This window comes from Triticum urartu, chromosome 2A, assembly GCF_056163025.1.
Source record: "Triticum urartu cultivar PI428250 chromosome 2A, HENAU_Tu73, whole genome shotgun sequence".
Lineage (NCBI taxonomy): Eukaryota > Viridiplantae > Streptophyta > Magnoliopsida > Poales > Poaceae > Triticum > Triticum urartu.
Genome location: NC_141874.1, coordinates 766,955,320 through 767,016,058, shown reverse-complemented (window position 1 = coordinate 767,016,058; position 60,739 = coordinate 766,955,320). Strand labels below are relative to the sequence as shown.

Here is a 60,739-nt window from a genome sequence, read left to right as displayed (position 1 = left end):
TTATTTGTCCTTATATTGTCCGGTCACATACATATAGGGCGTGTTCGGAGGCTCCCCAGCTTCTCAAAATTCTAGAAAACCAGCTTCTACTCCTCGCTTCTAGCTTCAGCTAGCGATCCCAGGAGCGTTCGGCTTGATCTGCAACTTCTCCAGTTGCTGCAGCCCAGTTGGGAGGGAATGTGGCTTGTTAGACGTACGTTGGGCCGGCTGGACGCATCCCAATTAGCTGGGTACCGGTTTGAGCGAGACGAACGAAATGATTCGATTGATCCTTTTTCTATTCGACGAGGGGATGCAACGAAGCGTTTTCTTTAGCGGTGGCAGTTCCCTGTAAATTGAGCGAACTCCGCGCTTCACGTTTTGGTGGAGCTGGGCGGCCGTGCTTCTCATTTCTACACTAGGGGAATGAGCAGCTTCATGAATTCAGCTTCTCGGGCTCCAACCGTTCTGGACAAATTCATCTGTGAAGTTTTGGAAGCATGGATCTGGAGGACATCCGAACAGGCCCATAATTGGTGAAGACGAAGAGAGAGAAAAGAAAGAAAGAGAAAAAGTGACCCGCGATGGGCCAAATTCTACATGCCACCTTACACAGACATCCTCATATCTTCTTCAGGTATTTTTTCGATAAAGGGTGGATTTTATTAACTCAAAATGAAGCATCAAGGGGATACAAACACATTGAACACACACCCGGCCTTTGCATAACCAGGATGCACACAGCCAACACCAACAAACACAAAAGAAAAAGAAAAACGCCAGCAAAGAGCAAAGTCATACAAGACTCAAACTATGCCTAAGCGAGGGAAAAGAAAAAGAAAAACACTCTCAAAACGATCAAAACAACGGTCGATAAACTACATCAACGACCATATCCGCACCAACCATCTCTTGAAAGAACAAGCGCAACGAGAAAGTTTCTTCAACAGCAACGCCTTCAGGAAGGAAACGACGCTTAAACGTCGCCGTCACTGGTCCCGACCAACAAAGGCCAGACTCTAGGTTTTCACCCTGAAGAACAAGTCCGAGCACATCCGAGCAATGCCTTCATCAAGGCAACGACGCAAAAAAATCGCCATCGCCAGGTATAACCAATTCAGGTCAGACCTAGGGTTTTCAGCCCGGAACTCGAGACCGGGTACTCGAGAAGCACCACCAAATCGAAGTCATCATGTTGTCGCCACCACTTTCCGCGATCCCAGCAGCTAAAAGTGAGGCACAGTCTTTACGTGCCGGCATGACTGCCGCTGCGCAACCATCTCCTCTGCGTCAGGCCGTCGTCCATAGAATTTATCTCACCGCTGAATGCAAACTGGCCGGATTGAGAGCCACCGAAACTCCCAATGGAGCCTTCCACTCTTCAGGTATGATTTGGATATAAGGATTTGTGATACAACCGTATCTAATGTGGAGAACAAGGAGGTCCAAGCATTGGGTACTGTTCCGGCTACATGTGCAGCCGATGTGTATAGCTTGATGCATGTTCAAGAAGAGAATAGCAAAGTTGAGTATAACCACATCATGTGTGTACGTTCCATAGCTTGCATGGATAAATGGAAGGAGAATCAAGCATATGAAGAGATTTACGTGGAGGAAAACTCTAAGCTGGCTAATAGCACGTACAATGATAATTACTGCTACTTTGCATGTCCACGTTCATCAGAACAGAAGCTTGCCAGAGAATTTAATTTGTTTATTAATTTTAATATTTGTCTCATACAATTAGGAGACAAGGATCAGAAAGAAGTCAATGTATTTCGCTACTACTTTGGAAGGCTACGACCACCAGAGATACGCGAGATTGTCAGGAGGCGCCGACCGACGGACGTGTTGTGCTTGTGCGCTACAGGATGGGGTCCACCAAACCAACAGCTTACGTATGGCAAAGAGGTGGCACACCTAATTTTATATGTATCAAGTTTGAGTCGGTTTGCTAGTTTGAGAATAAAAGAAAACTGCCGAGATGTAAAAGGCAAGTACTTTTATAGTTTAGGAGAGTCCATGATTTATTTGAAGCTAGAGATAAGATCGTGTCTTACTAGGCAAGTCTATACGTGGGTTATAAATAATGAGGGTGCGGCCATGTAAAAATCAGGCTATATTTTTTATGAATAAACACGATGTGTTTTTAGGGTAAATACCCATATCGAGTTTTGGGGGAAGCTGTCGAAAAATCCCTAAGTTTTAGAGGAAGCTTTAGAAAACCTCTCTGTTGCGATTTCTCTTCGTGGAAATTGTTTTGTGCGTGAGTACCATCGTCGAGATTGGTTTTCTCGTGTTGGGCCGCAAGGTTCAAACCCTCTACTTCGTGTACATCGCGTGCGCGGAAGAGAGGTTTGCTACTGCTGAAGGTTGAGTGTCGTGAAAGGTCAGGCCTTAACAACGGATCGGATCTCGCCACGGGGTTCGGTCTACATCAATTTGTGGACTGCCCGCACACGCCAAGATAAAATGAAGAATACTGTTGGGTGATTTTTTGTTCTATTCTCTCTTGTCCGAACAATGACGGGACAGTTCAATAAAACATTTGATGCTCTAACCTACAACTAGTCGAGCGCGATCACCTGTCCCCCTCTCTCACAAACATCTGCGCGCACAGGAGCAGAGATTGTTTGACATCAAACAGACGAGGGAGAGATCGGGGGCGTTTTGTGGCGTACAGCTTTTCTGATTTGTTTTCACCTTTATTCTTTCAAAACAAACATGCCAAAAGAAAAAAATGAAGCGTTAATTATCTGATTAAGGCATTTTGGGCTTATCCTTGTCAGGTTTATAATAGGATAAGACTGCAAACACAGCCTGCACGATGTCACCGACGATGAGCAAGATGGCGGTGATGAAGGCAAGGAGCGTCCACGGGCTCCTGAAGTACCTACTTTTGAGGTTTGCCCACCACTCGTACAGGACGACGCGCGGGCGGTTGCTGAGGTAGTGGTGCTCCACGTCCTCATGTACGCGGCACAATTTACTCTCCCAGTTCTTGTACACATCCCTGGTGAGGCTGTTGAAGAGCTTCACCATGGCATCGTCGTCGTCGGCGAGGTCATGCTCAAGGATCCTCTTCTTCATGAGCAGGCGTACGTCTTCGGCGGAGTCCACGAGGTCCTTGACGAAGAGCACGTAGGCCGTCACGTCATTTTCAGTGCTGACGTGCGTCGCCTCGAACGCCATCATGTTGTGGAACTTGTAGGCCGTGGAGTCATCGAGATGGAACTTGGGCATGTGGAGCCTGCCATTGTCCAGGTTGATGTCGTCGAGGAAGGTCGTCTTGCTGGGCACGAACCGGATCCCCGCCTCGTACAACTTCCATGCCGATCGGGGCACCACTCTCTCCTGACGAACAACGACGGCATTGGCTGTCGGTATGGTGTTCTCCAGGCCACCTCTGTTCCTCTGATAAGGCTTCAGATGGCCCTTGAGCTGGCTCCTTCGGTATATGTGGAGCGGATGGAGTCCCAACTCATCGGACCCTTCGGGGGCATCTTTGCCTTCCAGGAATTTAAGCAACATGGAATTGATCGAAGACGCACTCTGCATGCATGTTCATCCATTCATCATTATGTTAAGTTTTTTAAACAAAGGGCAATATATAAGTTGGTATCAAGTACACCCAGCCACTACAATGACATAACACGATATGAGAAAATAGTTGAGACATTGAGGATACATAGAGGCAGAGAGGGTAAGTTTTTACTGTGAGATTTAGGTGAACAACACTAGATGTTAGCACTAAGCCAGTAACCTGCGTACCGGAGATCTACCGCTTCTGCGGTGACGATTTTCTCGAGCAACCTGAGTGGCAGTTGGTTCTCGGCCAGGAGCATGTCGCGTAGGATGAACGGCTTGATGTCCTTGGGAATGGAGTACTTCCCACCTATGGCCGTCCTCATCACCTCCAGTAGGAAGCAGCCGTCGATGATCATCATCTCCAGGAACTTACCCCTGTTCTCCTCGCCCCCCCACTCGTCGCCCAGTTCCATGTAGGCATCCTGAAGCTCCTCACCTACCTTCTCCATGGTGGCAGCGAGCTCGGAAAGTGTGGTCTTGCAGCCGTCCCGGTGGAGGAGGTGATGCACGGCCCTCAGCTTGTGCTCCTCCATGGGTTTCAGGTCCTTGTCATCGTGGTGGAATGGGCCCAAAGACAGTGTCTGCGGTTTGTATACGCTGCTCACCCTGCAATTTGTGTTATTTTTTTCAAGAAAGGTGATATGTTAATATCACAATGTCAAGAAGCAGCAATCCACATATTTTATTTTTGGAAGGTGCAGTTGACACATTGAGGAAGCAGACACCCAAACTATTGAAAGAAAGAAAACTAAAAAACACAAAAACATAAATAAATATCATGGCATAAAAATTGTCATGTTGAAGCAATCAACACCAATGAAGTATCTCTCCATACCTGCCATCGATCACCTTGAAGCGCAACGGGACGCGGAAGATGCAGTGTTTCCGCCATTTCTCCACCTTCGCCGGCGGCTCAGCGCCCTGGACCTTCTTCTCCATATCCACCACCCATGACGACATCCTGCAACCAAATACTACCTTGTTTACCTATAGCTAGCTACACGCTTTGTACTTCTGAACTCCTATGTCCACGAATATATATATGTAGCTAGGTGAAGAACAGCTAGCATGCAAGAGCCGGTTTTCTTATCCACATTCCTTTCGAACTGTATTATCACGTGATTATTTCAATAGGTACCTTAAACTTACGCAGGCCATGTGGTTAAAGCAATAGGTACCCTGTTACTTGCCCTGCCCCCTAGGTTAGGCACAAAGAGAGATGCGAATGTTCTTAATTAAACTACCAATTCGAATGTGCTTAACTTGATGGGGTAGTGGCAGAGTTAATTAGACAGCATGCTTTGCAGAAAGCATTGGCTGGAAGGATGTTCTCTAACACTATCAATTCAGGCTTTACCAAAAGGGAATAGTAGGATGCTGCTTGGCTAAGCCAAACTAAGACTAACGTACCGTTATGCTTAACTTCATGGAGTGGCAGAGTTGCCAATGCACTTTTACAGTTAACAATGATAAAGCTAGTTAATCTACATTATCGCAACGTGGGTCATCTTTGATGAGTGGAAATCGCCACATCTGACTGCTTTACCATCCTTCAAATGATGACATATGTCACTAATGCTTCATCCACAAGGGTGCGCTGGAAAAACCGCATAATGATAGGCGCTGACGGTAGCTTTGAGATCAATGATATGGCTCATCCTATGTTGATTTTTGTGAAGTACTCGTTAGAGATGAAACTATCTAATCGGGTATGATTATTGACCCAAGTGTGCACAGGTGATCTACATGCCAGTAATACGCCTGGCGAAATGATGTTCTAAAATTCTACTATGTGCATTTTGCATCATAATTTTAGAAGATAGAATGCCATGAGCTTCACCTTGCACTCAGTCTCTCTGAGTGCCTCGTGCTTTTTGTGCAACAGATTTTTTTTGACATGTTTTTGTGCAACATTTCGTCCCACATATAATTGCCGTAATAGTAAACAATGAGAAGAAGGTAGCGGTCCACATTCCCATCTCTTGTTACCATCAACAAAAGTAGTCAGGCGATCACCTGCCTAACACAAACACACACAGACACACAATGTAGCACAACTTTTCTGGTTTTATTTCACTTTTTATTCTTTGCAAAAAAGGAGAAACATTTCCTGGTTAATGTATTTTGGGCTTGCCCTCGTTAGGATCATACGATATGACTGCATACACGGCCTGCACGATGTCTCCGACGACGAGCAAGATTGCGGTGACAAGGGCGAGGAGCGACCACGGGTTCCTGAAGTACTTGCTCTTGAGGTGTGACCACGACTCATAGAGGATGACACGTAGACGGTTGCTGGTGTAGTGGTGCTCCACGGCGTCACGCACGCGGCACAGATGACTCTCCCAATTCTTGGACACATCTCTGGTGAGGCTGTTGAAGAGTCTCACCACAGCGTCGTCGTCATCGGCAAGGTCATGCTCCAGGATCCCCTTCCTCCCTAGCAGGCGCACGTCGTCGGCAGAGCTGATGAGGTCCTTGACGAACAACACGTATGCCGTCACGTCGTTCCCGGTGCGAACGTGCATCGCCTCGAACGCCATCATGTTGTGGATCCTGTAGGCGGTGGAGTCATCCATATGGACCTTGGGCATGTAGAGCCTCCCGTTGTCCAGCTCGATGTCGTCGAGGCAGCCTGTCTTGCTGGGCAGGAATCGGATTCCTGCCTCCGACAGCTTCCATGCGGATCGGGGAACCACTTTCTGCGAACGAAAGATGCCGACCTCCGTTGGCGCCGGCGTCATCTTCACGCCTCTTTGAAGACCCTTGCCGTTATTCTTGACCTGACTTGTGCCCTTGAGCCGGCTCGTCCGGTAGATGTCGAGCGGGTGAAGTCCCAGGACGGTCCCTTCCGGGGCATCTTCCCTTTCCAGGAACTTGAGCACCATGGAGTTTATCGAAGCCGCGCTCTGCATACACAGGCAAATTAAACGGCCTGTCAGTTCAGGTTTCGTTATCAAATGTACAGTGTCAACGATGCTACTATGTTAACAGTTAGTACCGGAGATGTGCCTTCCTCCACTGCGACGATCTTCTCGAGCAACCTCAGTGGCAACTGGTTCTCGACCAGGAGCATGTCACGCTGGACAAATGGCCCGATGTGCTGGATGCCGTGCCAGCTGAAGACAGGGTCACCATGCTCGTAGTCCTTGGGAATGGAGCCCTTCCCCCCTATGGCCATCCTCATCACCTCCAGCAGGAAGCAACCGTCTGTGATCATCATCTCAAGGAACTTGCCCCTGTTCTCCTCGCCCCGCCATTCATCACCCAGGTCCATATAGGCGTCCTCCAGCTCGTCGGCCACCGTCTCCATGGCGGCGACAATCCCGCTAAGGGTCAGTTTGCTGTCCCGACCAACATGGTCCCGACGGAGGAGGTGACGGACGGCCCTCAGCTTGTGCTCCTCCATGGGTTTCAGGTCCTTGTCGTCGTGGTGGAATGGGCCGAGAGACACTGTCTGCGGCTTGAATACGCTGCTCGCCCTGCCATTACATTTTCACATAAAGAAAAATACAAAAGCAGCGATTACTACAATGCGGGTGATGGTCTGATGGGGCGTGCGGCTTACATTCCATCCACCATCTTGCTCGTGAAGCGCAATGGGACGCGGAAGATGCAGTGCTTCGGCCATCTCTGCACCTTTGCCGGCGGCTCCGCGTCCTCGAGCTTCTTCGCCATGTCCACCACCCATCCCTCCACGTTCGCCTGCGGCTCAGGGCAGTCGACATCCACCACCCACGACGACGACATCCTGCAACCAAGTGAAGTAGCTTGTCTCCCTAGCTTGGCTAGCTACACACGCTTTGTGCTTCTAAATTGTTGTGTATATGTAGGGGAAGAATTAACAGAGCCGGCTTTCTTTCTCGTCCATATTCCTTTCTTGCTGTGTTGTCACGGGATTATACCTTACTTACGCAGGCCTGGGTTATGGGGACATGACACGGATAATGAATTATTATAGGACGGTGTCACTTGCCTTGTCCCCTAGAGTTAGGCACAATGTTAGGTGCAAATGGAATTAATTACACCAGAATTATGCTTAACTTCATTTAGACTAGCGTGTTTTGCAGAAAGCATTGGCCAGAAGGATGTTTTCTACTACTATAAAATCGGGCTTTACCAAAAGGATGCTTCTGGCTGTACCATTATGCTTAACTTCATGGAGGTGGCATCGCTACTGCCCTTGTATAATTAACACAATGCTAATGCTAGTTAATCCACGCTACTACCACATGCGTCATCATTCATGAGTCATCTGAGCGCTTTACCATCCACCAAAAAATGACATATGCCATTAATCGCTTGATTCACAAGGGTACGCTGTAATAAGTTTGCTCTTTGCACTTTGTCAGCTCCAGCTCATCTGTTTAGTTTTTGTGTTGCCCGTTAGGGCTCTCAACATGCGACTAGCGTATGCCTGAATGTGGCCCCCTGTTTGCTCTGGTTTCGTTTTCAATAAAAATGGAACCGGGGAGGCCTTTTGTGCCTTCCTGTTACTCTTAAAAACTTAGATGCAAATCTGAACTACCAGTGCATCAATCAAAATTCAGATAATGTTCAAAAAACTGTGACCTCTAAACTGTAAGAGGCTAACTGCAACACAAACAAGCTAATCATCAATAGCAGAGAGCAGACGATGCAATCGAAGCAGCTAACATGAACAACTGCTGTGAAACAGTACAATATATTCATGCTTTCTGAGAATAGAAGTACACTGTAATATAAAACAGAGCGAAATAAATCAGGTGGTGAAATATTACACAATCATGTTCTCAGGAAAGCAAGAGAATACAATTACGACGCCCATTGACAAGAAAATAACTAGGACAACAAAGCTACAAGATTATTAAACTGTTATGCAAGGCGTCTGTTTATCAGTGAAAAGCTGGGTTTTTACATGAATCGGGAATTGTGTTCATTCATTTGTTCGTTTACATGTTGACTGAGTGCACATGTATCTACGCCAGCGCACGCCGTGCCTCCACAGCGACGCATCCGCGTCCAACTCAGACGCCAGGCGGCTAGCAGTCTGATCTGTATATATGTAGGGGAAGAACAACTAGCATCCAAGAGCCGGCTCTCTTATCCACATTACTTTCTAGCTGTATTATCACGTGATTATTGCAACGGGAAGCTGAAACTTACGCAGACCACGTGGTTCAAGCCACATGATATAATGAATGGATGATTGAAGTACCGTGTTACTTGCCTTGTCCCCTAGGTTAGGCACAAAGATAGATGCGGATGTACTTGAAAAAATACCAATGTGAATGTGTTTAACTTGATGGGGTAGTGGTAGAGTTAATTAGACTAGTGCTTTGCAGAAAGAATTGGCTGGAAGGATGTTTTCTAACACCATCAATTCAGGCTTTACCAAAGGGGAATAGTAGGATGCTACATGGCTGAGCCAAACTAAGATTAACGTACTCCCTCCGTTCCTAAATATAATTCTTTGTAGTGATCCCACTATGGACTATATACGGAGCACTCTAAGATGCATCTATATACATCCGTATGTGGTCTATAGTGGAATCTCTATAAAGACTTATATGTAGGAATGGAGGGAGAGTATCATTATTCTTAGCTTCATGGGGTGGCAGAGTTGCTAGTGCACTTCTATAGTTAACAATGATAAAGCTAGTTAATCTACATTATCACAACATGGGGCATCTCTGATGAGTGGAAATCGTCACATCTGACGGCTTTACCATCCTTCAAACGATGAAATATGTCACTAGTTGCTTGATCCACAAGGGCGCTTTGGAAAACCGCATATGTTAGGCGCTGACGGTGGCTTTCAGATCAATGATATGGCTCATCCTATGTGGATTTTTGTGAAGTACTCATGAGAGATCAAACTATCTAATCGGGTATATCTTTCGACTCAAGTGTGCATGGGTGATCTACACGCTAGTAATACGCCTGACGAAATGATGTTCTGAAATTCTAATATGTGCATTTTGCATCATAATTTTAGAAGATAAATTGCTCAATCACTATGTTAATTCGATCACCTTTGTCCTATTTTATCTTGATATTCTCTCTTATCGTAGAATTAGACCGGTAGGGGACTGGAAATTGGAAAATTTACCCAAAAATACTTATTCAGAACGAGGAAAAATAATAAAAAGATTGGAGGGTTTTCAAGGAAAAGAAGGCCAAAGCACAAATGTCATAGCGGGGAGCAACTTAGACTAGTGTCATGCATATGATAATAGTCTGTGTTACTACCTTCATAGTGGGTAGTAACATATATGTGGTATCATGCAAGATTTTATTTATTAGATGCTTACTCATCTTTCCGTGGGGTGTGTGATTAGTGTTATTTTGAAACTCGTCACACCTAAGATTAGACCGGGTTATTTGATAAAAACCGAGATATCCGTTCCAATATTGTTAATAATGACTAATGAATGCAAATGAGCGGAGTGAGACACGAGCAGGGCGATTGCTTGGTTGGGTGAGAGAGACGAGGAGGCGACGAGACGGAGAGATACGAGAGAGAGGAGTGGTGGAGTGGAGGCGGCTGGCCTATTGAATCAGCAGCGGCGATTTGACTACTTGGCGCAGGAGGCTGACATGTGCGCTTGAGACAACTACCCTGGCACGTGGGGCCACGATGGAGCGCAGGGTGATTTTAATAAAGGCCAGGGGATTTCCCGCAGAAGAGATGTGCCATGCGGCGGCGGCGACGAGCGGCACGAGCAGGGCAGTTGCTTGGTTGGGTTAGAGAGACAAGGAGGTGACACAAGAGAGAGAGAGAGAGAGGAGTGGTGAAGTGGAGACGGCTGGTCTATTAAATAAGGCAGCTGCGACTTGCCTATTCGGCGTGGGAGGCCAACATGTGGGCTCTAGACTACGACCCTGGCACGTGGGGCCACGGTGGAGCGTAGATTGATTTCCAAAAAAGCGAGAGGGTTCTCGGCAAAAGAGTCGTGCCACGCAGGGCACCAGAGCGATCGACCGTCGAAGGGACCATTTATTATACCATTCACGTTATGTATCTATAATACCTAAATAATTCATCCTCACTATATTATTTCTTTTGACATGCAGCCTATCCACCTCAGCACAACCGCCACATCGGTATTTTTTGATTGACTTACATATGGGACCAACCACTACAACACCCCTGCCACATAAGCATCACTTACTTGCTAAGGACCCACCACAACTTCTGGATGAATTTCTTCGTTCATTCCTATTATTCCAACTCATGCTTTGCTATTCTACTCTTTCATTACAAGATCTGATCTGAAATTTATTCACTGATGTGGAATCATGAGCATTTGGCATTTGATAAGGTATTGGGTTTGCCCAATCTCTTCATTGTTATCTCAGAGGATTGATATAGCAGGTATTGCAAAAAATGAAACCGTGACTTATAGGACCAAGAATCCAGTACGGTGCTCATTTAATGATTTATACTTGATATTTCCAAGGCAAAAAATACAACGACTACTTAATTCGTTTACACATCAGACCAGTATAGTTTGATTTGATATTATGTGCACACCTACAATTTACTAAGCAGAAGCTAAGAGGAGATTGTGTCTGGTAGTAAACTTTAAACATTGATATGGGATAGAGCGTTATAGCTAGATAGTTTGATTGACTGTAGTCAATTTGCTTTAGTATCCATGCTCTTTGTAGCCTTAAACTCTTCTTCCAAGGGATTTGTTCCTCTATTATTCATGTCAGCACCGTTGACATCCTACTTTGTACACAATATCTCATATTTCTTTTCGGTTTGTTTCCTCCAATTAGGAAACGTTAGCATATCCTTTTCTAAAAAAGGTAACATTAGCATATACACCTATGGCCGGCTATCTTACAATGATTTTCTGCACCTTTTCTGGGCATCCATGAGGGGCGACTCCGGCCACATTTGAGCTGCCTAATATGCACAAAAGATGCAAAAGGTGTCTTGGTTTTCCATCATGCTACAATTATGAGTAGTATGCAAATGATATGGCTCCACGCTTTGAACAGAAAACAAGCAAGATGGATATGACGATGCTAGCACATGCTCAGATGCATAATAACTTTCGCCATCTCATGATCTGCATACACATACAGTCAGATGAAACAGTAAACATAGTTTAGGTTATACTTTAAGGTTCCTAAATGAAGATTTCTATGAAACTAGCTAATACCTTCTACACTATAGTATACCAAATGCTAGGTACAACAAGGCAGTATGCCACTTATGTAGTAGTTGTGCCGTATCAAATTGGGGGTGATTCAGTCCTCAAGCACATGTGTACCTTCACTTTATTATTGTCTTCCCTTTATTTACTTAGTGTTGGACATTGTTCCGGTAAAACAAGTGATTTGTTCCATAGTGTTTATGTTCTTTCTAAACCTATCTTTAACATGATAGTGATATTCTTATGCAAGTATGGGTTGGACGTTAGCCATTTATTTTGTGCCTAAAACATCCAATACCATCATATTTAACTCCATAGTTTTACAGTTATATTCTTAACATCATGCCATACAAAATTCACGCAGCAACGCGCGTGGCATTATCTAGTTTTCATGTATAGGGATCATATTATAGTGTTTCTTGAGTTAGGGTACCAAATTGTTACGCGTCAAAGAGTTCAAGGACAGAACGTATAAATTTTTCTTCCCACTTGCTGTTGCCGAAGCTACAAGTACTCCGGCGATCACCTGCCTAACACAACACAGGTTGTTTGGCATCTCAAACACACGAGGGAGAGGGATCGTTTTTGTGGCGCACAACTCTTCTGATATTCTTCCACTTTTATTCTTTGCAAACAAGTTGCCCAAAAGAGAAGCATTTATACAATTTAAAAAAGGAAAAAAGAAAAACGGTTTTTTTAGATCACGGGCGACAAATTTTTGTTAAGACTCAATTGAAGCCAATAAACGTTGATTTGATCTTGATATCGGTGCAAAATTTTACATTGCAAAAAGAGAAAAGTATGTTTTTGGTCCCTCAAGTTCATCAAAAGTCTACATCTAGTCCCTCAAGAATTTTCGGGCGATATTTGGTCCCTCAAGTCTCAATATCGGGCAAGTTTCATCCAAAACCAGATTTGAGTGAAAAAGCGGCCACGTGGCAGCGGTTTTGGCTCTCACCCACGAACAAGGTGTCCTTCATCCCTGGATTGCTGAAGACCGCGTCGTCTTGTTGGCTACGGTGGTTACTGCTGTATCCTCTCCAATGAGAAGGCGGTGAGGAGATTGACTGATGGAGGGCATAGAAGGGCCTGAGGTGGTTGTCGTCGTAGGCCACTGGAGTTGCCCGTTTTGGAGCCTTGCCCAGGGAGGAGGAAAGGGGGGTAGCCTGCCTAGTGCTCGCAGGTAGCCGAGGTGACCTCGCCGTCAGCCTCGATCTGCACGACCCTGGCGAGAACATACTAGGACAAGCCCCGGCGCCACTGGTAGAGTGTTGGGTGCGCTCGCCGGCATCATTGGTGTAAGAGCAAGTTTCCCTCTAGCCTCAATCCGTGCAGCCCCGAAGCCGTCAATCTCGATCTGTGTGGCCCCGACACCGTCAATCTCGAACCGCGCCGCCCCAGTAGAGACGTGGAGAACAAGGTCAGGGGTAGGTGGTTGATCTCGGGTCCGCCAGTGGGTCGATGGAGCGGGGCCGTGGCTCTGGTCGTTGGCACCCTCAGGCCTCAGCCACGAGATCTTGGTGGTGGGGAGTGGGTGGCCGGATGGGGCTGCGCGCTGAAGTGTGTGGGGAGGGTTGGGGGTTGAAGGTGGTATGAAGACTGGCATGGCCATGGCGGCGGTGGGAGGTAGCCGGTGATGTTGGTCTGCTGGCTGTTTGTTGATGCTAACCGCTGGTGTGCTGCATGTTGCTCCTGTATTCCCCTGAGAGAGAGAGATTTTGTCTTTGACTGCTTATGTGGCTAGTGGGATAAAAAACCAGTGACACGTCAGCCTCAATACATTCTGCTCCGGTTTTGGACCAAAGTTATTTGGTTTTGAGACTTGAGGGATCAAATGCCGACTCTTGGTGAACTTGGGGGACCAAAATCATACAGTAGTTTTCTCTTGCAAAAATAAGCAATACATAATATTCGCACTAGATGAACAAAATAATACAACATAGTGAACATTTTGTAAGATATACATATACTACGTGGACAAATTTATAAAATCGACTAGGACTTAAGAAAAGAAAAGACTCACTCGAGGGTGACTTAGACAGACGTGCACGCGGTTAGGAAAAGAAAGGCACTCTCCGATACGCATTTTGGGATTAATTACCCTTGTCAGGTTCATAGTAGGATTTGACTGCATACACGGCCTGCACGATATCAGCGACAAGGAGCAAGGTTGCGGTGAGGAGGCCAAGGAGCGTCCATGGGCTCCTGAGGTACTTGCTCCTGAGGTTGGCCCATGACTCATATAGAAAGACGTGCACGCGGTTCCTATGGCGGTTGCAGCGGTAGTGGTGCTCCACTGCCGTGCGCACGTGGGACAGCTGCCTCTCCCAGTTCTGTGACACGTCCGTGGTGAGGCGGTTGAAGAGTCTCACCACGGCGTCGTCGTCCACAAGGTTGTGCTCTAGGATCCCTTTCCTCACCAGCAGGCGCACGTCATGGGTTGAGTCGACGAAGTCCTTGACGAACAACACGTATGCCGTCATGTCGTCGTGGGTGCCGGCGTGGATCGCCTCGAACGCCATCATGTTGAGGACCCTGTAGACGGTGGAGTCGTCCAGCAGGACACTGGGCATGTAGAGCCTCCCGTTGTTCAGATCGATGTCGTCAATGCAGCTCGTCCCGCTAGGCAGGAACCGGATTCCTGCCTTGTACAGGGTCCACGCAGATCTAGGCACCGCTCTCCCCAGGCGAACGATGTTGACCTCCTTTGTTGTCGGTGTCGTCGGCATGCCTCTGTGAAGAACCTTTCTATTACTATTCCTCTGACTTTTGCGCTTGAGTAGGCTCGTCCGGTAGATATCAAGCGGGTGGAGTCCCAGGACGGTCTCTTTAGGGGCATCTTCCCTTTCCAGGAACTTGAGCACCATGGAGTTTATGGAAGCTGCGCTCTGCATGCATGCATGCACCATCATCGATGTCCATACATAGGAAAATTAAAGGGCCCGCTAGCAGTCAGTAACCTACGTACCGGAGATGTGCCATCCTCCGCGGCGACTATCCTCTCAAGCAACCTCAGTGGCAGCTGGTTCTCGACCATGAGCATGTCGCGCTGGACGAAGGGCTTGATCTGCTGGATGCCGTCCCAGCTGAAGACGGGGTCGCTGTGCGCGTAGTCCTTGGGAATGGACCGCTTCCCTGCGGCGGCCCTCATCACCTCCAGCAGGAAGCAGCCATCACCGATCATCATCTCTAGAAACTTGCCCCTGTTCTTCTGGCCACGCCACTCGTCGCCCAGGTCCATGTAGGAGTCCTCCAGCTCGTCCGCCACCTCATCCACGGCGGCAACGAGCTCGGCAAGGGTAGTCTTGCAGCTGTCCCGGCGGACGAGGTGACGGACGGCCCTCAGCTTGTGCATCTCCATGGGTTTCAGCTCCACGTCATCGTGGTGGAATGGGCCTAGAGAGACCGTCCGCGGCTTGTATACGCTGCGAGTTGCCGCAATGCCGCCGGTAGTGAAAAGAAAAAACAGCAGCAGAGATTGTTGCTATGTACGGCGGGTGGTTGATGTGGCGTCCATACCTGCCATCGACCATCTTGAACCGCAATGGGACGCGGAAGATGCAGTGCCTCGGCCATCTCTCAACCTCGTCCGGCTGCTCCGCGTCGTCGAGCTTCTTCTCCAGGTCCACCACCCACGACATCCTGCAATCAAGTAAGTACGTACCTTGTTTATGCTTGTGAATGCTTGTACTGTATATGTAGGCCCGGGAAGAACCGGCTTTAATTTGTTATCCACATTCCTTTCTTGCTGTATTCTTGCCTTAAACACGCAGGCTTAGCTAGGTTACTTGCCTTGTCCCCTAGGTTAGGCATAAAGATAGTAGATGCAAATGAACTTGATTATATTACCATTAATTATGCTTAACTTCATTTAGACTAGTGCGTTTTGCAGAAAGCATTGGCCGGAAGGATGTTTTCTAGCACTGTCAACTCGTGCTTTAACAAATGACCCTGACTCGGCCAAACTAAAACTACGTACCATTATGCTTAACTTGAGGAGGTGGCAGAGTTGCTACTGCACTTTTACTTTTAACTAGGACAATGCCAATTGCAATGAACCAGGGTTGGCCGGATCAAAGAACTTGATAACGAGGGCAAGGGCCGCTGATAACAAAAGTGATGGATCAACTGAGGGTAGGGTTCTTGTAACATGCATCCCAAAATTTTCTAAATTTTCGAATTTACCTAAATAAGTAATAATGAGTGCTTTTCTTTCATCTTATTTGAATTTCAGTTGAATTTGGAACTTTTGAGAGTTCATTTGAATTTTAAAAAGAGAGGGGATAAAATGACTTTCTCAAAATGCCTCAATTGGTTTTTTTTGTTGCATTTGAAATTTTATTTGTCTTTCGAATATTCAAATAATTTCCAATTTAAATCAAAAAAATAAGAGAATATAATAGGACATCTTCAAATATAAAATAATTGAGAAATAAATTTAATATGTATTTGGAGTCGCATAATTTTTTTTGACATTTCATAAACCCTACAAATAATTTAGGAAATTATTATTATTGCCTGAATTGGTTTTATTAAATATTTACAAAAATATGTAAAAACAAAGTTGAGTTTGAGCTGGTGTAAATGTTCACTAAGCTCTATATAACTACACTTATTTTTTTGAAATTTCTTGTAGTTTTAGAACTTAATTTGGACAAGAATTTGAGCCAAATTAATTTGCTTTAGTAAAAAAAAGGAAACTTTTTAAACCAGGACAAACATTGTCAGGCCTAGCCGCACACGAAGCACCCCACTAAGCATTTCGGGCTATGATTATTTGTTTCAGACTGCGCAACCAAAGCTAACAAGCTCCGCCTATTTTCCAGGATGGAATGGATAGATTGTTTTCCTAAAGTGATTTATTGCAGCGTGTGTACAGCAGAGCAAGTTAAGGCACTGCACTTTATTTACTCACTACTGCAGTATACATATGGCTGTGTGCAGAAGCCAGGGTAATCCTCTTTTTCGAACAAAAATACAGTATTAAACCCATTAACAGTCGCACAAGAGGCGAGCTCTCGTGATGGCCACGTAGGCACTGGACCCCGCGAGGACCGCCCCATCTCTCTCGTCGTCACCCCGCACCCCGTTCCCCAAATTCTTCTCCTCTCCCTCGTTTGCCGCCGCCAGCACTCATCGGCGCCCTCCCCACAGCCGTCGCCACCGCCGCAGCCACCAGCGTCCTCCCTCATAGCCTGCGCCCCACCCCTTCTCTCCTCCCATTATCCCGACCACCAGGCGACCTCCTCGCCTCCACTTCGCCTCAGATCAAGAAGCAGGTCGAGATCCACGGCCACGGAGGCGTGAGCGCCTCGATTTAGGTTTAAGCCGCGTGACGAGGGTGCTCTCTGCAGCGCTAACCCAAGTGCCGACGCCACGGACAAGGTGCCCTCTCCGTCACTTCCCTCTCTGTATTTTTGATTTGGAGTTGGTGCTCTGTTCCTGTTCGTGAAGCGCCCTCTCTTCTCTGCTGCAAGGTTCGTGAAGCATCTTTGCTCGTGAAAACCGAGCAGGCAGGAGGTACGAATATCTCCTCTCGTCTGGTTTTCTTCATCCCCGTATGTGATGGGTGCCATCTGCTTTTGTGCATGTTTCATGGAGAGGAGAAGCTGCTCCGATCCCATCTGCTGAAGGAGGATGCCCACCATCCAAGGTGCTCAACATCACCGCCATCTGTTGCCTGCCAAGGTAACCTCTATAATCTGTTCTGTTGCCAGAAAGTTCGGGACTAAGTTTGTATTGTGTAGCTTCTCCCTGTTGCTTCTTGCACTGAAAAAGGAAGATAATGCTTTGAACAAAACAGCCATCTGTAGTTCAGTCAGCTTCAATGCAATGCATGGGTGGTGTCGCAACCAAAGAAAGTTCCAGAACAATATAAAGGCCTGAAAGATCAAAGTAATTACCCTGGTAAGAAATACCAGGTAAGATCAGTTTACTTGCGCAAGATCAAAATAAAATGAATCAAAGCAAGGAGGGGTATCTTAATTAGCAAATCAATGAAGAAAATCATAGCTGTTCATGCTCACTGAATTCTTGAGTTCAGATCTCATAAGAAAGAAGCACACTGATAAAACTACATGTGCCCTTGTGAGTTCACTTATCACATAAGAAATGTACTGAATAAAATGTTTGTGTGAGTATAGATAACAGGAGTAATAATTTACCAAATACTTCGGGAGAGGATGCCCGGTTGGCTTGTCAAGCGAAACTATTTGTGCATCTGTAGATGATCTCCCATTTTCTGAGAGTGAACTGAACTGAACTACTTTGCAGAGCGGAGATGTCTGTCTGATAGGCAAAGCAGACATAGCAAAGCTTCTTGTACGTATTCGGGAGAGGATGCCTGTTGATGATCAGACTGGTAGCGCACGTTTACGGATACCAGTGGGCAGAACCGCAGAAGTCACAACATTGGACGCAAACGCAATCGGCAACGGCGACCAGACGTAGAGTGACCCAACGATTGGCGACGTCTGCAGTACTGGCCGAGTGATGGACGACTGACAAAGTGACGATTCAATTGATCTGATGGATTCAGGGATAGTTGGCTCGTCTGCCCGTTGGCCTGAAATCCCACTTCTGATCTTCTCTGAAACCAAAGGACGGACTGTTGGAGAAGCCCAAAGGCAGTACTGCCGGACCTAGGGGAAGGCGTTGCAGCTGGGTCGTCCAACATGGAGTGGGGCAACGCTTCTTGTAGCTGCCACCTCATCTATTATGGAGCCTGTATGATTTTAATTGGAGGGAAGATGGGTGTTTTCATCTGTGGCGTAGTACCTGGCGTTCATCTTCAGGGCACAGCATGGCTGGTTCTGGTGCCGGCGAGTTGACGCTCGAACGCCGTCCAATTATTAGATATCGAGGAGTTACGATCGGGGATCGCCGGCGGCGCATGCTCTCGCCTGTCTCGCTCAAGGACTGCAGAGATGGAGAGTCTATGTTGGGCTGCTCCAGCAGCAACGGGGAAAACCACCTCCTTCATCTCCACGCCTCTGGATTTTGTTTTCAGGATGCTCATCCGATAGACCTCGAGCGGGTGGAGTCCCAGAGCGGTCCCTTCCGGGACATCTTTCCCTTCCAGGAACTTGAGCACCATGGAGTTTATCAAAGCCGCGTTCTGCATGCATGTTCATCTATCATCATCGATGTTCATACAGACCATCAGGCAAATTAAACGGCCTGTCAGACCAGGTGTCTATCGTATCTACAGAGTTACAATGATACTATACCCTAGCAGTCAGTAACCTACATACCGGAGATGTGCCGCTCTCTGCGGCGACTATCTTCTCAAGCAACCTGAGTGGCAGCTGGTTTTCGACCAGGAGCATGTCACGCTGGATGAATGGCTTGAATTGCTGGATGCCGTGCGAGCTGAAGACGGTGTCGCCGACCGCATAGTCCTTGGGAATGTACATCCCCCCTAAGGCTGTCGTCGTCACCTCCAGCAGGAAGCAGCCATCAGTAATCATCACCTCGAGGAACTTACCCCTGTTCTCCTCACCCCGCCACTCGTCTCCCAGGTCCATGTAGGCGTCCTCCAGCTCCTCGGTCACCTCCTCAACTGTGGCGATGATGTCGTCAAGGGTGGTCTTGCAGCTGTCCCGGCAGAGGAGGTGATGGATGGCCCTCAGCTTGTGCTCCTCCATGGGTCTCAGCTCCTCGTCGCCATGGTGGAATGGGCCCAAAGACACTGTTTGCGGCTTGTAGATGCTGCCAATCAAATTTGCCCATAAAAACACACCAGCAGCGGCCATGCCCATGATTATAGCTACGAGGTATACGTACGATGCGGGTGGTGAAGCGTGCCTCTTAAGTAAGTTCATCAATTACCTGTCGTCGACCATCATGAGGCGCGATGGGACGCGGAAGATGCAGTGCTTGGGCCATTTCTCCACCTTCACCAGCGGCTCAGCATCCTCGAGCTTCTTCTTCATGTCCACCACCCACGACATCCTGGCCAGTCTGCAATCCTTGTTTAACTAACATAGCTTAGCTACGATCCCCGTGTATATATATGTACAGGGGAAGAACAGCTAGCAAGACCGGATTTCGATCTTATCAACATCCCTTGCTCCCTGTATTATCACGTGGTTAAAGCGAGATAATATAATACTCCCTCCGTTCCCAAATAATTGTCTTTCTAGCCATCTCAAATAGACTACAACATACGAATGTATGTAGACATGTTTTAGAGTGTAGATTCACTCATTTTGCTCCGTATATACTCACTTGTTGGAATCTCTAAAATGACTTATATTTGGGAACGGAGGGAGTATAATGAATGTTTAAAGGGTGGTGTTACTTGCCAGGTAAGCTTAGCTTCGGCCTTTACCAAAAGGAGCCAAACTAATTAAGGCTTCGGACCATCATCATGCTTAACTTCAGGTATGGTAGTGGTGGTAGAGCTGCTATATATAATGCACTTTAATTTACAATTAACAATGCTAAAGCTAGTTAACCCTTTAAACATTTACAATTAACAATGTCCGTAATAGTACGTGCCGAGTGACACTACAGGCAAAACATATTTTGCCTCTGTGTTTTTCGATTCGATATACCGAGCTCTACAATCTGACGGCTGTTAACTGGCTTTAACAGATGGATTCGTGTCGGACTGATAGAATCGTGGCCCGACAAATCCGAGTTGTTCCCCTTTTTATAATTCCAGTACAACTCGGATTTGTCGGACAGTGGAGTACCTTAGCTTGGTAGGACTCGGATTGATTGAGGTGTTCCCCTTTTTATATATGGGCAGCGCAAAGACAACGTCTCTTCTCTTTGTACTCGCTATTAAGGAAGACCGGTGGAAAACAGCCGAGGGTTGTTGGTGCAGTGACATTGGTCATATACAAATCATCAAGGAAATTCTTCCATGGCAGACAAGGAGGCCGTCTTCGGAGACGAGTTCGTGGCTGACGAGATCCTCGCCCGTCTGCCGTCCCGCTGCGCCGTGCGCTGCGTCGTCCTTTCCAAGCGCTTCCGGCAACTCCTCAGAAGCTCGCACTTCTGGCTTCGCCACCAGCGTCTCGGCGCGCCAGGCCTACAACTCCCGCATGCTGCTTGCTTCTACAAAGATGAGTTCCCTGGTAGGACCTTCTACTTCCAGGTTGTCGGCCCCGCGTTGGCCACCTTGAAGCACACCGTCAACGTCGAGCATTGGTGGGAATACGTCAACACCTGCAACGGGCTAGCCCTCCTCGCCGATCAAGAGGAAGGGCAGCAGTCCTCCGTCCACGGTGTTGTTTTCAACCCGGCCACTAAGGAGGAGGTACGCCTGTCCGTGCCATTGCCTCCGCCCGCTGGCAGCGAGGGCGAGAGCCACCCGCACCGCAGCTTCTTAGGGTTTTCGTACGCGCCATCGAGCAAGGTCTACAAGGCTCTCATCTGTGAGGTGGACCGCCATGGCACAAGGTTGATGGTGGTATCATTGGGATGCCAGCAAGAGCCGAGGACCTTGTTCTCATACGACGAGGTGCCGTTTTGGCCACAATGTCTACACATGGGTGATGGCAAAATCTACATCCTTATAGATAACATGAACGTGTTCAAGCACTACCCGTGGTTTGTGCTTGCTTTCGACGCCGATGACGAGATCATCACCAGAATTGATCTCCCAAAGGAGTCACACACATTCAACCGTATGCTGGTGGTTTGTGGCCGCCCGTGCATCTACGAGAACAAGGGCCAAGACACGGTGCTATGGTTACTCACCCCGGATCACAGGTGAGAGCGGCGCTACATCTTGGTCAAGCAAAGCTCTTATTGTTTGTCAGCCGCCTTGGACTGCGGAGGTGGCCTCCTGTTTGCAAAGTTCGCCTGTGGTGCCTACTTGTACAACCTCAAGGTCGGCGAGACAGTTGGAGAAGAGGAACAGGGAGGCGGTACAAGGCTCACGGCTGTCGGCTCAATGAGAATCCAATATGAAATCCCAGAGTCATTCAAATATACCACTTTTGAGACAAATCTGTGGGATTACCATCCGACACTCATATCACCAGCGAGCATCTTTGGCGATGCTGCCTTGATCTCATGCCATTGTGAAATCAGTGATGCTGCACCCAACCATGAGTTGGCTGGGACATTTGTGGAGATGACACACAAGTTGATCATAGATCCGGCGATGCAGATGCTCTCTAGCATCTAGATCAGCAGGCGCCTCATCTGGTCAGCCAGAGTGATGACGAGTGACGTTGTCCGCCATTGGCAGAAGGCAGGCTGAGCGCGACACGATGAACAAGTGGAGAATTGTAGATAGGAGCAGCTGGGAGGGACAGAGAATGTATCCGGCGCACCCGCACTTGTGGTGCTACCGGTGCACCGGATGACATAGAACATTTCAAAAAATCTGAAAAACCACTAGCACATTCATGACATCACAAAATCAAAATTTGAAACATTTTTTGAGATACAAAAATGTCAAATTTAACATCTGTACGATGATGGCCAAATCGAAAGCCCAAGTTATGTTATGTACTTGTTAGTGTTGAGTTTATCATTTTTGTTTTTCGAATTATCTTTTGAGTTTTGGCTTGAAAATTTATGACAACCTACATCGATGTTGTGTGAATGTTCTAATTTTTTTAGAGATTTTTGAACATTTTAAAAACGCAATGTGAGTTCGGTGCACCAGTAACACCACAAGCTCCGGTGCACGAGATATTTTCCCTAGGGACATATCTAAGATACGAAAAGTCAAAATTGCATATCCATATGTAATTTCGTTCAAATTGAGTTGTCGCAAGACATAGCAAAGTGCCATGAAACACAAATCTAAATAACGTTGAAGAGTCAATGTCAAGTTGAAATCTTTGAACTGTCTTTTGAATTCATCGGTTTCTTTATCGAGATATCTATAGATTTTTACATAAGTGTTTAGCGGCAGATGCTAAGCAACTCGCGTGAAGTAGGACGATGAATAATTGCAGTTTAAGCTTGTGGTGTTACCTAGCAAGACAAACGTAAGTAAAAGTATTACCTCGATCCGTGCGTGTGTGGAACACCTAACAGTTCAAACAAAACAGAATGTATGACCTTCTAACTTGCAGTAATCAAATTACGTCTGGTGCGCAAACGTGAGCATGGAGACATAGATCATACGCTCCCCAAACATCAGTTTGAAGAGTTTTCTCTTACCAACGAAACAGTTTTTTTATATTTGGATCGAAAATTGTACTAATAGGTAATGAAGCTGAGCATTTTTCTGTAAATCTAGACAAGTGAGATTGTTCAGGTATAAACCAAGATTGCAGGCGTTCTGGCTTGTTACTAAATAACAGCGTTACGTGCAGATGAGTGATACTATAGTGCCTCCCGAATAATCCAAAGACTAGAACCATTGAGGAAATAGAGATGAACTGAATCTTTCCCTTGAAGATTCCCATCAAAACATTTGTAAGAATATGAAAACTGAGATGTATCCTTTTCACTACTCCCTCCCATTCAGCAAAATGAAAATCTGCTGGCAGCAGTAAACAATACCAGCGTAGCCAGCTGGAGTAAGATTAAGAGTCGCTCCCAAAATCGAATGGTGAGGATGAGGATCTTATATATGGTTTGGTGGTGGAATAAAAGAGTAGTAAAAGTAAAATGCATCAATATGTCGGAAAATAGAGGAGGTAAGATTTGTACATGGTGGCTGTAGATGCTGTAACCATCCCGTGCTTCTGCTTGTCGAGGGCATCCCATTGGCGGTGGGCCCTTGAGCATTATCTACATAAAAAATGCCGAGAAGTGCTATATGGACGATAGCTTCTCCTAATCCAACAAGGAAGGGAGGGAGTCCTACTCCCGATGGAAGAGGCGGCCGGCCAGGAGAAGGCGCGCCAGGAGGAGTCCTACTCCCGCCAGGAGTAGGACTCCTCCTGGCCGGCCGCCTCTCCCCCGTTGCTCCTTTATATACGGGGGTAGGGGGCACCCCACAGACACAACAATTGATCATTGATCTTTTAGCCGTGTGCGGTGCCCCCCTCCATCATAGTCCACCTCGATAATATCATAGCGGTGCTTAGGTGAAACCCTGCGTCGGTAGATAATCATCATCGTCACCACGCCATCGTGCTGACGAAACTCTCCCTCAACACTCGGCTGGATCGGAGTTCGAGGGACGTCATCGAGCTGAACGTGTGCTGAACTCGGAGGTGCCGTGCGTTCGGCACTTGATCGGTCGGATCGTGAAGACGTACGACTACATCAATCGCGTTGTGCTAACGCTTCCGCTTTCGGTCTACGAGGGTACGTGGACACACTCTCCCCTCTCGTTGCTATGCATCATCATGATCTTGCGTGTGCGTAGGAATTTTTTTGAAATTACTACGTTCCCCAACATGAATATCATCGTCCTATATATCAATCTTTACCTCTCAATCATTTTGAGACTCCTCGTCATGTCCGTGATATCACTCGGGACTCTGAACTACATTCGTTCACCAAATCATATAACTCATAAAACACTACATCGTCAACAAACAGCGTGCGGACCCTACGGGTTCAAGAACTATGTAGACATGACCGAAACACCTCCCCGGTCAATAACCAATAGCGGAACGTAGATGCCCATATTGGTTCCTACATATTCTACGAAGATCTTTATTATTTGAACCGTTATGACAACATACGTAATTCCTTTTGTCCATCGGTATGTTACCTGTCCGAGATTCGATCGTCGGTATCTTCATACCTAGTTCAATCTCGTTACCGGCAAGTCTCTTTACTCATTCCGTGATACATCATCCCGTAACTAACTTATTAGTCATTTGCTTGCAAGGCTTCTTATGATGTGTATTACCGAGAGGGCCCAGAGATACCTTTTCGATACCCGGAGTGACAAATCCTAATCTCGATCTATGCCAACTCAACTAACACCTTCGAAGATAACTATAGAGCATCTTTACGATCACCCAGTTATGATGTCATGTTTGATAGCACACAAGGTATTCCTCCGGTATCCGGGAGTTGCATAATCTCATAAACGAAGAAATATGTATTTGACATGAAGAAAGTAGTAGCAATAAACTGAACGATCAATATGCTAAGCTAATGGATGAGTCTTGTCCATCACATTATTCTCCTAATGATGTGATCCCGTTATCAAATGACAACACATGTCTATGGTTAGGAAACCTTAACCATCTTTGATCAACGAGCTAGTCTAGTAGAGGCTTACTAGGGACACGGTATTTGTTTATGTATTCACACATGTATTTAAGTTTCCGATCAATACAATTCTAGCATAAATAATAAATCTTTATTATGAATAAGGAAATATAAAATAATAATTTTATTCTTGCCTCTAGGGCATATTTCTTCTGTCTCCCACTTGCACTAGAGTCAATAATCTAGTTCACATCGTCATGTGATTAACACACATAGTTCACATTGTTATGTGACTAACACCCAAATAGTTTACTAGAGTCAATAATCTAGTTTAAATCGCCATGTGATTAACACCCAAAGAGTTTACTAGATTGTGATCATGTTTTGCTTGTCAGAGATGTTTTTAGTCAACAGGTCTGCAACATTCAGATCCGTTTGTATTTTGCAAATTTCTATGTCTATAATACTTTGCATGAAGCTACTCTAGCTAATTGCTCTCACGTTCAATACGTATCCAAAAACATAAAGACACAAAGAATTTAGAATAAAAAACAAAAGACACAAAGAAAAACCAAAAAATAAAAACCAAAAAAGAATAAAATAAACCAAAGCAAAAGGAAATAAAAAAACTAAAGAAACAAATGAAAAAACCCGCAGAAGAAAAAAACAAATGAATACATTTTTTTTTTTGAGAAAACCCGGCTTGGCTCCTTCAAGTGCGTCTTGCCCCGCCTAGTAATCACGTCCTGGACCTCACCATAGTGGCTAGCAGCGGGAGCGATATATTTCTGGAGACATCTCTTTCGTGTCGCTGAATGCAAGAAATAGTCGTCGCGGACCTAATATATCTTCGTACGGACAATACATACAGTGAGCGGGCCAACGCAGCAGGGCAACGAAAGCAGCAGCGGCCTGGAATCCCAAGCCAACGGAGCTCGTGTCGGGCAGCAGGGGTGAGCCAGCGGTTTTGTGTGTGGCTTCAACGTGTATAAACTCACATGAGATGAGACTTTGCGTAACACTAAGAAGCCAGGAAGTCTAGCTTTAAATCCCACGCGTGCTGGCCATGTTATAAGTAGCATCAAGGTTGTTGCACGTGGAGATGAGAGCATCTACAACCACCGCAAGTACCAAATTTTGGTCAATGACACAAAATTGTTTCTACACAATACAATGGGATGCATCTAAACCGAACACTCAGACACATACTAGCTTCATGCCACGTCTTACGTACCTAAGCACATGTCATCGGAGTACCAAAAATTGACATGCTCCATTAATTACGAACGAAACAATGACCAAAGAAGTTCATCCACGGCCGGCCTTGTCCTTGCCTTTGCCTTTCCCGTCGTCCTTGTGGCACTAGCGGTCGAAGACGCAGAGCGGATCGAGAGGTGGATCTGCTCACTATCGGAGCTGTCTGATCCACCGCCGTCATCGTCTTTGTCCTACTTGGGGAGCAGTCCAACCATGACACGGTCCAATCTCCGCGTCACGAGCTGTCGTGGTCGCCTGCACCGCGAGGGCGGTGGCCGCCTCCGCTTAAAGCCATGCCCAAAGCCTCGCGTGGCGGCCACACCGAGCCTCCTTTACAGATCCGCGGTTGGTCATGGAGGCTCAAATGGCCTCTGTTTCGGCGCCCGACGCCGCGGGGACTAGGTGCCACCTAAAAGGTTCTGTTGGCATGGCGAGGTTGCGCCAAGCGTTCGTCGTGATAGCTGTCGGCGACGCGTTGCAAGATTCGCAAGCCCCTGATCCGACTGCCAGTTGGGCAACGATTCCCGCCGGCTCACGGAAGACCACAGGAGGGCGCACTCCTCCTGGGAGCGGTGGAGAGTAGCAGGGACGGCCATATGCTCATCGGGGCTGTTGGCTGCAAGGGATGAGCTCCTAGTCCTTCGATCCGGACATGTTGGAGTCGGATCCAGGCGCCACCATGGAGAACACCGGAGCTGGCCGGAGAGGAGCTTGGTAGTGTGGGAGGCGAGGGAAAATTACCAGACGTAGAATTAACGTTTTTGATGATGCGATAGAGACAAGAGAGTGCAAATACCGATGTTTATGTATAGTAATCAACAAGTAAAGGTGGTTGAGTTGGTTATTGGACTTACTTGCTGCATAATAGACCTAGGTTCAACTCCCCTTTTCAGCATAATTATTTCTTCTTCGTATTCTTTAAGGAATGCAGCGAAAAAATCGGTTTAGGGTTGGCACATGCGATTTTCAGCAGAAGGAAAAAAACATTCAGAACGTGTAGGAGGATGATAACGGGTGGAGAACGGTGGATCGAGTGGCTCGTACTAACGTTCCGAACAAAAATGCTACACTCATAGGTCCTTCCTTAAATTCTCTCAATGCCCCCCGGTTTTCATCCAGGTGAGGCCCCTCACACCCCATTAATCCAATCAAAACATGCCACTTGATAACCGGCGGCTGCCTTCAGAAAAGAGTATTCTGCACCCATTTTTCCAAAGGTGACTCTAGGCAAATAGATAAGCAAGAAGGAGATATCACGCGGCAGCGCTGCCTGCTGTTCGCGGGGAAGCCACTTCGCCTCTTGTTGCGCGGTGCGGAGGGCCGCCTTGGCCGTTGTCGACGGCGGCGGACTTGCCCTTGCCTGCAGTCTAGATTTTTGGCGGTTTGCGAGAAAAAGTGCGTCTGTACTATTGATCGGACCGATACATGACTGCGTTGGTGGCAGAGAAGAACACGTTGAAACCAGATGATCCAGACGTTTGCTCCAATTTTATTTAACGAAATTGCATACACTGATTTCAAATCAAGAAAAATCTTGTGCGCCTAAAAAAAGAAAAGAGCAAATCTTGTGCATAAGGGGCTGTTTGGTTTTAGGACTAACTTTGCCAAAGATTGCCACACCTAAGGTTAAGTAAGTTTGACCAACTTAGGTGAGTGTTTGGTTCAAACCACACCTTAGCAAGCCACACTTGAACCCCACATGGCATACATACAAAAAGTATGGCAAGATTTCCTTAGGCTTGCCAACTTGTGGCTCTTATTTTGATGAACTAACCTTAGTCAAGTTTGACAAAAATGTGTGACAAAATATGGCAATGCTAGTCCTAAAATCAAACAGCCCCAATATCTGCTGGTACTAGTATTATTTATGGTGGAGATTTTTTAACCCGTGAAAATGGGCATCACCGTCGTGGACTGGTCTGTACGGGACCGGAGCAAGCTGGAAGCGGGGCCCACATCGCCGGCGGCCCCACCAAAGAGCGAGCGAGCGAGCCAGCAGGCGACCACTGACTCTTCCGTCGTCCTCTTCCTCTTCCTCCCGTCACCTCACCTCACCTCGCCACCAATTAAGATTAAACAACGCCGGAGGGAGAGGGGAAACGAAAGAAAATAAAAGAAAAATCTGGCCTTGTCTTGCTCCTCCGGCCGGGCGATTCGGCTCCGGCGCCGCCAGGTGCTTCGCTTCGCTTCTCGCCCTGCTCCGGTCCTTCGCCGTCGTCCGTCCGTCCAAGGCTCCAAGAAAGCTAGGTAAGGAACCAAGGATCCATCTTTCTTTCCCCTGCCCTGCCGCCTGTTCATCCCCTCACCGGATTTCTCTTCTCCTCCCCTTTCTGCAGGCGCCATTCCTGGGCTCCGCCGCTCGATTTCCTCACCCACGCCACGCCAGGCCAGGACAGGACAGGTATCCCCTCCCATCCCCCAGATTTATCTGTTTACAGCCTCTCTGCCCTGACTTGACCACTAGTCCGGAGTAAAACCCATCCCCTTGTTGCTTATCTAGCCCGGATCCCATCAATTTTGCCTCGCTTATGCTGGCTGCGCTACACGCCCGTGATTTGCATCTACTACTAGTTACGTACTACTAATCCTGTGCTCCACCAATTACTCATCCATCATTTGGGTCATTTGGGTGGGTTGCCCACTGCTCCCTCCTCTAGCTGCAGATTTGCTTATAGTACTTACTAGTCACTACTAATCCTGACTGAATCATTTTACCTCACTTACTGACAAACATCTTGCTTGAGTTTCTTTCTCTCATTACCTACCTATCTCTAGTCTGTACTAGCACAACATTTAGTTACTCAACTTTTCCTATGTTTTTTTTCTTCTTCATTTTTTACAGGTCAAGTCAAGTGCTATATCAGGGACAATTTCAAGTGTTGAAGGTCACCACTAGCCCATTGGCTCGATGGGCGTCGAGGAGCAAGATGTGCAGCAACCGGACGGCGGTGGAAAGCCTGATACCGCCGCCAAGTCACCAACTCCGGAACACGGTCAGCAAAAACCGAGCAACCCCCGTGTATCAACCTGCAGCACTGACAAGGACGATGGCCTCGCTCTCTGCCGGGTGTGCCACTGCGTGGAGCCTGATCTGAGAGGCGAGTCTGCACTGGGTTTCTTAGGCATCGTACCGCCTTCTCCAGACCCCTCGCCCGACAAGGACCCAACCAATGACACCACCAAAACTTCCACCAGCAAGGATGCTCCCACGTTTCTCGAGTTCATAAGCCCCGAGGGGGAGATCTTCAAGTGCGCCACCGACATCGAATCAGGCCATTTGCAACCGCAAGACGACATCGTGAACCTCGGATGCTCTTGCAAGAACGAGCTCGCCCTCGCGCACTACGCGTGCGCGCTCAAGTGGTTCATCAGCCACGGGTCGACCGTGTGCGAGATTTGCGGAAATGTCGCTACAAACGTGAGGCCTGAGGACTTCAACATGGTGCTCGCGTCCTTGAAGGACTACGAAGCTCTGAGGGAAAGGACGTCTACCGGGGATCTGTCCTACTTGCACTACAGGGCGGATGCGTTCGTCGATCCGGTCGCCCTTGCAGCAGTACGGAGACAGCGGCTTTGCGAGATATCGTCATGGTTCAACCCTCACAATACACATTTCGTGTTTTCTGAGAGGCACAACGAAGAAGTGCCAGTCAGCCCAAGTAATAATTCTGTAGACTATAGTGTTACGGCTGCGAGGGCAGCACATGCGAGGCGGAAGTTCGGGAGTAGTGGAGCTTTTGTTGCTATCGCCCTGGGTTTTGTTCTTCTTGCATGGTTTGTTGCTCCACATGTTGGCAAGGTAATTAATCTACCCCTCAAAGCTTCATTCTTATTTCTGTCCATGCTGTGGCATTGCAAAGATAAAAATTGGTGCCACTCTTCTGGACAGGATCATTGGAAGTTCTTCTATTTTTTTGTCCACAAGTGCAGAACTGCAGATAGGCATACCTTATATTTGTGTCCAAGTAGTTTTAAATCTTGTGGTTCCTATCAACTTTATCTTGTGAATGTGGTTTGCATCTTAAAATTGCTGTACTGCACCAACTCATGCCATTCAATGCAGTGTAATGATAGACAAACCTTACATGTGTGTTCAAAGAATTACATACATACAATTATTTGGGACGAACATTCAGTTGCCCATCTATTCTAAGATGAACTGATGGCATTTCTAGAGACATAGGGAGCTGTTTTAATCTTGCACTTTCCCCCGACTTTATCTTCTGGATGTGGTGTGCATCTTAAAGTTATCAGTTCCCACTGCTGTTGTGCACTAATGCATACTTGTGTATGTAACGATAGGCCTCTTATGTTTTTTTTTTCTTTTCACAAAACGGAGCAGTAGAGTAACGGCCAGTGACATGTCAGAAGTTAATTTGTGTTGTATCTTCTTTATTAAAAAGTTGTGTGAGATCATGGCACTAAACTGTTTGTAGATCTAAGCTAAGCTAGTCTGAACTCTGAAGTACAGCCTATGACTCTAGGTTTTAAGCTCATCATGTTTGTAACTGCAAATGTTTCCATTTCTCTGTTATCGTGTATGGTGTTATCTGCTTGCATAAACAACATTCCTGTGGATTGAATATTGACCAGAAGTGTGATGCCTTTCCTCTTTTTTGGAATTTCTGTGCAGAGAGCTGCTGCGATCATTCTTCATATGCTTCTGGGAGGCCTCTGCTCACTGACTATAATAATATCACTAAGATTTGTTAGTAAGCTATGATTTTCTCAAACATACTTAATTGGCATGCTCTGAAATTTTACTGCCAGCACTTGTTCAGATGATACTTCCTCACTGTTTCCGCAATGGTGTGTAATTTGCGCCATCCTGGTACATTTGCAGGTCTTCCCGAGAATCCAGTTTGGGTCGATACGATGCTGGGCGATCCTGTTCGTGTCCTGGTTCCTCGTCTTCGGAGTGTGGGCCTCGCGAACCCGCACCGCCCGCCGCGCTTCGTGATGATATCGAGCGTGCCCTCAGTGAGTTGTCGTGAGGAATTAGGACCGCGCGTGGCAAGAGTAGCGTCCACGACAGCGTTAGGTACTGCACCCCCGTCTATATTCGCCGCTAGCTATAGCTATACCATGGACGTACTATTATTTTTTTGTAGCTGGAGTATGTAAGATGTACTAGATGTTTGGGCAAGAAAACATGGGGAGCTATGTTACCGAGTGTTGTGGGAAGCTGCTTTTGGTTTCAGACATGGCTGGTGTAGTACTGGGCTGGCCAGTGTTGCAAAACAATACAGTAATGTATATATTATATTTAGCTGTTTTTCTTGATTGAAAACATCCATAGCTGGTGGATCTTATTTTTTTTGAATTGAGGGGCATGCCCCCGATTTCATTTCATTGCATGAAAGGAAACCAATAAAACAGATCAAGTATTCTTCAAATTCCATCCAGCCCCCAGATGTCCTACCATGACATCCAGGCATCAGCAACTAGACAACCAAAAGAATAAAGCTTGCAACTAAGAGAAAAACTCCACACTTATCAGAAATGCATACCCAGGTGAGAGGTAACCACACAGGGCTCCTCTTCCCCACTCATCGCCACATACTCTTCAGGGAGGACAGAAATTCAGCTAACATTACAGACAGAATTACTAGCTGGTGGATCTTTCTTCACCAGAATAAGTGATTCGAATGAAGCTGGGCCTTTTTTATATGGTCTAAGGGACTGTTTGGTTTCCCTGGGATCTGCCTGTGGTTTGTTCTGTTTGGTTTGTGTCCTGACGGTTTCAACGCTGGCCTGGCCTGGCTTGAAGAACATGAGAACATCATTAGCCAAACAGCCCGAGACGTTCCTGTCGGCTACGAGGCGTCTTTATAAAATCTCAAGATGATATGTCGGCCTAGCCTCTTTGAAAGTGCTCATAAGGGGTAGGAGGTGCCAGTGTGCGCTTATATGGATGAGTGTACGCATGTGTACATGAACATTTGTATTTGTATTGTGTACAGAAAAGAAAAGTCAAAGGAACAAGCTGATTTATTTTACATCAACTATCGAAGATCAACTGTTGAAGATGCTCTCAACATGTTGGTCACATGGGAACAATCATGCTACGGTGAGAATGCAATGAGGATCTCTCTCGTCATACGGTAATCTAGACCAATAACAATCTACATATGGTCTTCTTAATTTCTACATGCACTTAGCTCATTGAGGGTTGGTTAATTAAAGAGGAGAAAGATGGTGGCTTGCACTTTTCCAATGTATTTTTTATTTCACTTTATAATTTGTCCTAAAATAATCTCTACATGTACATTCTTCACCGGACGGAGAGAGTACAATTATCTATGCTGGAGATTTTAATGCGTTCAAAAAAAAAGAGCGTCACCGTCGACTGGACTGGACTGGACTGGACTGGAGTCAAGCTGGAAGCGGGGCCCACATCGCCGCCAGATTCCGGCGGGCCCACGAAACAGCCAGCCAGCCAGCGACTGTCGGGTGACTGACCCTTCTCCCCCTCCGTCTTCCGTCTTCCTCCTCCTCACCTCACCTCGCCACCGATTAACGATTAAAATTAAACAACGCCGGAGGGAGCGGAGAGGGGAAAAATCTGGCCTTGCCCTCCGAGAGAGCAGATTCCGCAAGCTCCGGCGCCGCAACAACCTGCTTCGCTTCGTCTCCTTCTCGACCCGCCTCCTCGCCGTCGCCGTCGCCGTCGCCGCCGCCGCGCCACCAGGGCCAGGGTTTCCTGCTCGGCTCCGAGCAAGCCAGGTACTAAAGGATCCGCCTTTCCTCTCCTTCCGTTCGCTCCCCTGCTGCCTGTGGGTTGCCGGCCGTCTCACCGGGTTTCCCTTCCCTTCCCCAGTTCCTCGTCTCCGGCGCCATTCCCCTCCCCCTTGGGCTCCGCCGCCGGATCCAACCCCTCAACCACCACAGGACAGGACAGCGCAGGTACCCCAGATTTGTCGCCTCTGCCCTGTCCGCTCCTCTAGTGTTTCTTCTTGCTTATCTAATCTAAGCCGGATCCCATCTAATTTTGCGCCGTCCGTCAGGACTAGATTGCAACACACGCCGGTGAATGAGGTTGGTTGGTTGCTGCCGATTCACCATTTCATCTGGGTCACTGAATAATTTCACCTCACTTACTCACTGACAACCTGCATTCCTTTCTCTCACCATCAACCACCCATCAAGCACACTGCTTGGTTACTCAACTGTTTTTTGTTTCCTTTCCTTTCAGATTCTAGAGGTGGTCCATCAGTTGGCGCAATGGGCGTCGAGGAGCAAGCCGTGCAGCAACCGGACGGTGGCGGCGGAAAGCCTGATGCCGCCAGCGCCAAGCCACCGCCTCCGGAACATGGTCAGCAAACACCACCGAGCAACCCCCGTGCGTCGACCTGCAGCACGGACAAGGACGACGACGGCCACGCCATCTGCCGGGTGTGCCAATGCACGGAGCCTGACCTGACAGGCGCATCTGCTCTGGGTTTCCTAGGCATCGTGCCGCCTTCCCCTCACCCATCCTGCCTCAAGGACCCGGGCAACGATGCCACCAAGAATCCCACCACCAAGGATGCCTCCAACGCTCCCACATTTCTCGAGTTCATAGGCCCCGAGGGGGAGATCTTCAAGTGCGCCACCGACATCGAATCAGGCCATTTCCGCCCGCAGGACGCCATTGTGAACCTCGGATGCTCCTGCAAGAACGAGCTCGCGCTCGCGCACTACGCGTGCGCGCTCAAGTGGTTCATCAGCCACGGGTCCACCGTGTGCGAGATATGCAGTGATGCCGCCACCAACGTGCGGCCCCAGGATTACAACATGGTGCTCGCGTCACTCAAGGACTACCAAGCTCTCAGGGAAAGGACCTCCACCGGGGCTCTCTCCTACTTGCACTACAGGGCGGAGGCGTCCGTCGACCCGGTCGCCCTCGCCGCAGTTCGGAGACAGCGGCTCTGCGAGATATCGTCATGGTTCAACCCTCACAATGCACATTTCGTGTTTTCTCACAGTCAGAGGCACAGCAGCTACAACGAAGAGGTGCCAGTTAGCCCAAGTAATAACTCTGCAGACTATAGTGTTTCGGCTTGGGGGCCAGCACACGGGGGGCCGAGTGTCGGGAGTACCGGAGCCTTTGTTGCTATCGCCCTAGCTTTTGTTATTCTTGCATGGTTTGTTGCTCCACATGTTGGCAAGGTAATTAATCTACCCCTCAAAGCTTCATTCTTGTCTCTGTGTATGCTGTGGCATTGCATTACAAAGATAAAACTCTTCTTCTGGACAGGAGTAGGACCATTCAAATTTCTTCATAATTTAGTTCACAATACAAATACAATCATTTGAGATGAAAATCCAGCTGCACATCCTTTTCGAAGGAACCTGATGATATTGCTAGAGGCATAGAACAGCTTTTATAATCTTGTCTTGTGGTCCCTATCAAATTTATCTTCTGAATGTTGTGTGCATCTTAAAATTATCAGTGCATATTGCTGTCATGCACCAACTCATACCTTGTCATGTAATGATTTACAAATCTTACATGTGTGTTGAAAGAATTACATACATACAATTATTTGGGACAAACATTCAGCTGCCCATCCATCCTAAGATGAACTGACGGCATTTCTAGAGACATAGGCAGCTGTTTTAATCTTGCACTTTTTCCCAACTTTATCTTCTGAATGTGGTGTGCATCTTAAAATAAATAAATCAGTGCCCACTGCTATTGTGCACAAACGCATACTTTTGTATGTAATGAATGGCCTCTCGCATTTTTTTCCCCTCAAGGCAGAGTATTAATGTGTTTTGTCTTTACCCAAAAGTTGTGTCAGTAGGGCACTGAATTGTTTGTAGATCTAAGTTAAGATAGTCTGAAGCACAAAACTTAGATGCAGCCAGCCATGACTACATATATATTCTCAGGTTGTAAGCTCATCACGTTTGTGACTGCAAATGTTTTCATTTCTCTGTATTGTGTATGGTGTGATCTGCATGTATAAACCATACTCATTATTGGATTCAAAATATTTGACCATAATAATCTCTGTATTGATTTTGTTTTTTCAAATTTCTGTGCAGAGAGCGGCTGCGATCCTTCTTCACATGCTTCTGGGAGGCCTTTGCTCGTTGACGATAATAATCTCGCTGAGATTTGTAAGTAAACTAGGATGCTTAACACATATGGTTTGTTCTGAACTTTTTACTGCTAGCACTTATTCAGATGATAGTTGGTGGTGTAATCCCCACCGTCCTTTTACATTTGCAGGTCTTCCCGAGAATCCAGTTTGGGTCGATGCGATACTGGGGGATCCTGTTCGTGTCCTGGTTCCTCGTGTTTGGAGTGTGGGCGTCGCGAACCCGCACCATCCGCCGCAATTCATGATTACATCGAGTGTGCCCTCAGTCAGCCGTTGTGAGGATTTAGGACCGCGGCGTCGCAAAGGGTAGCGTCCACGGCAGCCTTAGGTATTATTGTCCTCCTTGTCTATATCCACCGCTATATCATGGGTGCGTTTTTGTAGCTGAATTATGTTGAGGTGTAAAAGATTGATCCGAGAAAACAAGTAAAAAGTTATGGTGATCTGCTACTCGTTTGAGATGCAGATGGATGACTGCTAGTTGTTCAGCATTGTGGATATGGGGAATGATATATGTTCTTATATATGTATTTTTCCTGAGAGGCCATCCATCCATGGTCTTGGATTGGATCTTGACGGGAGAAGTAAACCTTGGTTGGGCATGTTGAGGAGTAATCCTGCCCCTTTCTATGCTCTGCTGCTCTTTGTTATCTTGCCACTGGCCTTGCGCGCGAACCGGGAGGTGTGGGTCACCTTGATGCCGTGGTGATGGTGAAGCTCCCTGTCACTCGCATCATGCCTGTGGCTCACCCCATGAATGACGACCGCGGAGCGTCGGCTGATGCCGACCGTGACGTGGTGGTTCCTCGGCCTGAGGGACCTCTCCAGATAAACCCTCCTCCTTGACACTGATGAACCTTCAGAGCCGCCATGCCTTGTCGTGCCGTGCCTGTGCCGAGTGGTGGTGGTGTCTTCTGGGGAGTCGCTGTCGCTCGAGCTGAAGTGCCCTTGTTCGACGTCGTCGTCGTCATGGTGGGGGCGCCTTCTTCTCGGTCGCCTCCGGCGAGCGTCCTTGATGCTCCTCGTCTTGTTGCAGATACGCGCGCAGCCGTGCTTGCAGGCCGATGAGGAGCAGGAGAGGCAGGAGCAGAGGATCTTGGAGATGACATGGCAGACGCAGCGGCATATGCCAAGCTTGTAGACGACGTAGAAGAAGAGCAGCACTGCATTCTTCATATGTCATTTGTAATGCAAGCAGTAGATATCCTGAAGCAGTGGCATGTACTCCTAGTGTATGTGCATTTGTGTGTGTGTGTGTCTCTGTTGTTGTGGCACCTTAAGAATTACCTACCTAGGTAGAGGAGGAAGAGCGTGACGGCGGTCTTGGCGAGGCTGGCGACGCAGAAGTTCTCGATGTAGCAGAGGACGTCCCACATCGGGCCGCAGGCCGTGCTGCCATGGCATGGCCGGCGAGGAGAGGTTCGCGGTCAGTAGAAGAAGGGAAACTCAATGAATGAATGTGGTTGGTAATAATAACCTGCATGCCTTGCCGGAGAGGAAGTCGATGGGCTTGGAGAGGAGGTCGGCGAGGACCTTGGTGAAGCCCGACACCAGCGACCCCAACACGTTCCCCATTTGCTGCTCTGCTTGATTCTTCTTCTTCAGTCCGTCCCTCGCATCCACGCCGCCGACCAACCTGTACTAGTACTAGGATATGTGTGGGTGGTGCTAATGGAGTCGCCGGCCGGCCGGAGTTGTGTCACTCTTAATTTGCGTGTCCGCCGGAGAGGGAGAGGGAGAAGGAGAGAACTGTAACCGCACCACGTCCTCTGTCTTCCCTTTTTGAAGCGCAGTTTTGAAGCGCAGTCAGCATTGTAAGTTAAGTTTGTAACCGACCGACGCGCCTCTCCCGATTCGTATCCCCAATCCGCCGCCGCACCCCGACAACCTGACCGAGCGCCAGCAAGGATCCGACCGACCATGGCCTCCAAGGCCGGGTCGATGATGGGCAGGGTGGCGCGAGAGTGCGAGTGCGGCGGCGACATCTCCGCCTCCCAGGAGGACGCACTCGCCGCCTCCACCTTCCTCGGCGCCGGCGGCGACCAGGACGAGGAGTCCGCTATCGATCTGTCCCAACAGCAGCGGGAGGAGGAGGTGGAGGACATGGTCACCATGTGCACCCTCCCCTCCACGCCTTCCCGTTCGCCGTCGCCCGCGCCTCCCCCAGACCCCTTCCTGTGCGCCGACGACGACGACGACGAGGAGGTCTTGGCCGATCTCCCCCAGCAGCAGCAGGAGGAGGAGGACACACTCCCCTCCACCCCCTCCCCCACCAGGTCGCCGTCGCCGTCGCCACCCTCCCCGCCCCCGCGCCGGAAGCAGAGGGTGTGCGTGAGGAAGGTCAGGGTCAGGGGCGCCAAGATCCGCACCCCGACACCCAGCCCCGACCTACCGCCGGCAGTGGAGCAACACCAACAGCCAGCCCAACCGACAGCACCGGAGCAATCAGAGCAGCAGCCCCATGCCGATCCCCTCTACAGGGCGGTGCAAATGGTTGGCGCCCTCACCGACGCCATAGCCAGGAGCAGCAGCAGCAGCAGCAATGAGAATGCCATGGAGGACTTCCTCGCGCTCGCCCGCCGTCGTGGCCTCCTCTAGCCAGCCAGCCAGGCAGGAGCAGCAATGAGGATGGATGCCGCCAGGTCCGTCAGTGAGGTACACAAGACAAGAATGGAGATGGATGCACTGACAAGAAGGAACACCTGCTGGTGCTTGGCCATGGCATTCAGTCAGTCATGCCTAGGAATAGAAAGATGTAGTCACAACTCTTGATTAGATTGTATTGGATTAGATTAGATTATAGCAACTCAGATGCTCTCTTGTCTTCCTAAAATCCAGTGCCTGGCTGATGCTCCATGGAATGTACTCTCTCCGTCCCTCCCATAATGTAACATGTTCTTTCACACTACTTTATCAGCAATGAATATACGTACTAATTATACATATGTGGAATCATCACTGCTCAATGCATCAGGCAGGCAGGCAGGCTCATGCTCATTGTTTTTCCCCGTACATTCACGATCTTTCATACAGCGTACGTGTTAAGCTCTTCCTGCTGCTGTTCAACTTGGCGATTTAGCTCTGCTAACATAAAACACAACCACACCAACTGTCAATCCTTGGGATTTTATATACAAGTCTAAAAAGGAACAACAGGGATTTTATTTTTTGGCCATGTGATATATAACCATGAGAATGCCGCCTACCCGACCGCTTGATGAATTTTCGACATTTTGCAACATAAAAGTCGACTGTACCAACTTCATTCATTCATCGACCTCTCCGCTTCATATATAGGCAAACAATGCATGTTTTACCACAAGAAAGTTGTCGATGAAGCTCCCTCTTTCAGTCCACCGGACTCAAAAACACACCCAAGTGAATTTCTGCCTGTCTGTCCTCCGTCCAGTTATTAACTGAACCAGATGGAACAGAGGAGATAAATAAAACAGAGTAACCTCTACACGAATAATTCTACACCTACGAACAGTTACGTGCAGTCTTACGTAACTTTCTTCACCCATTCTCTCCCCCTCCCTGATTTTCAGTGGGGGTGGGCCCCTCTTCCCCCCAACTTCCAATCACACAATGCCAAGTGGCTAATTACGTTAAACTGACCGTAGCTCTTCGTAGGTGTAGCATTGCTCCCTCTACACACTAGTTTTTTCAGGCAACCAATGCCAATTTTCATTCTGCTTCTCCAGCAGCAAATGCTGGCTCATTTAGACATGGACACAACCCAACTCTTAACACAGCTCTCTACAATCTTATTAAGCTGCCATGCATACAAATACAACGCTCTGGACCATGTCCATGCAACACACTCATGACTGTTCCACCAAATGAAACATGTCACACACTAACTTGTACACTTGTGCAACACATAGACACATGGTAGTACATCACAACTCACAAGACCAGATCAAGGTTTATACTAGTAACAACATTCTCCCGCCTAAACCTGGTTGTCATCATTCACATCCACCATACCTATCTTCTCCCGAGTTCCGAGAATTTCACTCGCCCAAGAGTATTGGTTAGACCATCTCTAGCACATCCTAGAAAATGCCCCAGCCTGCCGTTTTAGGGTTCTAGAGTAGAAAAACGACCCGAGCAGGTCCCGGAAATAGGCCCGGTCCTGGGAGCGGTATATTCAACCTCGATTGTCGCATATGCCCAGTTTCCGTCGCCCCATTTGCCGTTTCCCCTATCTCTCGCGCGAGTTGGCGGGAGTGACATTTCTTCCCGGTCGAATCAACACTGGCTCGACTAGGAAAAGGCCCGTGCAATACGCGACCCCCGCGTAGCCTCCTTGGCGGCTCGGGGGAGAAAACCCTAGCCACAACAGCTTTCTCCCCCTTCCTCTTCTCGTCCTGCCGCCGCTGGAGTGCGCATCCGAGCGAAGCTCGGGATGGCCCAAGGAAGGTGCGGCACGCCAGTTCAGGGCACGGGCGTGAGGCGCTGGGCCGTAGCGAGGTGCCTCTAGATCTTCGCGCCGGCATGGCGCGACGGAGGCATGGAGCTGCGGGCTGCGGAGCCGTGGAAAGGACCCTGCGCGGCGGCCTGAAGGGCCTGGTGGTCGCGGCGCGTGCGCCGATGTCGCCTGGGTGCCGGTGTCCTGGATCTGGGTCCTCCCTGATCTGTGGCGCGGGGCTGGCATCTAGGTGGGCGCTCGGCCAGGGTGCCCCTTTGGTGGTGGTGGCGCGGTCGGGGTGCTGGCGGCTGGGTGAACGGACGCAGGCCTGCGTGGAGGGGCCGTCGGCGCTGCTGCTTCTGAATGGCGCGGTGCTGGTGGCAGGAGGTCTGGCGGGTGGTGTGCACACGGAGGTGGTTGGTCAGATGGGATGGTCGGTCCTTGGCTTTGGATGGTTGAGGCTGCCGGTGAAAATCATACTTCGGCTGTGGTCGGAGTCATCGACAGCGGCGCCTTCAGACGTCGTATTCTTGTTGGAGGCTTTGGTGTGCAGCCCTCATCCTCCTTTCCATCATGCTCCGGGGGAAACCCTAGATCTGGTCTTCTGGATCGGACAATGATGAAGCTTAGAGCTCCATCTTGAGGGCATTGTCTTGGAGTTGGATCTGGCCAGAGGGACCCGTGGCTCGTGGGTGGAGCGGATCCACGTTGGCCGTCGAGGTTGGGTAGCTTGAGCACCCTTCACATGCGAGGAGCGCTAGATGTGCCATGTTGGTCGTTTCTCGTGGGATCAGAGCGGCACATGTCTGCCTCCTTTCGGGCATGTAGTTTCTCTCCGGTGTTGATGAGGTTGATGAATATGCTCATGGCAGACTTGTTGTCTGCCTTCCCGACGTCTTGTATGTATTGTGGTACTTTAGGCCTAGGTTGCTAGGTGTGGCTTGCCGTTGTTTAGGTTTTCGCCCGCTTTCCCTCTATAAACCAAGAAGTTTGGGTCCTCATACCGTCTTCTTCTTACAATGAATATAACAACTCTCCTGTTATCGTTAAAAAAAACTCCTTTCTCCCCGCCGCCGCGCCATGATGGCATTGACCACCCGTAGCCATCGCCCGTTGGTTTTCAGGCCTCACTGAACCCATCGATGCTGCCTCAACCTTCCGCGTCTCCCACTGCTAACTTCCCCGCCACCGCGCCAATCCCTTCCACCGCCGGGGTGAAACGAAATGACAAGGCAACCACGTCCTCCATGGAGTAAGGACCCTTCCGACCATGGGCGCCACGCTCCCTTCCGCGTGTTAGAGTTGTGTCGAATATTGTGTACACGGTAGGTTACAGTTGGACTCTGAGTAGTATTGTGTTTACATAGGATATGGAGTCGTGTCCTAGTAGGACACTTGTATCCTAGGCCTCTCATATATAGCGGGGGTAGACACACGATGTAACCTATGCCAACATAATAGCACCGGAACGCAGGGGAAGCCGGCGGCATGTGTCGGTGTCCAGGGCGACCGGGTGCGGTATTGTGACGGTGTCACGGGGAGGAGCGCCCGTAGTCAGGCCCCGGGGATGTAGCCATATCGGTGAACCTTGTTAACAAATCTCGGTGTCGTGCTCGTGTGATTGCTTGGTCCTTGGATGATCGACGGTATGCCTCGGATTTATTCTAACACCGCGCACGGTGGTACCATCTCGGGTGCCGGCTCGAGGACGGGTGCTTCCTCCAACCCCTCCTGCAAACGGGCGAAATCAAGCCAAGGGGCCGAGGAAGGGCAAGGCAACGACGGCTCGAGGACGGGTGCCCCCTCCACCCAATCCGGCGGCCCATGTACCCCGCGGTCCCTTCATCTCCACCGGCATCGGCAACATGTTCGATCAAATGCGAGAGAGGTAAAATTTCTTGATAAAAATATATGACGTCCGGTTGGTAGTGAAATACAATTTTATCTATAATCTTGGTCAATCATACATAAGACTTGCACAAAGAGGGGGTACTTGTCAATTTTACGTCTGAAAACAATAGATGTCATTTCACAAAACATACACCATAATAGAAAAGAGATCTCCACACCCACCCTTGCCAATCAACTGAGGAAGAGGTCCGCCTTTTCATTGACAAGCAAGGACCAGGCTACGGCAACCTCCACTGTGGCATCCCCAACTGAACACTCACGCATGCTTATTTGGCAGTGTTGAACATCGAAGTCAATGTGAGCCTTTGGAGCAATCCAGTGACGCGACTTCCCATATGCTTGGATGGCCACTCTCAGCGTTCCATGTGATTCCACTGAAACCACTTTCCTCGAGAGATGAAGGTCGTAGTCGTCTGATCCTATAGGCATTCCTTTACCACAGTGGTCAAGCAACACAACTTGCCTGTAAGTGGTACGAATGTCCTCTGTTGCAGCCAAGGGAGACCAGGAGCAGACAACTCGGCATCCACATTTGAAAGGCCACCGTCCTTTTGTCACGCGCACACCCAAGATAGTAGCCTGGAGCGATCTATCGAGCTGCTGAATGTTGAACTCTGCGACACAACGGTCACTGGAGAGCGAGAAAGTGGTACCATCTTCAACGCGGTGGTCACGGGTGATCGACACGCTATATTTGTCCACCCCCTCAACCGTGAGTGCAACTTCAAAGTCAACAGGGTCCATAGCAACAATCGCACGAGACGGACCAGTCAAGCATAAAGAACAATCCTGCAAGCATCATATCATCATTATACTGGAAAAAATTGTAATGGCTTCCTACAAAAATACTTAATGGTAATGGGCTACAAATGCATGTAGGAACAAGAAACAAAGGAAAACGGCGAGAAAACTAAACAGAGTACATACTTCTTGGGTGAGTTCTTGGTACTTAGACCTTGATCGAGAGAAGAGAATGTTGCGGTTGCGATCCACGGTGTCTCGAGCAGCGACCGTGCCGTACGCTCTGAGTGGCCAGTTGAAGTCTTTCGGAACCGTTATTTTGATGGAGTAGACCTGCAAGGTGGTAGCGGCAACAGCAGCTGGGGATGGGATGACACCGGGTGTGTAGTGTGTAAAGTACATAGGACTCAATCTGGCTGCAGCACCAAAGACAAGTGTTTACTATCATCAGGATTCTAATATGAATAAGTAAATAAAGTAAGCAAATTAAACATTTCTGCCATCCCCTTGACTTACACAAGGAGAAACATGTATGTATGTATGTATGTTGACTTACTTGTATCTCCGAAGCCACCGCACCTTCCGGTCTTGCTGCCCCATGAATTTTCCCAGAATCTGCGTTCATAGGCCAAGTCTATCCGCTCGGATTCCATCCTCTTTTTGAGGTACTCCATTGAGGATTTATCCAGCCGCGCCTGCTCCTCCTCCTCCTTCTTCACGAGGTCGTCGAACGTCATCCCAACCTCCTCGGGACACTCCTCCTGCGCATCCTCTTCTTGTGCAACAACTAGCCGCGCCAGCTCCTTGTCGTAATGCTCAGGAAACTCATAGTACTTGTTGAAAATATTTAGAAATCTCTCCTCCTCCTCCTCCACAAGCCGCGGGTTGCGCTCATGGTCGTGCTCATCAATGGGGAATTCCTTGGAGATGACCCTGTCTAACCTGGACGTTGTGCAACAGAGCTCCCTGGCCTGGTAGGAGCATATGGAGGGAGCAAATATGTGGCCGTTGGATGTTTTCAGGGAATGTAACATGGATAGCATCCGATGGCCCAACTTCTCCATGTCTTGCAAGATGAAATCCACGTCGTCGCCCCTGGCAGCAGCGCTGGAGGTTGGTTTGTCCGTTTGGACGGCGGCCATGTCCTCGGATCTTCTCCACGATGGTGTTTCAGATCTTTCCCCACGTTGTGCTACAAAACTATGGTCTACCTGGCTGCTGTGTATGTATATAAATATACTACATACATATCCGGGCGGCAACTCAATCCTACTCCGACTATGGAACATAGACCTACACGCGCGTACGTATACTTGGACAAGTACTACTTCAAGCCGGAAGCAACCTGATGAGCTAGCAAAACTAATAATATATCATGGACTCTTGACACTTTCCTAGCCTAACCATGCATGTACTACTTGACGGAAGCAACCTGATCAGCTAGCCGTCCGCCGTCATCGAGTTTTAATCTACAAGGCAAAACATACCTGGTCGAGCACGTCCACGAGAAGCGACTCCGACATACACATCGACTTCTCCGGCATCGTCCACGAGAAGCAAACTAACCCCTCAAATCTATGTGTTTGCTCCCTTCTTCATCAGGATGCTAATCTAGCCGCCGCCCCTCTAGCTTCTCAGTTCTTCCTCCTGATCGATCCTACCTCTCCTTCCTCCTCCCACTTCATACAACCGCTGCTCCTCACTTACTCCCGATCCATTGAAGCGTTAGTAAATGAAACCTCGTTGCTCTTCTGGTGGCAGCGGCCCTACCAAATCCAAAGATGTAACTATCGTGGCCCTCCTACAACGTCGACAAGGACGACGATGTATGTTGTAGCACCGTGAGGCGGCAATGTGAGATATGCATGCCCATGATGTCGATGGGACTGTTTAATTACCTTGAGGCTCATCACCGGTCGGCGTGCACAGAGTTTATTTCTTTGCTTTAGATCTTTCGGTAAAATGATGAATCTTCCAAGGCGGTGATGGGTGCATGCACGTCAGCGAGCTCAATGGCCTCGATGTGGAGGGGGGGAGACGAGCGTTCGAGCGTGTAGGTGATCTGGTTGTAGACTCGGCGTCGGCGATGACAGAGATGTAGCCTTGGCGTTAGTAGGCAGATGATGTCATGTGCTGACCTTTTGCTGTTGTTATTACGGGGTATGTGGACATGGATGGATGGATTGCTTACGAACGTAGTGTGCTAGGTAGGTAGTGACATAATGACATGCATGCATGTACATTGGACGTCCGCTGTACGTCTGTTGAGGATAATGCATGTTGGACTGTGCACAGGCCAGTACTAGCATGCATGCATGTGTCTACGTACGTAACGCACGTCTCTTGAGGATACTGTATGTATGCCTGCTGTTGAGACGACGGAGGAGCGAGGACGGCCATCGTCTCGATCGACACCCATCTCTTCATCCCCGTCTCCGGCCGGCGACCGGTGGACATGAACAAGTGCATGCTCGATCGAGGGACGGGCAGTCCCTCGGGTAAGTGCATGCTTGGTCGTCGGCTCTGTTGTTGTCAAACTTTTTCTCTCTATATAATACTGTGTGTGGCCGATCGACTCTCGAAAAGATGAAAACTTTTTTGCTCTACGTAAAAGTACTCGTATATATATGGCAGGCATTCGATCGCCGGCCTATCTATGTATCGAGTCCCCGGCCGGCGGCCGGCCGTTTGTTGCCGCTGGACTTGAGTGCAGCGAGCAACCTGGCTAAGCCGCGGACGGCAACGCAAGCTGCTGTTGTCGCTGTCATCCGGGCAGCTAGCAGCGCTTGGCCAAGTTGGAGCCGAGCGTCACGTACGTGCCCATGCGTGGAAGGTGGAGCTCGATGGGTACGGTGTCGTCGATCTGGTCCAGGGCGTGGAGCTTTTTCATGAGTGACGCCGTCGACCTTGAGCCGATCGAGCGACTGATTTGGCCAAGAAGACGAGGGAGAGACGGCAGCGCACGCGGTGATTGTTGGAGCTAAGAGTGGCGTTGTCCACTGGACTCCCAAAAGGATGGGAACCTAAGATTTTGCTCTATAGGCATGTGGCATTCGACCAAATGGGTGGCGGCAGACGGTGGCAAGATGTGTCGGTCGTGCCCCGACAATGGCGGCCGGCTTCTCCTCCATCGGGTTTGGCGGAGGCGCGTTTGTTTGCCGCCACCAGCAGAGTCCCCGGCGGCCGTCCGGCCGGCCGTTTGTTGCCGCTGATTTTGAGTGCAGCGATCGAGCAACCTAGCTAGCCGCGCAGGCGGACGGCAACAACCCTCTCTCACGCCGCTGTTGTCGCTGTGGAGCGGTCAGGAACGCATGGCCAAGTCGGAGTCAATGGAGTGAAGGTGGAGCTTTTGCATGAGCGGAGTGAAGCCGGCGAGCTTGACTGATTTGGTGAAGACGACGGATAGAGGCGGCGCTCTGCACACACGCCGGCCGAGAAGATGGATGGGCCGGGCGTGGGAGAAAGAGAAAAAAAAGGAAAAGACGAAAGGATAGTCACGCCGGAAATCGTTGGTCAAACGCAAAACCACGACTCAGCTCCCACCCCCATTATATTCGTCTCCGGCCACCACAAAATCGCCCTCGTGTCTTTGGTTTCGTTAATGAAATCAGAGGAAACCCCCTCTTTTAAAGAAACAGAAAGGCAAACACCAGCCATTATTATCAGGCCTCTACATGCATAATTAGGATGCACACAGCCAAACACCAGCAATCTGACAGACAAACAGAAAGGTAAAAGGATCACAATTTGGCAGCAGTAGAGTCCATAGACCAACACTATGCCCTATGTCGAAAGAGATGGTGGGCCGATCTGAAGATTATGCATGCTACCACCGATGTTGGGTAAAAACCTCAGTAGCCACCTCCTCGCCTTGAACAAGGAACGGTTGGTACTCCGCTCATAGGAAAGCGAGTGCGTACAACGGAAAACAAGCTGCAAAGGAGAAGCATTTTTGTCATTAAAAACAACATCATTTCTAAACGGGTGGCGATCTTGATTTGGCGAGGGTGGGTGGCTGTAACAGTACTCTCTTGAAGGTGCTCATAGGAGTAAGGTGTGTGTGCGTGCGCTCATAGGAGCGAGTGTATGCATGTATATATGAGCGCTTGTGTCTGTATTGTGTTGTAAGAAAAATAGTAATTCCTAACAAATTTGTTGTCATCTCACAAAGGGGCCGGCTGAGGGGTCAGCGGAGCGGATAAAAGTAGTTTATTAGGGCATCTCCAGCCGCGCCCCCAGGAAGGCCTCCCCAAGCGTTTTTTTTTGCGCCGGCGCCGAAAAATCGGCCCAGTCGCGTCCCAGGAGCCCGATTTTCGCCGGCCTGGGCCAAAAACAGCGCCGGCGGACCCAGGCTGAACCCGGCGCGTTGGGGGGGGGGGCGCCCGGGCGAACTGTTTTGGCGCGAAACAGCCGCGGGCCCGCCGCGTCAGGGACACGGCTCTCTTCTCGCCCCTTCGTCGCCCTCATCGCCTCGTTTCCCGCGGCGAATCAATGCCGTAACAAATACTAGGTGCATATGCACCCATTGTCTAAATACACATTTTGGAAAGTTAAAAAATTCGGAACAAAAATTCCGCGGGTATATCTGGACATTCTGTGTGCATGCACAAAGTTTCGGTGAAAAACGACATTTTTTGTGGCTTTTGTAAAAAAGATAAAGAAATGCAAAATGAATAGTTGTAATAAAGCATTAGAAATTGTCTTTTTTACAGAAGCCACAAAAAACCTCGTTTTTCACCGAAAACTATGTGCACGCACTTAGAATGTCCGGATATACACGTGGGATTTTTGTTCAGAATTTTTTAAAATATGTATTTAGACAATGGATGCATATGCACCTAGAAGCCATTGCCAATTTCCAAGAATGAAGCTAGAAGTCAAGAATCAGATATCAATACATATAGAATGTACGTGCATTTGACTTCAAGTTTTTTGGGGGATCATATATTCCTTGGCAACGTGAACTCCTAAATATACTCGGCTTCCTCCCGACCGAGTAAAAGTTGGGGACTCTTTTTCATGCCCCACCCCCTGCTACGTTGTCGCCAGCGCTAGTGCTAACGACTACCCGCCCTACCCAGCCGCTTCCCTTCGCCCTCGCCGCCCTTCTGCCTAGTATGAGCCGGTTGCTGGCCGACGCCCTTATCGTCGCTGGAGTCGAGCTGAAAATCCGCACCGCCACATCCACCCCGTCGCTGAAAACCGGCTCGGATCTTTTTCCTCGGAGCTTCACTACTCCTCACTATACTTTGCTGGTCATCTCCATGCCTCGTCGATCGCTAGTAGCGGCTCAACGTATCTAGCCGGCCATTAGACCTCACTATGCTCTACAAGGTGGAAATGTCAGTATAAAGTCCACTGCAACAAACCAACACTCATTCTTGATGCTATTGCATCAGAGGATCTATTGATTTGGCATTCATTCATCTGATTATTGGCTCTCACAATGACCTGAATGTGTTGTCGAGATCACAACTGTTTGCTAGGCTTGTTGATGGAGAGGCTCCTCCTTGCAACTATATGGTCAATGGTCGTGAGTACACGATGGGTTACTACCTTCCGGATGGCATCTATCCTTCATGGGCCACATTTGTCAAAACAATTCCGCATCGAAAAGGTAACAAAAGGTCTCTGTTGGCAACACGGCAAGATTCAACTTGGAAGGATGTGGAGAGAGCTATTAATATACTTCAAAAGCATTTTGCCATCGTCCGTGGCCCTGCCGAGTATTGGAACCCCAATGTTTTATGGTAAATTCTGACATGTTACATCATCTTGCATAACAAGATCATTGAAGATGAGGGATGCATGCTTGAGAACTATCGGTACATCACCAATGGGGATTCCGTTGAGCCAGAGCACGATGCAAATATGATACAGAGATTCCTCAAAGAGCATCGCGGGATCAAGAACCAAGAAGTTCTTTACCAGCTCCAAGATGTTCTTGTTGAGCATCATTGGCATCTCCATAGCACTTTGTAGTTGTACTTTTATCATGCTATTTACTTCATTTGAACGCTTCGGTGTGTTTGAATTTGTAATAATTTCGTTTGGAAACTATGAATTTGTAAAGTGTGTGAACCTTAATATGTTTGGATTTCATATGTGTGCAAATATGTACGTTATAATGTGCTATGTAAACTAGAATTGGATGATTTTTTTTTTTGAAAAAACAAAATTTTAGAAGATTGGTTAAGAAACGACCATTTCTTAGAAAGCAAATCTGCTCCACTAAAGGATGCTCGGCTAGATACTCCTCAGAATTTTAGAGAGTACATGTTTTTAGGCATAGTGATACAAGACTCCTTTGCGCGGGTTAATTAAAACATAACTACACAACTACACCTTAATGAAAACAGAATATCTCATAAGCTAGCCCGTGCATTTGTGTGGGCCACTTTGCTAGTTATAATCAAACCAGAATATTTCACCCCACATAAGTCAGTATAGTTTGTTTTAAAAAAAAGAGAAGGCAGTAAATAGTTGGATAACATAAGCTGCAGGTACTCAAAACACTTAGATAGATGGTCGATACACAGATACTTCAACATGTCATCGTTGGTGCACTATTAACTGGATAACATAAGCTAGATTTGATACGGAAATTCTGCAACAACACTCTACATCGATCAGGGTACAATATCCCTCCGGTACTAGCCAAGCTCGTCCATGGGAAGGAGGGACCAAGCAACAATGATCTCCACCACCCTAGAGTTGCCAAGTGAGCATTTCCGCTTGCTTACTTGGCATTGCTGTACAGGAAAGTTCACATGACCCTGTAGAGGAGTGCAACCAGCATTCGAGTAAGCTTGTATGCAAACTTTCAATGTAGTATGTATATCCACCGAAACCACATTCCTTGATAAATGAATGTAACCATCTGAGCGTGTGGGCATTTCTTTGCCGCGAGATTCAAGCAGCACAACTTCCGTAGGCGTGGAATCAATAGCCTCTTCAATAGAAGACAAGGAGCAAGAAACTCGGCATCCATACTTACAAGGCCACTTTCCTTTGACAACGCGAACACCAACAATGGTGGCCTGGATTGCTTTAGTAAGCCCCTCAAGGCTTAACTCTGCCATACAACAACGGCTGTAGATCAGAATGGTGGAACACCGCCTGTCAAAGCCGTAACTATAGCTGGAAGTGAACAATGCTGTATCTTTAGACTCTGCTCCGTACTTCATTTTTAGTTGGACTTCAAACATAACACGATCTTGGGCCACAATTGCACGTGACGGGCCAATCAAGTGCAAAAAAGGGTCCTGCAAGCAGCATCATCATTATTCTACTATACTTAATAGAAACAGACTAATCAAAAATTAGATTGACACTGTACATACATCTTGGGTGAGTCGTTGGCAGTTAGCCTCGGACCCGTGGAAGAGAATGTTGCGGTTGTGGTCAAAGCAGTCTCGTGCGGCAACCACGCCGTAGACATGGAGGGGCCAGTCTAGATTGGGATTCAGGTTGACGATTTTGATAGAGTAGATCTGCAAGGCGCGGCCGACCGTACAAGAGTATGGAAATGTAGCAGGCGTGTGCGTAAACTGCATAGGACTCCATGTAGCTGCAACACCAGATTAATTAAAATAAGTGAGTGCGGACGTGGAAATCAATCAAACTAGTCGAGCGACAAGGAGCACCAAGAAAAGGAATTATTTTTGGGAAACTGAGTCGTCATAATTAGAAGAAAAAAGCATTCTTATCTTACTTGTGTCATAAAATGTGCCATGAGCTGGCGGTCGACTTCCCCACGTAGACTTCCAGCCGGAATAGTGAGAACGAAGACGCCAAGGAATTTCGTCGACGTCCTTGTAGTCATGAGGGGGAGATATGTGGTTCTTTATAAGCTGTGAGATGCTAAGCAATGCGGTGGACATGAGACGCATCTTTTGGAGCTTGTCCGAGCGCATGTCGACTTGAGAATTCCTCAGAAGCGATGCCTGGGACTGAATCCGACGGCGCAACCCTTGCGTCTCATGCACCAGAAAGCCGAGGGCCTTGTCAGGATTATCAACAAGGTAAGCCGCCAAGTCGACGGCCTTGTTGATTTGTTGTTGGGTACTACTAGTATTATGCATCTCCTCCTCCTCAACGCAAAAGTTGGACATCTATCTATCTATCAATCTGCGCGCTTGACTCGGGAACGAACGTACGTACGTGATCTCCCTCCCTGCTCTGTATCTGTATGATATCTCACGGTACGGTGGCGACAAAGAGCGCCGGCCGGCCAAGTATTTATTCTGTATCCTCGGATTCCTCCGGGACGTGAGGAGGTACCGTACGTGCTCCGCCTCCGCCCCGGACTCGCACTCGGTCTCCGTCTTGTGGCCGGATGCCGAAACCGTGTCGCTCTCCATGTCCTTCACCTCGATCCTGCCTTGCCGCAGTGTGCCTACGCCGAGTGGTGGTGGTGTCGCCTGATGCTTCGTTGTCGCTGGAGCTCGAGCAGAATTGCCCTTGTTCCACGTCGTTGCACACCTCCGCCTCCGCCTCTGCCGCCCACGCTTGATGGAGAGATGCGTACATCCGTGCTTACAAGCCGAGGAGGAGGAGCAGACTATGGTGCCGATCCCGTGGCAGACTCAGCCGCATATGCCAAGCTTGTAGACCAACCAGGTACACATGTACAGGTGCAGGAAATATGAAGGAAACCCCTTTTACAATGAGGTTAAGAGAAAAGGCTACATGGCTATATAAACTACTCTACCCCCCCCCCCCCCCCCCCAAACTCATGGTGGAAGAACAACACCGAGTTTGGAGAGATAGAAGCCATGTTGTGCTCTAGTTTGGGCCTTTGTAAAGAAGTCCGCCAGCTGTAACTCGGAAGGCACATACTGAAGAACAATAACTTGATCCTGCACACCAGCACGCACATAAAAAACATCAACACCAATATGCTTGGTGAGCTCATGCTTCACAGGGTCGCGGGCAATGCTAATAGCACCTGTACTGTCAGAAATAGCAGAGTAGATGTAGTGACAGAAACACCAAAATCATGAAGTAACCACCGTAACCAAGTCGCCTCTGCAGTCAAAAGAGCCATAGCTCGCAACTCAGCCTCTGCACTCGAACGGGAAACTGCGGTCTGTTTCTTCGTCTTCCAGGCAATGAGAGAACCACCAAGGAAAACACAGTAAGCAGAAAGTGAACGGCGATCCGAGGTATCACTAGCCCACGTAGCATCCGAAAAGGCCTGAACCTGTAATGAACTGTAGCGAGGAAAGAATAGACGGTGAGAGATCGTGCCATGAAGATATCGGAGAACACGAAGAAGGTGACTGTAGTGGACTGAAGTGGAAGCAGAGACAAATTGACTCAAAATATGGACTGGATAAGAGATATTTGGACGAGTGGCAGCTAGATAGACAAGACTCCCAACAAGATGACGGTAACGCGTCGGATCAGACAAGGGGTCACCATCAGTATCACGGAGGTGAACATTGAGCTCCATGGGAGTCTCAACAATGCGCTCATCAGTAAGCCCAGCACGAGCAAGAAGATCCTGGATATACCTTTCCTCGGAAATAAAAAAAAGCCATCAGAGGTAGAAGAGACTTCTATCCCAAGAAAGTACCGAAGAGGGCCAAGATCAGACATAAGAAACTGCTCACTAAGATGGGCCTTCACAAAGGCAATATACTCGGGGTCGTCACTAGTGATGATCATGTCATCGACATAGAGAAGAAGAAGAGTCTGACCACGAGCTGAAAGGTGGACAAACAACGCTGGATCATGAGCACTCGCTAAAAACCCAGCGGCAGTCACCACAGAGGCAAAACACTCAAACCAGGCGCGAGGGGCCTGCTTAAGGCCATAGAGAGAGCGACGAAGACGACATACCAACGCACTGGTGGCCCTGCGACTTCCCGCCGTCGCGTCGGAGAATGTCCACCTCGAGGTCGCGCTCGCCGCGCAGCGCCTGGCGCAGCAAGACACCATGGACATAATCACCCACGTACGCGCAAATCGTCCACAAGGACTACTACATGCAAGAGGAGGACGATAGGACGCTGGCCTTCTTGGACCGCAGGGCAACCTTGGACGGCATTGTTCAGAAGCACGTTGAGCTCGCCGCCAACGCCGCTGCTCCTCACACGTCGGTTGGTGACCCGGCGCACTAGTGCGTGAGGATGTCGTTGATGGATCCGTATGTATTTTTATCTTTCCGCCAAATCCATGTAGTAGTATATGGTACCACTAGTAATTATCTTACCTTTCGCATCAACTTCATAATTTTCGTATGTACTCTATGCATGAACCGCACCAGAACCAAACTTCTAATTACTCTAGGGAAAATCGCTATTTCTATCTATCGGTCGCGCCATGGAGCAGAACCAAATTTTACAAGTTACAAGTTCAAAAGGAAAAGCCTGCCGTGTTCGCATCGCACCCCCACACGGTTGGTCCGACACGCCACTCAAGGGGGAATGCACTAGTAGAAAAAGGGTCAAACGTGAAGCACATTAGTGCCGGTTTGTATTTGAGCCGGTACTAATGGTACCATTAGTGCCGGTTCGAACGGATTTGCATTAATGCCGGTTCGTGTTGAACCTTTAGTACCGGTTCGTGGCACGAACCGGTACTAAAGGGGTGGTGGCAGGCTGGCATCAGGCCGGGGCCCCACGATCACCTTTAGTACCGGTTCGTGGCACGAACCGGTACTAAAGGTCTAACCTTTAGTACCGGTTCGTGCCATGAACCGGTACTAAAGGGGTCTGACGTATAGTATCGGTTGGAGACACAAACCGGCACTATAGGGCAATTTTCAAACTTGAAAAAATCATAATAAATCATCCTAATTCAGAAAAATACATATAATATATCAAAATTTGCAGAACAAAAAGATTGATCTGCTGAAACACCCAGTTTTCCGTTTCGACAATTTTTTAAAATCACAAAATTCCAAAGGGAAAATAGAGTTTTTGGGCGTTTTAGACGTTTTTTGGACGTTTTTAGCGTTTAGTGCTAGGGTTTAGATTTCAGTGTTTAGGGTTAGGTTTTATGATCTAAACCCTTAGTTTTTACTGTTTAGCATAGAGTTTCCGACGTTTTAAGTCCCGGGTTTAGGGTTTAGGACAATTTTTGAAATGACAAATTGTAAAAGGAAAAAAAGATATGCTCTAATTTATGTTTTTTTGAATTTTGGTTAAATCTTGTCAAACCGGTCAAACAACTGATTCAAGAAATATAGAGTGTTACTAAATAATTACGCAATAATATTAGTGTTACTAAATAAGTATCTCAGTTTTTTTGAATTTTGTTCAAATCTGGTCAAACTATGGTCAAACTATGGTCAAACTACTTATTCAAGAAATATTAGTGTTACTACATAATTATTCAAGAATATTAGTGTTACTAAATAATTATTTCAATTTTTTGAATTTTGGTCAAATCTGGTCAAACTATGGTCAAACTGTGGTCAAACTATGGTCAAACTTATTCAAGAAATATTAGCGTTACTAAATAATTACTGTTTTTTAGAATAATAGTTTCAAACTCAAACGGTGAAATGTGTGACTTCATGCTCAAGGTAAATTCCTGAGGGTTAATAGGATTGACATCTTACTATTGTCAGGAAAACAACAAGTGCAGACTCGGAAATGAAGGAGAATAGAACCTGAAAGTTAAGCGTGCTCGGGCTGGAGTAGTGAGAGGGATGGATGACCGGTCAGGAAGTTAGATGATTTGGAATGAGTGATCCACACTTGAGCAGTTAAGAGAGGTGATTAGAGACTAAATCATCAAATAATTCAGAAAAATTAAAAATAAAAAAAATCAAATTTTTTTTCCAAAATTTTCAAAAAAAAAAATTCAAAAAAAACCTTTAGTACCGGTTGGTAACACCAACCGGTACTAAAGGTCCCCCGTACCAGGGCACGAGCTCACGCCACGTGGTGGCACTTTAGCGCCGGTTCGTGCCGAACCGGTACTAAAGGGGGGGGGGACTTTAGTGTCGGTTCCATAACCGGCACTAAAGGCCCTTACAAACCGGTACTAATGGTCCGTTTTCTACTAGTGATGCGTGCTGTGTTGCATTTTCACTTACAAGTGGGACCGCAGTTGAGCAAACCGACTATCGGCAAACCCCCACCCCGCTCACCGCGCGATGGCTGAGAAAACAGGAGGGAGAAGAGATGGCTGTAGCATGGACTCCAAGAAAATTGGTGTCGGATGGGACTCCTGTGGGTGGCGTGTGCCGTACTGCTAGACGTGAATGCTAGTTATGGCCCATGCCACCCCACTCTATCGAGCCTATATCGAGGTGCTGGTTACATAGAACAAATTTCCCGGAGTCCGTGCTCAGCCCTCCTCTATCTCTCTTCTCAGCCAGCCAGCAGACGCGCGGAGCCCACCATTTGTTTGCTCATATGCGGTCCCACATGTCAGTGAAAATGCAAGAGGACCCACTGAACCTGCACATCTTTCACCTCGACGTGCTGGTGATGAAAAACAAATCCAATAAAGATCTTCGGTGGCCGCTTTTGGAGTTACTCAAGAGTAGTAAGATTCTATTTACAGTTTAACCCAAGATGCACATCACATGGCTTCAACTACCACTCCATTTTCTTGCATGACACGACCTAGATGCTGGATGTCCCACGTGTCGGCAAAAGAAGGAAGAACTCGACCAAATCTTCGGTTGTGCTCTCGGATTAGACTAGTTGTGCTAACTTAAAATTTTATTGTGTAGAATGGATGCAAGTTTTGGTATTGGGAAGAAGAGTACATCGATATATTAATAGAGCGCAATTTAGTAGATGTTCTAGCACTTTTAGCTAGCATAGAGGCTAGAGATGAGACTAGTACACTTGTTGATAGAATAGAGGCTAGACATGAGACTAGATGCGAGGAAGCAACGTCTACTTCTTTATTACACTCGAAGAAGAAAGAAGCACACAAGATCGAGCCTCCGCAGATCAACAATGAATACATCGAGAAGGCACTAATCCAACTTATAGGAGCAGTTATGGAAGTTGGATATCTTCTAAAATGTATTCTTGTGGTTCTTGTTTTCTTTGGTCTTGCTTTTCTAGTCAAATTTTGATGATGTATTTCCATGTACCAAAAATCAATGATGAAAAAAAGATATGTGTTTGCCTAGAAAAATGTATGCGGCTGGGATCCGTCCGCACGTTGGGCGCACGGCCACCGCATCCAAGAAATGGGACAGACATGAACCCATTGCCCTACCCAAACGGAGAGAATCCGGGCAAAACGAAGGTCCGTTTGGGGTCGTGCGTTGGAGTTGGCCTTACAAGTGGGACCGCAGTTGAGGAAACAGACTATCGGCAAACCCCCACCTCGCCCGTCGCGCGATGGCTGAGTTAGAGAAACGACGAGGTTGAAGAGATAGTTGTAGCACGGACTCCAAGAAATATGGTGTCAGATGGAAGTCGTGCTGGTGGCGTGTGCCGTACTCCTGGACGTGAATGCTTATTCTGGCCCATATGCCACCCTACTACTATATAGTAGTAGTATCGAGGATTCGAGGTGCTGGTTACGTACAGCGAACACATATTAACATATGGCCCACCTCACACTGTAGCCAAATTTCCTGGAGTCTGTGCTAGGTTAAAAAGTGTTCTTTGTGAGGGTGGGTGGCTGGTCTCAAGTTTAAAACTTATTGTATTACGTATACGTATACGCAGACGTAGAGATAGTGCAGCAGTTCTGAAAGTTTGAACCCAGACATCAGAATGCAATTTCTACTGGACTCATCCGAGGACCTAGGATGATGGGATTCACAGCTACAGTAAAAACACCCGCCCGACGCGCGAAGCATGTGAAGCTAGTACAAAGTGTACTATTGTTGATTGGCCTCATCTGATAACCTATTGCAATGCACGTACAATTATGTGTTCGGAAAATATTTTTTGCCTCGTCGCAGCACCCACTCAGAGAAGCGACTCGAAAGCCTTTCATAAATTTAGTAAGTTTATCACAGGCATATCATTTTATTACATACAACAGGTCATCAACCCACAACGACAACGATGATACATTATAAATACTAAAGTTTTCATCACACAACAAATAACAAGCAATGAAATGAACTTCAACTAAACCAATCCTCGGCGTTGGAAACGCTTTCTTTGAACCACAAGTGATACTCCGGGAAGGGCCATCTACTGTCAATCTCGAGACCAATGCTTGAATGATCATCCAGGCTGAAGCGGCCTACTATATCACGACTAGGGTAGGGAACCACCGAAATGTCCGAGGTATAGATATAGTTGCTCCTCGTAAATGGTAGTAACGTTGTGTCAACAGCAGTTGGATCGCCTTTCACCATCATTGGATAGTTTTGTCCAAGGAAGAGAGAGTTTTCTCCAAGACTATCAATACTGTACCAGGGAGAAGGTGTTGGCGCTAGCACACTAATATCCATCCCGAATACCGTGCAACGGGTGTTGGAATAGGTCCGGAGAGTGCGACCATGGGAGACAACACCTGCTTCCTTAGTAGTAACATCAGCAGTGGGCTATATACAGACAAGAAGGGGTGATCCATCGGAATAAGTTGCCAGGCGCCACTGAGTATATGGGCCCTGCTCGTCCTCATGCTCGTGATCATAACCATCGTCATCTCCCCCTTGGTTATAATTTTTTTCAAGTATAGGTGGTGGAATGTTCACCGGACCTTGGAAACACAAGAAGAAGGTTAATTAGTAAGGCTGGTTGTAATGGAGAGTATCATATACTAGTATCATGCATATGGTACTAGTGTATGAGACTACATCCGTAGTGCATAGTATCATATGTTAGTATCATAGGATAGTCATTTATTGCCATGCATGACACATAGTAGCACATCATTTAATATGATACGGTGTCATGATATGATACTCAACCCCCTCTTTCTTCATTTAATTCCATGCCACCTCATCAAAACTTCCTAGTTGGCATGCATGATACTACCTATGATACTCTCACTACGAGCAGCCTAAAGGGAAACTTGCTAACTCGTATGCATGTGGATGAAACAATTATAATTACGATGGAACACAAACGTACCGAAACTACGAGGATCCCGTGCAAAAACAGTGCCACGAGTGGTGGAAGCAAACACAAAACCCTCGTATTGAATTGCATCACAGTACACATCCATGTATAGAAACTGATTTTTGAGCAATATCCATCCAATCGAACCACGAAGGACGGCAACAAGCTTGTCGAAGATAGCAACAACTACATAGTTCCTGTAATGCCAAGAGCGGTTGGGAACTCCATAAATTGCTATCTTCCATAGAAGACAGTCACCATGATCGTATTTGAACGTGCGTAGAATACCGGTGTCACTACTAGGGAAAACCCTAGTAGTAGCGCGGGTTTAATGCCCACTAGTAGCGCGGGCTGCCGCGCTACTAATAAGGCGCTACAGCTATTACTTAGCAGTAGCGCCTGCCGCACGCGCTACTGCTAAGACACATAGCGGCAGCGCTTGTTCTCTCCCGCGCTGCTGCTAATCTAGCTAGTTGCAGCGTGTTTACTATCCATCGCTACTAGTATTCTTTTTTTCTTTTTTATTCTTTTTAGTGTATTTATACGCCGTTATACAAATTTTGGTACAATACCAATTATGAGGTTTATATCATTATGTCCATAACAGTGGTGGATTAGGTTCAAGTGGAGGCAATATGTGGTGCATGTCAAAAGTATACTACTAATCCAAACTTGATCTAGTTTAGACTAGTAGTATTTTCGATGTGCACCACATGTTGCCTCCACTTGAATCTAATCCGCCAGCACAAGCTATTTAATCATCATCATAGTCATTGCCACCAACAGTATTTATTTAATCACCATAGTCATAGTGCAGCACACCATCATCTTCAAACTCATTCTAATCACCACCAACACTAGCTAATAATAATCATCATAGTCATTACCACCAACACTAGCTACTTAATCATCATAGTCATACTGTAGCACATCATCATCTTCAAACTTATTTCTAGCTAGCTAATCACTCCTGCTGCTCTCTCTCAGGTAAAATAACATAAAACATGTGTAGCTCTCCTCCTTCATCAAGTTGGAGCATGCAGATGAACATGTCTCCTAATCGTGCGCTGCGCTTCTGATTGCTGCCCCCTAGTACTTCTCTGCACTCCTCCATCACAAATTTGGTCCAGTCTTTCCCTATTAAGCATCCCTCGCTATTAGAAATCCTGAATGCACTAAAGTGCATTGTAGGATATCTTGGCCGTAAGCTAACAATGCTCATGGTACCTTTAGTCTCGATCCCATGAGGCACAACATTCATCGGGAGTCCCTGTTGAAGAACATCGTATAGTAACATACTTAGCAATGAAGTTTAGCTTAAAAAATAATGTATGCAAAAGATGCACTGAGGACAGATAGTCAAAATCTTACCATCTTTCCTAAATAGATGTGACCGTAGTTCATTACAAACACTATTGGTCACACGTTTTTAGTACTAACATTTCTAAGTGCAGGAAGAAAATTTGTCTTTACAGTATCAAGATTCTCAAGCCATGAAACATAATGACTTAGCTCCTCGCAGTCTAGTTCAGCACTGGGATAGTAGTAGGTCCTGTCTACCAAGCGCTGGACATGTTTGCTTGAACGGAAATAAGCTGACAATAGAAATTAATTGTCAACTATTTTTGAATAAACAATATCAAAGACATAAATATGGTTGAGAAACTCACATAATGGTATAACTGGAGGCGTCCGCACGTTGACCCAGATGTTGGTATTACCTTCAATATCATCTTCCGGACGAATATCAAAGGTGATAACCATACCAGGCTCAAATGCATAAGTCTTGCATAGTGCTCGCCAAGCAACCAAAATAGGCGTAGTCGTTTCCATTGTATAATTTTGCGTGGAAAATACAAGCATGCTCGGTCTTCAAGTAATCTTTCTTTACCTCCATAGTACAACTGAAACCTATCTTATCCAAGAAAAAAACTCTTGCATGGCAGGGGATACGCTAGTAGAATAGTAAAAAAAATTAAATTATAAGTTGAAGCAAGTGAAGCAGATGTCATGCTTAATTACGAAAAGGACTTGTCGTTGTGACTTACTGTATCCAATTCGAAGTTCACGTCCAGCTTGATGCTGAAGCGCCTATCATAATCTAGGAAAATTCTGTCGCACAGGCCGCACTCGTCTTCGCAGTATTTGCAAATACCGAAATCATTTTCGTTGTCAGACAGTTCCTATGTTCATAGTTGAAACATTAATTGAAAATCGATCAAAGACAACTACCAGGATACTCAAAATATCTTATAGGACTCATATTGACATGAGCATTCAATAAGCAAAACCAAATCGTAAAATAAATAAAAGTATTCAAATTAGCATGCACTCAATTAAGCAAAAGTAAATCATCTCACTCGATATGTCCTAGTTTGCAGCACAAGTCATGCCAAAATTCATGGAAAATTTCGGCATGACTTTTACTAAAAAGTGGACAAATCGAGAACCTGAAATTTGCCGAAACGGAAATAAATCAACATTCTGGCAAAACATAGGCCACTCGACTTCATTCCCTGGAAACAACAAATCCACTTGGGAACAATCGAACCACTTCAATAATGGAATATGCAAATGAACATCAATGACATATATCATATAACAACAATCTTGTTTTTTGTTTACATAGCAATAATTAGTTTAACCAAGTTTTTGAAATAAAAACAATTCTGCTTTTTGTTTTTTCATAAAAATTTGCCCTAGCTAATTTCCTAAAAAAGTTGTTAATCATTTTTCCTAAATGCTAAAAAATGCCAACTGCCCTAAACAAATGCCTATTGCCCTAAAAAATGCCTAATGCCTTAAACAAATGCCTACTGCCCTAAAAAATGCCTACTACTAAAGAGCCTTACGGTGACTGCGGCGAGGGAGGGGCAGGCGGCGTCGAGGACGGGGTCGGGGCTCGGGCACGCGGAGGAGGGTGGCGTCGATGTCGGGGTCGGGGGCGCCGTCGAGGTCGGGGTCGGGGGCGGCGTCGAGGGTGTGCGGCGGGCGACAGCGATGGTGAGGTTGAGGGCGGCGGCGGTGAGGTCGAGAGCGGCTGGGCGACAGCGGCGATGGAGCAGTTGGGGGAGAGGGGGAAGTGGAGGGGAAGGACTTAGGGAAATTTTGAGCCCGCGCGGCGGGGGTTAAGTCAAACTAGCAGCAGCGCGTTTGGCCCGAACGCGCTATAGCTAAGTTAGCTATAGCATGTCAAGCGAAACACGCTACAGCTACTCCTTTCTGTTTTATAAATCAGTAGCGTTTTGCCCTGAAAAAACGCTACTGCTAAGTCAAAGCATGTAGAAACTTCAAAAATATACATTGTTCATCATTGATCTTTTTGTGTAGAATCTAAATATTCAACATGAATCCTCACTGTACCTGTATAGGCACTGGTGAAGATTCATATTGCAGCCACAAATCCTACACATATAGTTCAATGAAGACCAAGTGCTCGAGTTAGTTTGAGAAGTAACATATTTAAGGTGGTAAACACCTTTTTCGCTTAGCAGTATGGGACTAAAC

The 60,739-nt window shown here is 47.6% G+C and overlaps 9 protein-coding genes, 1 long non-coding RNA gene and 1 pseudogene across 18 annotated transcripts; 4 read left to right on the top strand and 7 right to left on the bottom strand.

Moving 5' to 3' along the window:
* Nucleotides 1-2,738: 2,738 nt before the first annotated feature.
* On the bottom strand, nt 2,739-4,559 carry LOC147988102 (UPF0481 protein At3g47200-like; annotated as a pseudogene). The gene is made up of 3 exons (XR_015617799.1): nt 4,403-4,559; nt 3,751-4,173; nt 2,739-3,531 (listed from the first exon to the last, which is right to left on the bottom strand). The product of XR_015617799.1 is annotated as a UPF0481 protein At3g47200-like (transcript).
* Nucleotides 4,560-5,616: 1,057 nt separating this feature from the next.
* LOC125534644 (UPF0481 protein At3g47200) lies at nt 5,617-7,447 on the bottom strand. Its single transcript, XM_048697813.2, has 3 exons — nt 7,136-7,447; nt 6,569-7,049; nt 5,617-6,476 (listed from the first exon to the last, which is right to left on the bottom strand). The coding sequence occupies exons 1-3, from the start codon at nt 7,315-7,317 to the stop codon at nt 5,682-5,684; spliced, it is 1,458 nt and encodes a 485-aa protein (XP_048553770.2). The 5' UTR covers nt 7,318-7,447; the 3' UTR covers nt 5,617-5,681.
* Nucleotides 7,448-13,593: 6,146 nt separating this feature from the next.
* Nucleotides 13,594-15,379, bottom strand: LOC147988101 (UPF0481 protein At3g47200-like). Its single transcript, XM_087545624.1, has 3 exons — nt 15,237-15,379; nt 14,686-15,142; nt 13,594-14,605 (listed from the first exon to the last, which is right to left on the bottom strand). Exons 1-3 carry the CDS (start codon nt 15,356-15,358, stop codon nt 13,811-13,813), a joined length of 1,374 nt encoding a protein of 457 aa, XP_087401750.1. The 5' UTR covers nt 15,359-15,379; the 3' UTR covers nt 13,594-13,810.
* Nucleotides 15,380-16,767: 1,388 nt separating this feature from the next.
* Nucleotides 16,768-18,512, top strand: LOC147988100 (uncharacterized). Of its 3 annotated transcripts, none has more exons than XR_015617802.1 (3): nt 16,768-17,102; nt 17,195-17,405; nt 17,991-18,512. It is a non-coding gene; the product is annotated as an uncharacterized LOC147988100 (long non-coding RNA). The 3 variants fall into 3 exon arrangements; XR_015617801.1 differs by adding an exon at nt 17,521-17,624 and having other exon boundaries at nt 16,768-17,405; XR_015617800.1 differs by adding an exon at nt 17,521-17,638 and having other exon boundaries at nt 16,768-17,405.
* Nucleotides 18,513-18,818: 306 nt separating this feature from the next.
* Nucleotides 18,819-20,588, bottom strand: LOC147988099 (UPF0481 protein At3g47200-like). The gene is made up of 2 exons (XM_087545630.1): nt 19,548-20,588; nt 18,819-19,427 (listed from the first exon to the last, which is right to left on the bottom strand). The coding sequence occupies exons 1-2, from the start codon at nt 19,667-19,669 to the stop codon at nt 18,941-18,943; spliced, it is 609 nt and encodes a 202-aa protein (XP_087401756.1). The 5' UTR covers nt 19,670-20,588; the 3' UTR covers nt 18,819-18,940.
* A 7,456-nt stretch (nt 20,589-28,044) lies between these two features.
* On the top strand, nt 28,045-31,362 carry LOC125540515 (uncharacterized). Of its 2 annotated transcripts, none has more exons than XM_048704130.2 (5): nt 28,045-28,313; nt 28,403-28,467; nt 28,909-29,865; nt 30,700-30,774; nt 30,910-31,362. In XM_048704130.2, exons 3-5 carry the CDS (start codon nt 28,975-28,977, stop codon nt 31,024-31,026), a joined length of 1,083 nt encoding a protein of 360 aa, XP_048560087.2. In that variant the 5' UTR covers nt 28,045-28,313; nt 28,403-28,467; nt 28,909-28,974; the 3' UTR covers nt 31,027-31,362. The 2 variants fall into 2 exon arrangements, with proteins under 2 accessions (XP_048560087.2, XP_048560085.2); XM_048704128.2 differs by having other exon boundaries at nt 28,046-28,313; nt 30,700-30,778.
* Nucleotides 31,363-32,333: 971 nt separating this feature from the next.
* LOC125540517 (uncharacterized) lies at nt 32,334-35,698 on the top strand. 5 transcript variants are annotated; one of them, XM_048704132.2, is made up of 6 exons: nt 32,334-32,792; nt 32,887-32,972; nt 33,074-33,104; nt 33,262-34,217; nt 35,100-35,204; nt 35,287-35,698. In XM_048704132.2, the coding sequence occupies exons 4-6, from the start codon at nt 33,291-33,293 to the stop codon at nt 35,401-35,403; spliced, it is 1,149 nt and encodes a 382-aa protein (XP_048560089.1). In that variant the 5' UTR covers nt 32,334-32,792; nt 32,887-32,972; nt 33,074-33,104; nt 33,262-33,290; the 3' UTR covers nt 35,404-35,698. The 5 variants fall into 5 exon arrangements, with proteins under 5 accessions (XP_048560089.1, XP_048560088.1, XP_048560090.1 ...); XM_048704131.2 differs by lacking the exon at nt 33,074-33,104 and having other exon boundaries at nt 32,335-32,792; XM_048704137.2 differs by lacking the exon at nt 33,074-33,104 and having other exon boundaries at nt 32,337-32,792; nt 35,100-35,174; nt 35,249-35,388.
* Nucleotides 35,699-35,738: 40 nt separating this feature from the next.
* Nucleotides 35,739-36,763, bottom strand: LOC125540520 (uncharacterized). Its single transcript, XM_048704139.2, has 3 exons — nt 36,636-36,763; nt 36,450-36,550; nt 35,739-36,321 (listed from the first exon to the last, which is right to left on the bottom strand). Exons 1-3 carry the CDS (start codon nt 36,731-36,733, stop codon nt 35,786-35,788), a joined length of 735 nt encoding a protein of 244 aa, XP_048560096.2. The 5' UTR covers nt 36,734-36,763; the 3' UTR covers nt 35,739-35,785.
* Nucleotides 36,764-37,078: 315 nt separating this feature from the next.
* Nucleotides 37,079-38,082, top strand: LOC147988098 (uncharacterized). Its single transcript, XM_087545629.1, has one exon. The coding sequence runs from the start codon at nt 37,079-37,081 to the stop codon at nt 37,754-37,756; it is 678 nt and encodes a 225-aa protein (XP_087401755.1). The 3' UTR covers nt 37,757-38,082.
* A 3,572-nt stretch (nt 38,083-41,654) lies between these two features.
* On the bottom strand, nt 41,655-43,366 carry LOC125538584 (uncharacterized). Its single transcript, XM_087542604.1, has 3 exons — nt 42,781-43,366; nt 42,411-42,640; nt 41,655-42,272 (listed from the first exon to the last, which is right to left on the bottom strand). The coding sequence occupies exons 1-3, from the start codon at nt 43,364-43,366 to the stop codon at nt 41,655-41,657; spliced, it is 1,434 nt and encodes a 477-aa protein (XP_087398730.1).
* Nucleotides 43,367-48,877: 5,511 nt separating this feature from the next.
* On the bottom strand, nt 48,878-49,780 carry LOC147988097 (uncharacterized). The gene is made up of 2 exons (XM_087545628.1): nt 49,568-49,780; nt 48,878-49,489 (listed from the first exon to the last, which is right to left on the bottom strand). The coding sequence occupies exons 1-2, from the start codon at nt 49,778-49,780 to the stop codon at nt 48,878-48,880; spliced, it is 825 nt and encodes a 274-aa protein (XP_087401754.1).
* Between the last annotated feature and the right edge of the window lie 10,959 nt (nt 49,781-60,739).

Bases quoted from the DNA above. Each gene is read 5' to 3' on its own strand.
- LOC147988098 (XM_087545629.1), top strand. From the start codon at position 37,079: ATGGCCTCCAAGGCCGGGTCGATGATGGGCAGGGTGGCGCGAGAGTGC.
- LOC125534644 (XM_048697813.2), bottom strand. From the start codon at position 7,317: ATGTCGTCGTCGTGGGTGGTGGATGTCGACTGCCCTGAGCCGCAGGCG. The intron at 7,050-7,135 runs GTAAGCCGCACG...ATGTAATGGCAG, and splicing joins AGCAAGATGGTGGATGGAAT to GGCGAGCAGCGTATTCAAGC. The intron at 6,477-6,568 runs GTACTAACTGTT...CTGTGTATGCAG, and splicing joins TGGAGGAAGGCACATCTCCG to AGCGCGGCTTCGATAAACTC.
- LOC125538584 (XM_087542604.1), bottom strand. From the start codon at position 43,366: ATGGCCGCCGTCCAAACGGACAAACCAACCTCCAGCGCTGCTGCCAGG. The intron at 42,641-42,780 runs GTAAGTCAACAT...TTGGTGCTGCAG, and splicing joins CGGTGGCTTCGGAGATACAA to CCAGATTGAGTCCTATGTAC. The intron at 42,273-42,410 runs GTATGTACTCTG...TGATGCTTGCAG, and splicing joins ACCAAGAACTCACCCAAGAA to GATTGTTCTTTATGCTTGAC.
- LOC147988099 (XM_087545630.1), bottom strand. From the start codon at position 19,669: ATGTCGTGGGTGGTGGACATGAAGAAGAAGCTCGAGGATGCTGAGCCG. The intron at 19,428-19,547 runs GTAATTGATGAA...TTTGATTGGCAG, and splicing joins CTCATGATGGTCGACGACAG to CATCTACAAGCCGCAAACAG.
- LOC125540517 (XM_048704132.2), top strand. From the start codon at position 33,291: ATGGGCGTCGAGGAGCAAGCCGTGCAGCAACCGGACGGTGGCGGCGGA. The intron at 34,218-35,099 runs GTAATTAATCTA...ATTTCTGTGCAG, and splicing joins TTGCTCCACATGTTGGCAAG to AGAGCGGCTGCGATCCTTCT. The intron at 35,205-35,286 runs GTTTGTTCTGAA...TTACATTTGCAG, and splicing joins TAGGATGCTTAACACATATG to GTCTTCCCGAGAATCCAGTT.
- LOC147988097 (XM_087545628.1), bottom strand. From the start codon at position 49,780: ATGCAGTTTACGCACACGCCTGCTACATTTCCATACTCTTGTACGGTC. The intron at 49,490-49,567 runs GTATGTACAGTG...TGCTGCTTGCAG, and splicing joins GCCAACGACTCACCCAAGAT to GACCCTTTTTTGCACTTGAT.
- LOC125540520 (XM_048704139.2), bottom strand. From the start codon at position 36,733: ATGGGGAACGTGTTGGGGTCGCTGGTGTCGGGCTTCACCAAGGTCCTC. The intron at 36,551-36,635 runs GTTATTATTACC...ATGCCATGGCAG, and splicing joins CTCTCCGGCAAGGCATGCAG to CACGGCCTGCGGCCCGATGT. The intron at 36,322-36,449 runs GTAGGTAATTCT...TGAAGAATGCAG, and splicing joins GCTCTTCCTCCTCTACCTAG to TGCTGCTCTTCTTCTACGTC.
- LOC147988101 (XM_087545624.1), bottom strand. From the start codon at position 15,358: ATGTCGTGGGTGGTGGACCTGGAGAAGAAGCTCGACGACGCGGAGCAG. The intron at 15,143-15,236 runs GTATGGACGCCA...GGCAACTCGCAG, and splicing joins TTCAAGATGGTCGATGGCAG to CGTATACAAGCCGCGGACGG. The intron at 14,606-14,685 runs GTACGTAGGTTA...GCATGCATGCAG, and splicing joins CGGAGGATGGCACATCTCCG to AGCGCAGCTTCCATAAACTC.
- LOC125540515 (XM_048704128.2), top strand. From the start codon at position 28,975: ATGGGCGTCGAGGAGCAAGATGTGCAGCAACCGGACGGCGGTGGAAAG. The intron at 29,866-30,699 runs GTAATTAATCTA...ATTTCTGTGCAG, and splicing joins TTGCTCCACATGTTGGCAAG to AGAGCTGCTGCGATCATTCT. The intron at 30,779-30,909 runs GTAAGCTATGAT...GTACATTTGCAG, and splicing joins AATATCACTAAGATTTGTTA to GTCTTCCCGAGAATCCAGTT.